The sequence below is a fragment of the Lactuca serriola genome, chromosome 8 (genome assembly GCF_051521515.1).
Source record: "Lactuca serriola cultivar US96UC23 chromosome 8, Lser_US96UC23_V15, whole genome shotgun sequence".
NCBI classification, from domain to species: domain Eukaryota; kingdom Viridiplantae; phylum Streptophyta; class Magnoliopsida; order Asterales; family Asteraceae; genus Lactuca; species Lactuca serriola.
In genome coordinates this window covers 82121268-82193356 of record NC_136415.1, presented here as the reverse complement: position 1 = coordinate 82193356, position 72089 = coordinate 82121268, and the positions used below count along the sequence as shown (strand labels likewise).

The following is a 72089-nucleotide window of genomic DNA, read 5'->3' as shown; positions in this document are numbered from 1 at the left end:
CCCTTTATAGATGTCAAGTTCAGACAACAATGGTCTTCCTTGTCCTTCTGGAGATGTTTTTCCTTCTGGATATGATCTTCCACATACTGATCAAGGTGAAAGAATGTTCCCTTCTTCAAGCAATGGTGGAACTGGAAATCATGCTTTTCCAACTCTTCCTCCACCTCCTCCAGTGACTCTCCTTAAGTCATGTCTTCTTGAAGTTGAAAAGTAAGAAACTAATCAAGCCCCATTAGCATGTAAACATCAAGATGGAAAGTCAGTGTGTGCACATGTTCTGAAAATGAAATCACACATTGACAGATTGGGAATGTTGTCATTTTCCCAAAGGAGCTAGCCATTGACTTGGTTCTACTTTAGCTTCCTGACTCATATAGTTAGTTCATTAAAGACTTCTATGAGAGGGACCATTACGTGACCCTAATCAATCTAACATATATGTTTATTATTACTAAAGAAAAATGCTTAAGAGCACAAGTCAAGCAAATATGTTTGAAGGATCTGTCTCCCAAATTTCGATGGACATTAACAATGGCAATATTGGTAGTCCATAAAAGGTTTCTCTTCCCAATGAAAAGGGATCAGCCAAGGTCAAACTGTTTGACCATATGGTAAAGAGAAAGGCTGATTCTGAGATAGTTCCATGTGCTAATCCCAAAAGGTCCATGTGTTTCTATTTGTAATTGAAGGCGAATTGGATATGAAGTTGCCCAGAATACATGTTGTGATAGTCACATTTTGATGTTTTTGCAGGATCTAATAGAAAGAAAGAAGCTTGATAAGAATAAGTTGAATCTGATCATGACAGATGGATTTTGGTTGCATGGTTCGGTGATCAGATTTTGGAAGTTGTTGCTTAGGAGTAATGATAGATTGCTTAGGAAATATCTAGAAACATAGTTTTCATATATTTATGTTGTGAGGACAAAAAAATTCAGCTCATTATCAATAAAGTGAATTTTTTTTGGTTTACTTTATGTTTCCTTGCAATGTCATTTATGAAAATTGGTGGTTACATTTCTAGCAATGTTAAGTATGTATTTGATTCTTAATTATGTCATTTGTGGTAATGTCATGATTGACCAAGTGAAAAGGAATTCTCATCACCCAAGTTTCAATCGGATAGTAACTTGGAGTCATACAATTCAAATTGTGTGATGTGTGAGAATCTTGGTCCTTGGAAGATCATGAATAATTCGTTGATCACATGTTTGTGGAAGTCAAGTGAAGGACTAAAGGATCTATTACACATTGATGTTGACTATTTAGATCCACCATAAAGAACAATAACTTTATTCTTCATGATTTACTGATGCCTTCAGTAAATATGGTTTTGTTTATAAGATTAATTCTAACACTTTGAATAAGACGAATCTATTAGGCAGAAAGATAAAGGTTTCTCTAATCTGGAAGAAAGGAGAGTACTTTACTATCATGTTTTATGATCATCTTAATGATTATGGAACTATGTCACAATTGATCCTCTAAGTACATCTCAGTGAAATTGTTTTGACTAATAAGAGGAATCAGATATTGTTGAAATGGTTTAATCGAGAGATGAGTCATACTTCGTTCCCAATACAGGTTTAGAGTCCTACTCTAGTAACTATAAATCATATCTTGAAGCTTATTACAAACTAAGTAGGTTTATGACACCTCATGAAATGTTTTCTTACTCTGGCACATTTGAAATTGGTAGTTGCGATGTTTTAGAGTCCTACTCTAGTAACCATAAATTGTATCTTGAAGCTTATTACAAACTAAGTAGGTTTATGACACCTCATGAAATGTTTTCTTACTCTGGCGCATTTGAAATTGGTAGTTGCGATGTTTTGCTTGAAACAAAGGATAAACTAAGACCAATTACATGTAGTGTTTGCTCGTCGAGAATCCACACTAACTTTTGAATATTAGTTTTTGCTCATCAAGGAATGTTCCTTAATAGAGAAACTTATATGTCAAGAAGTCAGTGGGAGTCTTATTGATCCCGGATAGTTTCAGGAGTCAATTGAGAATAAACCTTTTAGTTATCACTAACACATGACTTAAGGTTGATAATCTATCGTGTTAAGTTGACACATTCTTGTTTCTGTGCATCTTCCAGTTGATTTGGCAATGCCTATGAGCTCTATGGTTCTCATTTGACTGCAATAGGCAGAGCATGTTGGTTAGTGAAAGTACATTGATCAATATGGGTGAACTGCTTAACAACATGGAAGCATTGGTAGGCCCTTGTGCTACCAGAAGGCAAGAGATTAAGAATGAGCAAAGTTTAGTCCATGAAAGGAAAGCCTAAAAATGATTTTGGTTTTGTCCTCTACCTTATCTTATGATTCTAGGTTGGAGATGATAAATTCACATGGATAGGAACACATACACCATAAAATCTAGGTGGCAAAAGGTTTCGCTCTAGTTCATGAAAATGATTATGAGGAAACACTTTCGCTAGTGGATTTTATAATCTGATTAATATCATTATGGTTAGAAGCTGTGATAATTGCGTTCTCAAATTTGCATATTATTACGACATCCCTTTTCATAGTTTGAATTGTGAGAAATGGGAAGAAATAGTTTAAACATTCAGGACTTATAGTTGTTAGTTCTGAATGGGTTTAAACACACACATATGCTATCTAATGAAGGTGTATAAGCTTGATAAATCTACATGAAGACTTATCAAAGCATCATGTATCGGAAATCTACACATTAGTAAGAAAGTCAATAGTGTTGATTTCTAGAAGTCCAGTTGATTTATGGATACATGTGAAAGCTAGTGGGAGCATAATTGTTATGCTAAGTATTGCAGGTTGGCAATACTAGTTGTAGGAAACAAAGATTTCAAATTTGCAAAGTTTGGGAATTGTTTCGCTACAAAAGGATTTAGGGAAAGGAAACTTATTCTTCATTTCAAATCTAAAAGTTTGGATTGTAAGGATTTGAAAGAACTTGTTCATGGCCATATATGAATATCATGTTGAAATGATTCAACATAGGAAATGCAATATATATGGAAATATTATAGCAAGAGACTGATCAAGTATCATGTCTTTATATGAGACATTATGTGTCGAATCCTATATGTCTTGGATATTTGATTGATTACATATGCTATAATATTCACTTGTTGTGATTTTCCAAATTCCTAGGGCATTGAGAGGAAAAAGGACTAGAACTTTGTGCGACTAAAGTTGTTAAACAACTGCTAAAGAACAGTCTAAAGTTTACCTAAAGATTGGTTACTTGTGGATAGTTGGAAGTATAAATTTGGAAGGACCATAGTGACATGTTCCAGATTGGGATAATTCTTGATCAGAATTGATAGTTATATGGGAATATGGAAATGTTTCCATAATAAGAGTTGGTTATTGAAATCTACATGTGTGTTAGAAACCTTAATGCAACAAGGAGTTACCTTGAATTTGATACTTAATTACCATGAAAACATTTTCAGTAACAAAGTTTCGATGGAGCATTTTGTGACATCATTGGCTAAGTCTTGGTGACTTTGACGCCACGTCATCACAAAAAGATATTGCATGCAGTATTAGACTCTAACACATTTAGTGGTGAAAAGAATTTGGAATTCTGACACTTGTAATAAGGATTTAGAATTATGAAATCAACATCATTGGAATTATGTCCAATTGATCTGTTCACAAAGGAAGGACCATAAAGAAACATAGTACGCATGTTTAGAACATGGCATGACTAATGTTTAGTTCAAGTATTTAGTTGATTAATCAAAACATTATACAATTAATAAAGTCTAATTAATATGATGATTAAATAATAAGTGTTTTATTTATATTCAATAGTTTTGAGACCATAGTTAATTAGGTTATTATTGTGTTTCACTTTGCATGTTTTACTTCCCGAATAATTGGATTATTCAAACATCCACATTCGATCATACTTTTGGAAGTAGTAGTGAATTAATACTGTCATGAATTAGATTGTAGATTGTCTAAGGGTTTAGACATAGCAATGGTTTGTTGCAGTATTCATGAGTACATTTGAAATGGGGATTTAAGTATTGGATTAACCTACACTCAAAGAATTACTTCATGGATTTTATCACGAGTAATTTTGAGACGATAATATCTTATATTCTTGAAACAGAGATATATGAGTTGTTGTTTACAATTCATTTGTGCATTTATAATACGTAAGCACATCAGTAACTTGATGTTATAAAATGTATTGTTGTGTGTGATTTGATGAGTGATAAATGCAAGAATATAAGTCAAAGTTTATTCGTTCCTTTTTCCCTAATAGGAAAAGCGATATATGTGGACCCCTCGATGATTTGATGATGACATCTAAAGTGCTTGGTAAAGCCTGTTCTGAATTGTTGTGTTCAGTTGGTAGTCTGAATCAGTCATCATAAATCAGAAATCAGGAAACAAATCTTGGATAAAGAGATTGATTATAATCCATGTCTCGTGTCTCTAAGATATCTTGTAGAACAGAGGAATATTTGATCACTTATCTAAGGACATGTTACTGACTAGGCCAGACTTCGACAGCGGGTTTTAGTAGCTTCAATTTACTAATCAATTTGGTAGTTATATTGTTAGTTATAGTTATTAGAATTATCCAAGTGGGACACTATTGGATTAGGTGTCTAAGCCCATAACTATAATTGATATAAACTTGAATTGATAGTTGCACGGTCCTTTTGGGTTGCCTTCAAACCTCGCAATTGAATAAGATAACTATTAGAGAGAGAAGAATGATTTATTAATATATTATTTGGTTAATAAATTAATTAGAAATGAAAATAAATGATTTATTAATATATTATGAAAATAATATATTAATTAGAAATCATATTGTTTACTTAATATTTAATCATAAATTAATTTGGAATTAATTTTGGGATTAAAGGAATTAATTGAAACTGTAGGGACGAAAGGTGACAATGTTTAATGGTTAAACATTGAGCAATTATAGAACCTCCCTATAGTAGGGGGAACGAATTCTAGATGCTCCTAGGGTTTACTTGGGCTCTAAGGGTGCCTTGGATGCCTTAGGGAGGAAGTTAAGGGATTAGGGTTATCATGGATACACCTGTCTTATCCAATACCTTCCTAACACCTATATAAACCCTCCTTAGGGTTAAATTATGGTTATGACTCCTCCAAGAGCCTAAGTGCCAAAATTTCTCTTTCATTACTCTCTCTATAGTATTCGTTGGTTGCTTGAGTTATTTTGTGAACCATTAGAGACGTGACACTTGTGGCGCTTGCTACCAAAGGTTTTTAAAGCAAGGATTCAAGATTGTTTACAATAACAATCTTAAAGGTATGCTTCATAACCCCTTATTCTGTGAAATTTTTATTATACACTAAGTATCTAGGGTTTACACTTTGTTGTTCATTATTGTATGTTCAATTAGAGAAAACATAGATCTTCAATTAGGGTTGCATGCACACATAGGATTGTATGTTTTGCTTAAAACCCATCATAAATATCCAATTAATAATTAGATCTCAACCCATAATAAAAAATCTAAGTTACTGGCCCAAAGCTTAGGGTAAAAGACCCTTTTACCCTCCTCCTCACTTGGTCCAAAACTAAGGTCGAGTCTAATAACACAAAAGCCCACTAGCGACCCATCTTCCTAAATGGACCTGAAACCCATCATGGCCTAAAAGCCCTAAACAGCGCCTCACGTCATGACCAATCCTTGGTCACCTCGTGAGACATGTCCAATCCCAAATCTATGTCTTGCTCCTAACTCAGACGACTCAACAGGAACAGAGACCCATCCTCACGTTGTGAGACCCTTTTCTCTCACGTCGTGAGCACGGTTTGAATCCAAAATCGCTAATTCAAAGGGCTTAATCCATTTAGCCCTTAACCCCCACTCCATTAGAAGCTAAAGGGGACTCTAAATGATCATAAAAATGCTTGCTTTATGGATATGCATGCACCATGTATGTCCCTTCACCATTTAGGGTTAAAAAGTGCAATTATGGCGTTAAGTTCTCATGCAAACTCTATTACCCCACCAACACCCAGATCTGAAGGATATAAGATTCAAAAGGCCGTTTAAATCAATAAAGTTGCTAACTTTATGGATTACTCCACTCTAACCAAGCTAAGTCATAAGAAAATGGAAAAAAAAATATTAGATTTAGCCATGAAATGAAATAAAGCTTGAGTCTTGATACTTACAATGGTCCAAACAAGATGAAAGATGATGATGTAGGACCCAATCGACTTCCTACCGAAGATACTTCTTCCTTTCTTTCTACAAGAAAAAATCTCCACAACTCAAGATGATATGAAAACTAGGGTCTCAGAGGCTTAGAGGGTGAGAGAGGCTAAGGATAGGGAAACCCTAGCCTCTCATTCCCTTAAATACCCAAAAATTAGGGTTGGGGTCATTTAGCCACGCTTACATCATGAGACCCCTATGTCTCACATTGTGAGGCTCCAAAACACAGGTCAATGGGTCAATGGCCACTCACGACGTGACCCCTAACATCTCACGTCGTAAGAACCCTCAAAAAGCAATAATTGATTAAATTAACACCTTAGGGTTTTCGGTTGTTATAGAATCGTTCCAGATCCTCTAAGTAACTACTCATATCCACTACGTTAGTTCCAATCACATATACCCGATCTCAAAAAAATACACATTGCTAAACAACGCACCAATTCCTTTAAGGCACTTCCTAGTTTCTCCTACGATTCCCACCTTACCCTGCCATCAGCTGTTGAAGATCCCCTACCAATATCAGCTAACTACTTCATGAATACAATTACATGCAACAAAAATTAAATGGCCTTTTGAATAAAAGACCCAAACCTACGACAGTTATACTCAAACGAGAGCCGCTCAATAGGGCCAAATCAATCATTCTAGAATTATTTAACCTTCATATCATGTAACTTAGCATATTTATTTAAAAGGCAACCCACATCAACAGGGGTCCCACTAGCACAAAGCAAGCAGTATTCAGGTAGTAACATTCTATAGGACACAAAACATAAAAAAGCATCATCCATGTAACTTGCTTCTGCGATGATAGGAACTTCTACCAACACTGTCAGTTGCCTTATGCATGCAAATTTATACACAAAACATTATCACATAGACTGTCGAATGAATGATTATACCCTAAGCCCATAACCAGAAAATGAACAGGAAATAAGGCCAAATCAATTCTTTTATGGCTATATGATCCTAATTGTATACAATTTTTAAAGCATACACTTAGCAATCAATTCCACCAACATAGATTCCAAATATGACATAGCATCCAATGTTGGGATTTTATTCAAAAACTAGTTTGGAAAACATGATTTTTAAGCAACGGAAGACTTACAACTTTTGAATAACATAAAACAATTTTATACCCACCAAAGATCATCTTGCAAGTTGTAGAAAAATTTAAACAACAACCAAAGAAGAGATGAAGAAATATCAACCTTTGTATTTCTTTGGGTCCTCTTAGGAGGCTTGGAAGTTGATGGAGAATGTATACTTTTGAGACACCAACAAGTTGCCAACTTGATGTAGGATTCTAGTCCTTTTGATGAACTCTTATGCTTGAAGTCAAATACACAAATATTTGATCCAAGAGAGAAAATGCAAGTAACTTTCAATACTTCTATTCTTTGCAAAAGAGAAAAGAGAGTGAGAGGGAGACACTTTCGGCAATTGCAAGCAAGTGGAGAAACAAGAATGCAAGTCTTAAGTCTTTAAGAATAAAGTGAAGTCCTTACTCATTAGGCCTTTACACTTTAAGACAACCATGTTCCTATGTCATGAACATATCTCTCTTAGGGTGCTTTCTTTACATTACAAAAATTAAAACACCATACTTCCCCTAATTCATGAAAGATTCGGCAATAGGAAGAAAAAGAAAGAAAGAGTTTTAAAGTTTATAAAACAAGTTTACAAAATATAAACTCTAACTTTTAGGTAAAAGACAAAAGAATTTATCTAGTCCAAAAAATTTGTACATTACTTATTAATTCATACCATGTGAAACAATATGTTGCTTGCCATTGAAAATTAATATTTCCATGAAATAAAGAATTTTCAATTAGATTATAAGTGTTTATTTAATATTTATTAAAATCAATTTCTAATAAATAATCAATAATATCAAGTTATTGTTAGTGTGACTCATTAGTATCATATGTTAATTAGCAATATCACTTTAATGTGATTCTAGAGCATACTAGATCTTTCATCCAATTCCACTTAGGCTACAAGGCATCACAAACCAGACCATTGTATCCAACATCTGAAATCCCTACTAGCATGCAGTTCCAGAAGCTCAATCAACAGGTATATACATGCATCTCTTTTAGCGTTCTATCATGCAATCTTAAGCAGATTCTTAGCCCTAATCTAGCAAGAAATTCTCATATACTCATACATACAGTTAGGCCCATCCCTGGGGTACATTCCAACCCAACATACAATAATGGGCCCAGCCATGTGGTATATTTCAACCCACGATATAATAATAGGCTCAGACCTGGGGTTTCTTTCAACCCAAACCTACAATCATGGGCCCAACCCTAGGGTATGTTTCAACTCAATCAAACATGAAAGAGTCACAAAGACAGTTAGCATCCTACATAACACAATCTAGTGAATCGACCTTGGTACCTTCGACCCATAAGTATAGTGAAAAGACTCACCTGAATCACAGTACCGACTAAAACCCCGCTCAGTGTTGCGCCGACCACACCTAACAGCTCTTACTACTAAAATATGGGTGCTAAACACCTCTTAACAATCGATGCAAGTCAAACCCAAAGTCTACCTTCCAAAAATAAAAATTTGACCAAATGTCATCCTATGCCAAAATTCAACGGTCAAAGTCAACTGTCAATATTAACTTTAGTCAAAAGTCAATGGTCAAATTCAACTGTCAATATTAACTTTAGTCTATATTGACGGGTTTTTTACATGGATAAAACTCAGTTTTGTACTGGTGCAAAGATATTTATATATCAAATTATATACTATATAAAAATTGTAGACTTAAGGCGTGCCTTAAAAATTGTCGTTACTCACCATGTCTCCTAAAATTCGAGGCTCGACCTTGCCATTACGCCAAGCCTCACATTATTTAAAATCTTGTTTTGAACACCTAAATGTGCTAATTAAGACCTTCATCGATCATCTGATTTTTTTCCTCTCCCCCCGTATTCAAATTTGGTTCAATATCCTGATCATATGCTCTTTGTGTCTCCTCCCATATTTAAATTTGTAGATTGTAGTTGTTTGCGACGTTATCTTCTTTCAATCATATATTCATTAATCTATTATGGGTGTGGCTTTAAAGTGAAGACTAAGTGTTTAATTAACTGACCTAGTGAGATCAAGCGTGTTTTTAAAAGTAAGAGAGTGTCTATCTTAGGATAGGAAGGAATGTTTTTAGGAATAAATTTTAACATGGTTTTGATAAAATGGCCTAAAGTGATTAACATTTTTGTCCCTGAATTTAATTTCGCCTAGTTACTACTCGGATTTAAATTTTTGCATCTCATGCGTTTTTTCGCCTAGTTTAATCTACTCAAGATATATTTTGAATATAATATGTATCACACCAAATGGTATTGACATTTTGATGTTCTAATATGGAGGACCGTACTAGTGGTGCAGTCGCACTAGAGCACCAATCATAAGGCTTTTCCGATTCTAGTCATAAGGCTTTTCCGATTGAAAATTTCTTTTAATACCATATTACAAAAAAGTAAGATGGATAAATTAGTAATACATTCATTCTAACTATAGTTGTATATTAATCAATGTTGAAAAACTCGTTAGGCGTTTCCAGGGCGGCCGATTAGCGTCTAGCAAGTATTCGGTTTAAGCAGGAAGTATTCATATTGGATAAATTATATGAAATTAATTTCAGAAAAATTAAATATAAGTTTATTAAAAAGTATAACAATATAGATGAATATCAATAACAATTATATATTTTTTTCTTAAAAAAAAGTTGAAATTTCCGATTTTACTGATTTTGATTGATTCTGAATTTTTCTGATTTTGACCAATTTCTGTAACGACCGAAAAATACAACTAATTTTAAATTTTTCAAAAACAGCTCGATTCCATTAAATCTTTACAAAAAGGTTTTCAATACAAAACATTTAACGTATTCCTAGAATCACATTACTACAAAATCATGAGGAGCGGTACGATCACGTCTTCGCCTTGCCACGGTCTCCTGAAGAACCTGAAAAAAAAAAACATAAAACCATAACTGTAAGCCCGAAAGCTTAGTGAGATATCCCCAAAATACCAACCACATGCACCATACACGCATAACATGCCACAACATATCTGATCACAGAACAGCCATGCACTTCGGGTCTACTGTGGGACTGGTCCGCCGCACCGGCCTACAGTCCACCTGGTCCACCCTCTGAGTCTAGTCATAAACCTCGAGTCTACAGTGTGATTGGTCCGCCCGAACCGGGACTTCAATCCACCTGGTCCACTCTCTGAGTCTACAGTATGACTGGCCAGCCCACACCGGGCCTTCAGTCTGTCTGGTCCACTCTCCGAGCCTCGGCACGTCTGGTCCGCCCTCTTGGGGCCTACAGCCTATCCGAACCGCTTGCTGGGCCTTCGGAACAACCGGTCCGCCCAGGGTATCTTGGCCTACAGCACAAAGCAGGACCCGCCTCAACCTAACTCCAGTCCAAACAACCATGTGCACATATACATACAATCATATAGCAATTCACAGTTAACAAGCAGATCAAACAGATCACATAACATATCATCATCCTAACCAGGATACCGACCTAACAGGTCACTAGCATAGCATCTCCCTATCTCTCAGGATACCGATCTCAATCAGGTCTCTAACATATACCATCCTAGCTCTCAGGATGCAAACATATCACAGCAACAACATAACAACAACTACCCGGATCTCAATCCGATAAGGGCCGGCCTTGGTGCCTTAGACCCTGTTGATATAGTGAGGATAACTCACCTCGAAACTGTCGGCTGAAAGGATAAGATCCTGCTGCTCTAAGCTCCGACACGAACTCCTCCACTGAACACCAACACACTCAACTCAATAAATACCCCTTAATTACCAAAATACCCTGAAAGACAACTGGTCAACCTTTGGACAAGGTCAAAGTCATCCCCTAACTGACTCTACTCGTCGAGTCAACCCGATGACTCGCCGAGTCCCCATACTCAGAACTTCCCTCAATCCGTGACCTAACTCGCCGAGTCACCCCGAGACTCGTCGAGTCCAACAACTCTGAGTCCACTCGCCCACAACTCACCGAGTCATCCCTTGACTCGCCGATTCTCGGCTCAATCAAAAAATATTGGGACTTTTCGACAAGATTCCTCGAGTCCAAGAACAGACTCGCCGAGTCTAAGGCTATCTTCAACCTACTCGTCGAGTTGTTCATACAACTCACCGAGTTGTTCTTCCAACTCGTCGAGTTCCAGCTCATCTTCAAGCAACTCGTCGAGTCCACCCATGGGACTCGCCGACTACCACCGGTCTGAATCCATACAGAAGCATTCCAGGCCATGCAATTGATCCAAAACATAGATCTAGCCTCCTACAACCCATCCATCACGTAAAGTGGCAAACTTTACGTGAATCCAAAGAGATCTAGGCCTTTAACACTTTAGGGCTAGGGTTTGGGACATGATAGCTTCACTACACACTCAAACACAAGGACTTTCAGGCATTCCAACCCTTCTCCATTCCAAATCTGAGGTAGCAACCTCAGATCTAACCTCTAAACTCCAAAACACCAAAAGATAAGCTCCCCACAAACCCTAAAATGATGAGTCCATAAGAGTAACAGCCCAAGGACGAGATATTACCTCAAAAGAACGCCCCAACTGCAATGGAACTCGAATCCAAGCAAAGCCCCTTGCTCTAAGCCTCTTCTTCTTCAAGATTTCCTCAACAATTGCTTCTCCAAGCTCCCAAATGCAACTTGATCCACTCACATACGAAGGTTAGGGTTTCTGGACTTGAGGATGAGTAAAGAGGATGGGGGAATGGATGTTATGTTCTTTATATAGGGCTCAACCCCGAGAATAAGGGTTTTCTCCACTCAACGCCTACTCGCCGAGTCCATCTTTCTGACTCGCCGAGTCGGCTACTTAACACGCGACCAAGTCGCGACTCTACTCGCCGAGTCCACCCATGGACTCACCGAGTCGCTCTTTCCCAATTTACTCTTTTAGCCCTTCAACTCTACTCTTGATATTTCGGGATGTTACAAATTCGAGATGATTTTGACCGATTTCGACCGAATTTTACCGATTCCATGTTTTTTTAGCCGATTCCTAATTAGCCGCCTCGACTCCTATCTGATTCTGATTAATCGGATGATTAATCGCCTGCCTAGGTCAACTTTTGCTCATAATCTAATTCATATTTTGTTAACAATTAAAATTAGTTTGTTAAATATATTATTAATATCAATTAGAATTTAGATACAAATATAAAGAGAGTTACATATTTACGCCACTAACGAAAACATGAGTTGGGGAAGTCTTTGAATTGTGCTACAGTTATAGCTTCTAATTTAGGAACTGATGTGGTATTTAAAAAAATAATAAAATAAGGATTTTGAAGAAAAAACATTTTTGACAAGAGTGGTATTGATTATTCAAAATTAGTACATGAACTTTCACCTGAAGAATCATTTAGGTTTCACGAATTTTTGTACATAATTGATCAAGTTATTGGTTCATTATAGCGGAGGTTTGAATAATACAATTACTATGAAAACATTTTTGATTTCTTAGTCATAGTAGAAAAGTTGAAGTTACTGCATACTAACAAAATAAAGGCAAAGTGCAAAAATCTTTAAGACAAGTTACAAATTGGTTATATCTTATACAATATACATCAATGATGATAATTTATTCAGTAAATATAAAAATCTTAAATCTAAAAGTCGAATTAACTAGAAGATGTCCAAAAACTATTTTTTATAATAACTAAAACTCAATTAAGTTGTTTTTAAGTTAATTTATAATCATAATTAAAAATAACATAAAGTTGTAAATTAAATTTTGTTACATTACAAATAGTGGTTGATAATTTAAATAATTTAGGGAGCATTTTTTCTTTACCGCAACATTTTAAAACTCCTAACTCTTCATATTTCCACATAATATATTTAATTTATTAACTTAAATATGTGGTTAATTATAAACGTAATCATAAATTGAAGACTTATTGAATTATCAATATAGTATACTAAATTTGTTGACTGCAATATAGTGTTAGATGCATAACCTAAATTAATATATCAAAAAAACTTAAAAATATAGTGTAAAGTTTAAAAACTAAAGTAATAAAAATCCAACATATGTTTTTTAAAACAATTGAAAGGAAATTACTAAATACGATAAATATAATAACTAAAATTCAATTAAGTTGCTTTTAAATTAATTTATAATAATAATAATAGTTAGAACTAACATCAAATTATAAAATAAATTATGTTACATTACACACATTGGTTGATAATTTAAATAATATTCATGATGAAATTAAAACATCATTAAAAAAAATTAAAACTTAATAAATTATAACAATGGTTAATTAAAATAGTGAGTACTATATATATATATATATATATATATATATATATATATATATATATATATATATAGAGAGAGAGAGAGAGGGGTAGGTTCAAATGTTTTTCACATCTATTGTGTGCTAGAATGCACGAATAAGAATTGAGTAAACATTAAATGTATATTAAATGATATACATATTTATAAATTATTTTTATGGAAACTAATTAATTTGTCATTAATGTCAATAATAATATTCTTTCAGAATGAATTCATATATAAAATAATAAGAGGGTATTCTAGGAGAACGAGAGTATATTCTACTAGAATACACCCTCAATCTTCATATTCCATACAACTTTATTGTATTTTAAGTGAATGAGTCCTGAAATAATGTTATTACTGAAATAAAAACCTAGATACGAATTCATTCTGAAAGAATATTATTGCTGACATTAATGACGAATTTAATTGATTTCCATAAAGAGAAAATTATAATTATGGATATCATTTAATATACATACAATTATGGAAACCATTTAATATCTATCATTATTTAATTAAATAATAATATAATTTTACTAAATTTCGATGGTGCATTCTAGCACACAATAAATGTAAAAAACATTTTATATATACACATGGAAAGAGAACTTTCTTAACGAGGGTTTAATGCCCGAATAATCCTTCGATTCAAATATAAGGCTATACATTATGTCGTGGAGTAGTGTGATAATTTAAATATGAGTCAATAATTTATTCATCATATCTTCCACATTTGTTACTAAGTCACCACAACTAATTATATACACACGTAAAGCATGATCAGAGACCATTATAAATCTATTGTGTACGGGTATTCGTCTAATATACTTATAAAGGAAGCATTTTTCCTTTTACCACATTCATTTGAATCTCCCATGCATTTTTTTATTTCACTACATTCATTTGAAACTCCCATGATTTTTCAATTTCTTTTTAATAATAATTATAACTTGGTTAATTAGGTTAAATAAATATCAAACATAAAGTGTAATCATATATAAACTATATTTCAATATTAAAATAATATATTTACTTCTACTTATAAATTTATGTTTTTTAACATATTATACTTAATTTATTAGTTTTAATATATTGTTGGATGTAAATCGTTATCATTTTAAAGATACAATTTTGGAACAATTTGTATAAAATACTTAAATTATTAGTTTAAATATAACATTACAGGGTTAACTTAAATATAAATTTTAGTTTAACTTAAACACCCCGAAGAATATTTTGTAAATAGTTAAAAATGATAAATTGTAGCATCTTTCTAAAAATGATTATAAGTTGGTTAATAAGGTTAAATAAATATCAAACCTAAAGTGTAATCATAAATAAACTAAATTTCAATTTTAAAATAATATCTTTACTTCTACTTATAAAGTTATGTCTTTAACTTTTAACATATTATACTTAACTTATTAGATTAAATATTTTGTTGTATGTAAACCATTATCAATTTAAAGCTACGACTTTTGAACAATTTGGACAAAATACTTAAATTGTTAATTTAAATATAACATTACAATGTCAACTTAAATATAAATTTTAGTTCCACTTAAAAAACCAAATAATATTTTGTAAATAGTTTAAAGTGATAAATTGTATTGATAAATGCAAAAACTAAATTATAATCTCAATTTAACTAAAATATTTCCTAAAGATATTTTTATAATCATAAAAAGTTTTCAAATAGTAGCTTAAAATAACTTATAATAACAACAGTTAAAAATAACTTTATATAAATGATTATATTGTTACATTTAAAAATCAAAAAACAACGTTTAATGTTTTAAATAATTATGATAATAGAAATTAAACCATTAAGCAAATAAATTAAAAAAAAAACTAATTAACAATCAAACAACTATAAATAACATTAAACCATATATTATATTTAATTTTATTCATGTGTAACTCGCAAGTAGAAGTCATTCAAACAATTAAGATTATGCAATTATAATAGATGTGTATATATATATATATATATATATATATATATATATATATATTCATATAATTCAAAATAATCAAATATATTATATCAATTTAGTATATGAATTATTATATCGAATTTAACAGCAATTTTATTGTTATATTTAAAAAAAACATATGTTTGTAAAGACTTTAACTATATAGGTATTTCTGCGCAATACGTGGGTATTCGTCTAGTATATTTATAAAATGGTCATTTTTACTTGCACCACATGAATTTGAAACCTCAATGACTTTTCAATTTCTTTCTAATGATTATTATAAATTGGTTAACAATGTTAAATTAATGTAAAAACTAAAATTTAATCATGAATTAACTAAATTACAATATTAAAATATCATATTTTACTTCTATTTCCAAAATTATGACTTTAACTTTTTAAAATATTATAGTTAACTTATTTGTTTAAATATGTTATCATATGTGAACAATTGTTATTTTAAAGTCACAACATTCGTATAATTTATGATTTTATGCAAAATAGTTAAATTATTAATTTCAATATAATGTTAAACGGTTAACTTAATTCAAAATTTCAATTAAACTTGAAAACATTCGAGAGACTATTTTATAAATAGTTAAAAGTAATAAATTATAATGTTAAGTCTAAATTATAATCCTAAATTAACAAAAAAAGCGATGAAACTATTTTTTATAATCATTAGGAATTTTCAAATAAGTAGTTTAAAAATAACTTGCAATAAGAATAGTTAAAAGTAATATTATAAAAAAAATTGTAATCTTATCTTTTAAAAAAACAAATTTAGTTGTTTTAAATAATCACAATCAAAGAAAATAACAATATTCATCAACTAAATTTTTAAAAAGTTAAATTTCTGAAATCAAATTAAAATAACTTAGAGTTTCCAAATACATTATTTTAAATAAGTTACAACAATAATAGTTAAAAATAACATTATGTACAAAAATTATATTATTACTTTTAAAACAAAAACAATATTTGATGTTTTAAGTAATTACAATGATAGAAATTAAAAATTTAAGCAAATAAATTTTTTAAAAGTAATTAATCATAACAACAACTATAAATATCATTAAACCATATATTATATTTAATTTTATTCATAAGTAACATACATATATAGGTCATTGAGACAATTGAGATTATAAAATTTCAAAAGATGTCTCCATTATTATATAATTAAAAATAAACAATATTTATATTAATTTATTATAAGATTTATTATATAAGAGTTAACAACAACGTCATTGATATATTTAAAAAAACATATATTTGTAAAGAATTTCAAATATATTGTTGTATTATGCAAAAAGAGCGACTATTTGTCTAATTTTCTAATAAAGTGTTGCAACTATTAGGCCGATTTACTAATAAAGTGTTGCAACTATTAGGTCGAGCCCAAACACTTATCCTTTGGAAATCATCATTCGGCTTTATTCATTTTATTCCGGATAATATTACATATTCATGTCACATTCTAAGCGTATATAAATATTACTTTGTATAAAGTATCAATTTATTGAGTGTTAATTAAAGCTAAGTTATAAAAATATGTTGTATAATTTATGGAAGCTGTGTAACGAGGCTACTTTTCTTGTCCAGAAGGGTGTATTGATCGTCTTCTTGATGCGATTATGCTCTCATCTTTTAATTGGGTTACTAACATTCGTAAGGGTAGAAATGTAGATTGGTTGTTAATTTGTCTGGGCTTTGTTAATGTTAGCCCCTTTTCTAGCTTGTCCTAGTTTCTTGTTTATAAAATGGCATAATTCTAATATGTCAAAAACTTTCGTACCATAAATTTATAGAAGTGATGTATTGTCAATATTTGCAAAAAGAAAAAAAAGAAAGAAGTTATTTTGAGTCATTTACGTAATTTAACGCATGCATATAGACATCCTTTTCAATTTGATTTAGAATTTAGAGTACTCTATACAGTCCACAATATCCTGTTACTATAAATATCCCAAGACTGAGCTCCACAAGTGCACATTAATTCAACTGTGTTTCTTTCTTTATTCATCCGATCGACTCAGCGTCATCGAGCCACCACCGCAACCACCAAGTCAACTCCGCCATCAAGCATCATCCACCAAGACTTGCAGTATTAATTGCATTTAAATTTTAGAAGATGTACATCATAAGAACAACGATGATGGTATGCCAGCAAGCTCAAGCACCAGTGATTCAAATGACCACTGGAGGAATGGACTTATCAGTGCTCCGGCGACGTGCACAGAAGGAAAAAGTGGTGGTTGTAATGGGTTCCACCGGCACCGGAAAATCAAGACTTTCTATCGACCTGGCCACCCAGTTCCAAGCGGAGATAATTAACTCCGACAAAATACAAGTCTATGAAGGATTAGATATCGTCACCAATAAAATCACCGAGGAGGAATGCAACGGTGTACCTCACCACCTTCTCGGAATTGTTGATCCAGATTCGGATTTCACTGCAAGAAACTTCGTAAGCACGGCCTCAATGGCCATGAAATCGATCGTCGGGAGAGGCAAGCTGCCGATAATCGCCGGTGGTTCCAATTCGTTCATCGAAGCATTGGTGGACGATGAGAACTACGACTTCCGATCAAGGTACTGTTCGAAATTAATGTACCATAATTACGTTTATAACCCACTACGTATTACAGTTTTGCCATATGGACCCCACAGAATATCAACGATTTTAACTGATGTAAACAAATCAGTAATTTTAATTTACATGACCATTTAATTACGCACAAATTATACTATTACACAACACAACGCGTCAATCCCTCGCTTTAAGTTACTAATTTGATTGCATATAATCGACAGGTATGACGTGTGCTTCTTGTGGGTTGACGTCTCAATGTTGGTGCTCCACCAATTTGTGGCGGACCGTGTAGACCGAATGGTGGCCGCCGGGATGGTGGAGGAGGTCAGAAACATTTACAACCCAAACGCTGATTATTCGAAAGGGATCCGCAGAGCAATTGGAGTGCCGGAATTTGACTCGTATTTTCGTGCTGAGTATTCATCATCCTCGGATGAAAAAACCCGCGCCAAATTACTAGAAGCAGCCATTAACGAAACAAAGATCAATACATGCATTCTGGCTCACCGGCAACTGGAAAAGATACACCGGCTTAGAAACGTTAAAGGGTGGGAAATTCACCGGATTGATGTCACCAAAGTTTTTCAGAAGAAAGGTAGAGAAGCCGATGAGGCGTGGGGGGAGCTGGTGACTGGACCTGCTTCAGTGATCGTGAATGAATTTCTATACAATTTCGGTCATTCCAGGGGTTTCGCCGCCACAGCTGACGGCCGTGGCAGAGATTTTAGAGTGGCTGAAACGGGGTCGGCGATGGCGACTGCAATTTATAACTAGGCAATTAATGGAAGAACCAAATCATGGGGTTAAGGTTAACATATCATAAGTTAATTTTGGCATATACTAAAAACTCTGAGGAGATAAGCATATATGATAGCTAAGTGATTTTAAAATTTTGACTCTTGAACTTAGTTTGACGTGCATTCTTGTAAACTATGGTGAGGCATGTTTGGATGGGTTTTATGGAATAATATATAAATGCTGTACTAGTATTATATTTCGGTTGTTTTTAAACTGGTTGTAATTTAAAAACTTCTTTAGTTAACAAATCATTGGATTAAAAGAATAGCCGAGCAATATATCAATATAGCAATATGAAGTTGTTTTCATCTCTTTTTAAGGTTGATGGTTAAGTCCTAAGAGAGACATATTTCAAAAAAAAAATGATATATATATATATATATATATATATATATATATATATATATATATATATATATATATATATATATATATATATATATATATATATAGGCATTATGGTAAAAGACATACTTATTTTTAGAAGTAAACAATTATTTTGAGACAAACCAAAAAGGAAACATGAACTATTAATATGGGACGGAAGTAGTATTATATTACTAAAATAACCATAAATATTATATATATATATATATATATATATATATATATATATATATATATATATATATATATATATATATATGAAAGTTTTTTTGTCACACATCACATTTTCATTATTTGTAAATGTCATTTTTAGTTATTTTATGAGTTTTTCTATTTTATTAAATTCCACATAGTATTTTAGTATAATAATTACAATAAATGGATATCAATTTCATTAAACCTTCTAATTGTAAAATTTCTAAATTAAAGTTCATTAGTTTCTTTTGTTTATCTATTTAATTTTTTTTTAAATTTAAAAGATAAAAAATCATTTCAATTTTCATAATACATTATTTTTTTATTTTTTTATTTTTTTTATAAATCTAAAGCTCTCAAATATTTAGACCTTAATATTTATTTATTTTTTAAATTAACTCATTTAATACATGAGTTTTACAAATAGTAAATTATATAAAACTAGACAAATATCCTAAGTTTTGCCGAATAAAAGTGTGTAGCTAAACTTTTAGTAATAATATGTTATTGAAAAATTTTATGTGTTTATATTAACTATAAAATAATACTTATTACATTTAGTTGATGTAAAAGTATAATTAATTTGAATAATAGATAAAATAACATTTATTAAAATCAAATTATTTAATGGTTTCTACTTTACGTGTGTATAACTACCATATAATTAAATGTAACATAAGGGTAAGATTGTAATTTCATTTAATAAAGTTAATGGTAATTAATGTTTTCTTAAATTGTGTGTTTTTTTGTCTGTGGACTATTATTTTGGGATGGAGGGAGTAGTTTATAGAATCTACTCTAAAAATAAAAGTTTTTTTGTCACACATCACATTTTCATTATTTGTAAATGTCATTTTTAGTTATTTTATGAGTTTTTCTATTTTATTAAATTCCACATAATATTTTAGTATAATAATTACAATAAATGGATATCAATTTCATTAAACCTTCTAATTTTAAAATTTCTAAATTAAAGTTCATTAGTTTCTTTTGTTTATCTATTTAATTTTTTTTTAAATTTAAAAGATAAAAAATCATTTCAATTTTTATAATACATTATTTTTTTATTTTTTTATTTTTTTTATAAATCCAAAGCTCTCAAATATTTAGACCTTAATATTTATTTATTTTTTAAATTAACTCATTTAATACATGAGTTTTACAAATAGTAAATTATATAAAACTAGACAAATATCCTAAGTTTTGCCGAATAAAAGTGTGTAGCTAAACTTTTAGTAATAATATGTTATTGAAAAATTTTATGTTGTTTATATTAACTATAAAATAATACTTATTACATTTAGTTGATGTAAAAGTATAATTAATTTGAATAATAGATAAAATAACATTTATTAAAATCAAATTATTTAATGGTCTCTACTTTACGTGTGTATAAAATTAGGTATCTTTCTCAACTATTTTAATTAACTACCGTTATAATTTATTAATTTTTAAAATTATTTGACGATGTTTTAAATTCATCGTGATGATTATTAAAGTTATTACCACTGTTTTTAATGTAACATAATTTAATTTATAACTTTACGTTATTTTTAACTATTATTATTGTAAATTAAATTAAAAACATTTTCAGAAAGCTTTCCCTGGAGAAATGCATTATTGGCATCTAACTGGCGTAATCATCAACCATAATGCACAAAAATTCTGAGAACAAGTCTCACCGTGGTTGTTTTTGCCACCAAACTGAATGTCTCTTGGCAATTCATGTCGATTCTTTGGTGAAATCCCTGTACGACAAGCCGGGATTTGAGAGCACTTGCGATTGTGGTAGGTTCTGTTGGTTAAGAATTTGTTTTTCTGGTATGAAGATTAAGCTTCTGGATTGGATTGGTTTGGTTATACTGTTCTTAGCACGTGTAGTCATTTGATGTTGTAGAAGGGGTGGTGTTGTGATGACATGTTCTTCTGATACATTTATGTCACGTGGTTGTGAACTTAATGTTGGTGGTTGAGTTAATAAGGTGCATTGTCATTGACTGGATGTGTCTCTTGAGATGTTGTTGATGGAATGTTTGCGCTTCTTGGGATGGTGGAGTGGTGGAAATTGTGGTCATATGTGGGATTCTAGTGTCTATGCTTGTGGAGGTTGAACAAGTAAGATCGGAACTTTGTGAGACATATGGTAAGATAGAATCAACGAATCGAACATGGCGAGAGAAATCAAACTTGTTTTTAGATAGTTCAAAACATATATACGCACTTGAGAGAGAGAAAGAATACCTGAGGAAAATGCATGGTTGGGATTGTGGAATGAGCTTGTGAAAAGAGTATAGTCATAACCATGGGTAACACAAACATCCAAACACCTTTAATTTATAATAGTTAGGGTTATTCTGGAAAATCAATTGGTAAGGTGAGGACATGTTTAAAGTGGAGGTTAGTAGTTTGTTTATTAGATAAACAGTAGCAGCAAAAGCATAGGGTCAGAAGGTGTTTGGAATAGAAGCATGAGAGAGTAAGATAGTCTTTAAGTCCCATAAATTCACCCCCATTATCAGAATATAGTATAATGATTTTCAGTGAGAAATAATTTTCAACAATAACCTTATAGCGTTTAAAGACTTCGTAAACATCAGTTTATGTTTAATAGGATAGAACCATATATATATATATATATATATATATATATATATATATACTTTGAAAAATGGCAACAAAAATCACATAATGTTTAAAACCATCTTGCGACACAAAAGGATAAGTCCATACCTCAGAAAAAATTATTTCAAGAGGTCTGGTAGAGGTAAGTGATGAACATAAGAAATAAAGTTTATGACTTTTATTGCTTGAACACACATTACGCAAAAATTCTTTTGACAGTGTAGAGGAAAAATCTATGTGAAAATGAGAAATAATATGCTTTGAAATAGAAAGATGTGGGTGTCGTAAATGGTGATGCCAATTTAATGATGTATTTTTAACTTCAGAGAAGGCAAGAATTAGAGAAGCTTTAGGATTTCTAGTTGGCCACTCACACACTCCATCTTTAGTATTGTCTGCCAAGCGAATTTTCCCGGTGCAAAGGTCATTCACATGAAAAAAGAAAGGTAAGAACTCAACTGAAACATTGTTAGTGTTACAAAATTGTAAGATGGAGATTAAGTTCTTTTTCATCATTGGTACACATAAAACATCCTATAGAGAAAGGGATCTAGTTGATGTTGGTAAAAAAAAGTTGAACCAATATGACATATGGATAAACCTGTACCATCTTCGATCATCATTTCATCTGAACCCGTGTATGGTGCATGTAGAGAGATATTACTTAAGTCTGTAGTGACATGATAAGAGGCTCCACTGTCGAGTAACCATGATGATTTTTCTGAATTAGTGTTTGTTGCATAGTGAGCTCGTAGCTCCTAGGATGAAGTTGAGCTATTGTTTGCAGTGGATGGTTGCACGGGTATAAGTTGAAAGGATGGGCAACGTTTAGCTGTATGGCCTTGAATGCCACGGATTTGACAAAATCCTTTATATGGTCGAGACGGTGGGCAATAGTTGCGAGTTAGGGCACTCGAGTTTGGGACCGTAAATGGTCAATTAAAGTAATTTTGATCTGAGCGAGATGAGTTGTTAGAACGGTAGTTGTTTTGGGATCATAAGGAAACTATTTAATGGTTGCGTACATATAATGAGGAGTTCTCTACCTTGTAGGCTTCATTGGCGTAATTGTTTTAGGATCATAAGGAAACTATTTAATGGTTGCGTACGTATAATGTTTTATTGTGGTGGCCTTACTAGAGATAATAGCCACATAATATATCGACCATATATTTGATAGTTAGAGGCTTGGAGGCTCTTATTGTGAACCTTTGAAATCGTAAACACAAGTCAAAGTTAATATATCGTCAACAATATATTGTAAGAACCCCCTGGCCCTCTTTTGTAGACTCATTTAAAGGTGTTTAGTTAAGTAAGTGTAAAAATATTAGAGCTATTATAACTCATGGAAATGGTCTTCATTTATATTCTTTTAAGAGAAAGTCATGAATGAATTAGCTTCCCTTGTAATATCATTAGTGACTGAGTAGATATTTACCGAATGAATGGTTTGTGTTAACACATTTCCATATTGTAAACTCAAACCCTTATCCTCAACCTCCATAACTACATGTCAAATAATTAAGGATGGTTTATACTATTTGGTTATATGACATCGAAGAATAGTTCTAGGTGACGTATTTATGATTGTGTAGCATAAGAATGCAATTTCTATCCTTTGCATGAATTGATAAAGACCCACATCTATCAATATGGTCAAGTAAACCTTTAATATCTAGAGAAATAATGACATGTTTCCTTAGAACTAAGTTGGATTCACTTTGAACTCAACTAGTTGGATCAGAGCAATTGGATATATATCATACCTAGAGTCATGGTGCTTCTTTGTGTTTATCATTTTTCTTATTAAATAAATTTTAAGATATCATACCATGCATACAATCTCTTTCTGTGTGTGTGTTTGTGTTTGTGTGTGTACGAATGATGCAACATACATACCATAATGGATATAAAATAATTGCTTTTTATATTAAAAATGATTTATTTTAAGTTTTTAAGTATCATCACAAGACCCTTATCAAGTTTGGATATAATATTTATTAAACCCCCGGATATAATTCATAATCAAAATAATAAACTTTCAAACTTTAAACAGCTATCCGATTTGACTTTATTGTCGAAAGCCATCACTTAACCCGTTGTGAAGATCGTTAACATCCTTACATCATGTTTTATTAACTTACATTGATATTATCCGTTACGATATACCCTATTTGTAATCATTATTGAAAGTATAACGACGGTTTGGATCGTCCATGATGCTTGATTTTCAAGTTGCGTAAATCAAATCATGTGTACACACACACACACACACACACACACACACACACACACATATATATATATATATATATATATATATATATATATATATATATATATATATATATATATATATATTAAGTGTTTAATTATGCTATAATGTTTCATTGTTTCGATCTATGCAACATTTTTATATGAATTACGCAATCACATTTTACTCTTTAACAAAAATATGTAACATCCGAAAAACCTAAATTTCCAAAATTCGAAATGGTATGAGCTAATTTTTATATACATAAAAAGGTTATAATCTCTCAAATTCAATCACACTTATATAATGTCGACTCCACAAACACTCTTAAAACCACTAATTAGGGTTCATTGAGAAAAAGGGATATAAAAATAGAAAAATTGAATATCGTACGTTTTGTTTCTATTTATCTTTCTACTTATATAAAATTATGACATGTGAAATCCACTAACTCTCTTTCTTAATGCATTCTCTTCATTTTGACAGTTGTTTTGATCTAGTTAATAGGAATATGACGCTAAATAAACAACAAGATAGTAGATGTGACAAAACGAATGAATTGAAAACAGATAAAACATGGAATTGTTAATACGTGTAAAATGATAAAAGTTGAGTTAGGAAACATTTTTTTTTCCGTTGTAGCACAAATAATTAATCTTTTGGCTATGGTTGAGCATCATATTATATTAATATAACAATGACTTAATGTATTAATAAAAGGATTTAGACAATTATATTCATTTCAATATAATTGTGTGACTTTTGGTCCGTTAACGGTTAACCTACTTCGGCAATGTCATTTCTATCTAAATTTTCAGTTTTACATATCTGACTATTTGAATAATATATACTCAAAATCAATTTATCAATATCTACGTGTAATAAAACTGTTAGATATATAAATGTATTAATATATTTATTTTTTACCTAATAGAGACTTTTTATAACGTATACAAATTATTTCACACAAAATATCAATTTAATTTAAATGGTAATTTATTTAAAAGTCATCTTATTTGGTAAAAGTACTATTAGTATAAAAATGACCTTATTAGGAAAAATAAAAAAATAAACTAATATGTGGCTACGTAATTTAATAAGAATTAAATAAATAAATGTGCATTTCTGTATTATTTTTTTTAATTAACGCATGTATACATTCTATCCGATTTGATTGAGAGTCGAAGGTGAGGAACACCTTGACATTGCCAATTCCTTGATCGATAAATAAGAGAAATATCAAAAGGTAGAAAGAAATCCATTTTAAAATGGACATATATGTATTTTACCTTTATAGCTTCAACGAGCTGGAGTGAGTTTTTTTTTTTTTTAAATTTAATTTAATTCTCCAAATTTATGTATTTCCCAATTTGGGACAATTCTAGTGTTTAAATATTTTGTGTTAATTGTAAAATCTCCTTATATATTTCAAAAATCACGTAACTTAAATTGCTCTTTAATTTCAATAATTACAGTCCACTTTTATTTTTCTAAATCGACAAATATTCAATAAATTTATTTCCAATTTATACATAGGAGTGAATGCTAGAGACACCTTCAAATTTCTTAGACAGAGTGTATATATATATATATATATATATATATATATATATATATATATATATATATATATATATATATATATATATATATATATATATATATATATATATATAAGAAGAACAAAAAGGATGATGCACAAGCAAGCTCAAAAACCATTAATGCAGATAACCACTAGAGGAATGGAAAAAGTGGTGATTGTGATGGGTGCAACAGGCACCGGAAAATCAAAACTTTCAATTGACCTTGCCACCCAGTTTCAGGCGGAGGTAATAAATGCAGACAAAATACAAGTCTATAAAGGATTAGATATTGTGACCAATAAAATCACCGATGAAGAATGCAATGGAGTGGCTCACCACCTCCTCGGAATTGTTGATCCAGAGTCTGATTTCACTGCTGATAACTTCGCAAGAGCAGCTTTACTGGCCATGAAATCCATCATCCAGAGAGGGAAGATGCCGATAATTGCTGGTGGATCAAACTCGTTTGTTGAAGCATTGGTGGACGATGAGAAATACGAGTTCAAATCAAGGTATTTCAGGAAATATTAGATAATTATGTTTTTAATATGAAAGTAGGATTCTAACTCTCATAAATAACTATATGTTATATATATAAGGTGTTGCAAATTATAAAGGAATTAGCAAATTGGCTAGTTTCTTTCGTTCCCCCGCATAGGTGGAGGGATTAACCTTGAGTGGATTTATAAGGCTTTAGGGAAAAGCCTAGTATTTTGTTTTCTCTATTTTTCTTATAATGGGATTTTTAGACTAAACTTGATAATTAAATAATAATAATCTCTGATTAATTATTTGCGGATAAAAAACATTTTCATCATCAATTTGTTTGTAGGATTTAATATTACTTACTATTTGATATTAGTTACTTTACTAATACTCAGTATCTCATCATACCAAAGGCTTTATTTTAGTTACAATACTAATCTATTATAACAAATGAAGGTTTTTTTGTCACTATGTCATCTTCTCATTTATTTGGACACATAGCATTTTCTAGATTTTTAAAATTTTATATTTTCCACTTGTCATTTTATTGTATTTTTCATTTTATTAAATTAAAATTTCACATTTAATACGTAAGGTAATATATATATATATATATATATATATATATATATATATATATATATATATATATATATATATATATATAAGGTATTTATTAGAAAGGGTTTATATCTACTATAATAAATGAAGGTTTTTTTTTTGCCACATATCATCTTCTCATTTATCTGGACACATGGCATTTTCTAGATTTTTTAAATTTTCTATTTTTCATTTGTCATTTTATTGTATTTTTCATTTTATTAAATTAAAATTTCACATTTAATATGTAAGGTAATATATATATATATATATATATATATATATATATATATATATATATATATATATATATATATATAGGTATTTATTAGAAAGGGTTTATATCTACTATAATAAATGAAGGTTTTTTTTTGCCACATATCATCTTCTCATTTATCTGGACACATGGCATTTTCTAGATTTTTTAAATTTTCTATTTTTCATTTGTCATTTTATTGTATTTTTCATTTTATTAAATTAAAATTTCACATTTAATATGTAAGATAATATATATGTAAGGTATTCATTAGAAAGAGTTTATATATGTAATGTATTCAATACATTAAAGCTTCCTTAACTTCAATAATTCAAAAAATTTCTCATTCTTCTTATAAATTCGAACTTTTCAAATTGTTAAAATTTTATATTTAATTTTTTTAAATAAACTCATGTTATACATGGGTCTCACACCTAGTCCTCCTTAATAAATGAAAGTTTTTTTTTTTGCCACATGTCAATCTCTCATGAGTTTTGACACTTGTTATTTTGTGGTATTTTTGAATAAATGTTTTTTTCATTTGTCATTTTCTCTTTTTTTTTTTATCTTTCTTAATTAACACATCATATTTACACTTTAATTAATAGTTGTCTTAATTGAAAATAACCATTAAATTACAATATTACAACTCATATAGTATTTAATATGTTTCCTTTTAAATTCAAATTTAAATAAATTTTTGTTTAAACCTTTATATTTAATTTTTTTTATTTTATCCAATCCGTATAACATACGGGTTATAACTAGTAATCAATATCTCATCATATCAAAAGGCTTTATTTTATTAGATGTTAAGGGTTGGGCCAAGCCCATTCATTGGCTTACCGATTAACAAACATACTTTTCATCTATTTTTCTTATAATTTGATCTTTTAAAAGAAACTTGATGATTAAATAATAATATAATCTACGATTAATTATTTGCAAATAATTAACATTTTCATCATCAATATTATTTGTCGGATTGTGTGGTTTAATATTACTAACGATTTTTTTTTGAAACCACAAATATAATCCACTACTCTTAAACTACACCTAAATACCACATATGTCTCTAACGAGACTTGAATCCTTAACATCAAAGACAGAGTGCACCATCTGATACCGTTGGGCTAGAAGTCTTTTGGTATTGTTAACACTACTAGTAATCACTATCTCACCGTACCTTTTTACGCATGATTATATAACACAAAACATGTCCATCAAATATTTACATTATGTTGATTGCATCAACAGGTATGATGTTTGCTTCTTGTGGGTTGATGTCGCAACGGTGGTGCACAACCAAATTTTGACGGAACGTGTTGACCGGATGGTGGCTTCTGGGATGGTGGAGGAAGTCAGAAACATGTATAACCCTAATGCCGATTACTCAAAAGGGATCCGTAGAGCAATCGGAGTGCCAGAATTCGACTCGTATTTCCGTGTTGAATATTCATCATCCTCAGATGAAAAAGCTCGCGCCAAATTACTAGAAGCGGCCATTAATGAAACAAAGATCAATACATGCAGTCTGGTTAACCGACAACTGGAAAAAATATACCGGCTAAGAGATGTTAAAGGGTGGAAAATTCACCGTTTAGATGCCACCAAAGTCTTTCAGAAAAAAGGTAAAGAAGCCGATGAGGCATGGGCTGAGCTTGTTGCTGGGCCTGCTTTGGTGATTGTAAGTGAATTCTTGTACGATCAGTCTCAGGATTTTTCCGACATGGGGGCCGGTAACCTTGGCAGTGACATCCGAGAGGTTGAAAAGGGGACGGCGGTGGCAACTGCAACTTACTAGGCAATCGAAGCAACAATAGGTACTAATTCACAAGTTGATTTTGGCGGAGACTAAACTTTGAATTGATAGATAGCTAAGAGATTTTACAATTTTGCCCCTGGAACTTTTTTATATTTCCAATTTATATGGTCATGCATGTTTGGATGGGTTATAAGCTTTTTTATATTCCAATTTATATGGTCATGCATCTTTGGATGGGTTATAAGGAATATTATATTTTTAAATGGCATTAGTATTTCCTTTATTCTTACACTTGCAGTATTCACGCCACTATTTTTTTTTGTTGATAAATCATTCTCTATTAAAAAAAAAAATAGCATACCATTAAGGGTGTGTTTGGCAAAAACTAGCTGATAGCAGATAATTTTTGATTTTGAAACGTTTTGTTGAAAGCTACTTCATTAAGCTTTTGAGGAAGAGATAGGTGTAGGCAGGGTCCATTGTATAATAATTATGATTAACAATAGGCACTATTAAGAAATATATAATGAACGGTAAAATAATCGACTTAACAGATTTAACCTTAAGTTGTTAACTTAAATGACTAAAACCACAATAAAACCCTATCAAAATAATTTTTTTTTTTTTTTTTAAATTTGGACCTTACCAAAAAAAAAAGCATACTACATGACCATTTCCACTGTATTCTCTTTATTCTATCCATAAACTTTCACATTTATGCATTGGCATTTCGGGTCGGATTTTGTAATTGAATTTGGGATGGTTGTTGAACCACTTTGTATATAAATTTTAATGATGGTTGTTGGTTTTTACAAAATAAGTTTTATTTTATACTTTAGAAAGTGTTATTTGCACTTTTCCCACGTACACTACCATTTACCATTTACATAACAAAGTCGATAAAAAACATACACCAACAATACTTCCATACAAAGATCACAAAATCCAATCTTTTTATGTACAAATATGGAAAAAGCTACAAGCGTTAAATCAATTCCTTTTGATGATAAAATTTGTACATGTGTAGATGTCACGGTCTTATAGCAAGCTATAGAAAAATAACCTCAATGATAAAAACAAGAGAAAGACAAGAAACCACATAAAAAATCATAAACTTCCTTGCTTACATATTAAAACGCATTAAAAACATAAATTTAATTAATGTTTAAATCCTTAATTGGGCCCCACACGTGTACGTCGTGTTGCAAGAGCCTGCAACTCTTACGGTGTATTCATGAACAGGTCTAGCAAGAAATGGAGGCAAGCGACCAAGTAACTCACAAACACACTCATCATCAACCTGTGCCAACCACTTACAACATTGTTGTTCTACGGGTGACATTCTATGTCTATGATGACTATGACCATGGTTATGATGATGATCATGTCGTCTACGATGACCATGACCACGATCATGATCACGAGTTTGATTGTGGATTTGTTCATCAGGACCATGTTCATGCATGTGTGAATGAACATGTCTATGTCTGTGTCTATGATATTCAGGTGGAGGAGGTGAAGAAGGGTAAACAGGTGGGAAAGGTGATGGAGGAGAGAGGGGAGAAGGAGGGAGTCGCCATGATGGAAGATACGCACACGCTTGATTTGCAAGGGCTAATTGGAAATTACAGAGCGGGCGAGGGGCAAAAGGGGGAATTGGCACACTGGAAACTAAGTGAAATACTAGAAATAATGTAAAAACTGCCAAGTTATGAACATTTGAAGTGTCCATAGCAACCATTGTGTAATGATTCACATATCCTCATATATATTGAGCATACTATGTTTTTGTATAGAGTTTTATTCATAAAACTTGTATGATCTTGGTAGGTGTATTAGGGGTAAATTTATAAAGAACTTTCAAAGGAATAAATATGCAATCAAAAAAAATGTCACCTTCATTCCATTTGCAAACTGCAACATGAATAAAATTATGTGCATGTTACCTTCATTCCATATGCATGACAATTGGGAGGCCTGTGTTTGGTGTAGTATTGTTTTCATCTGCTTGTTTCTGAAGATTTAGTTTTTCTATCCTCTGTTTATGTCCTTCAGCCAATAACAAAATGAAATTATCATTGATTTCTAGTAATGGGTCTCTGTCAATTAACTCATCTCCCTTATAAGCTTCTCTCAACATTGCTGTTTTAATCCCACCTTTAAGTGACATGTAAAAGATTCCTGAATGCCTTGTGAATACACTTGAGAATGCGTTTGAAAATCTATATTCTTCTGTAAATTTGCCTAATATTGGTACTGGGATTCTTTTGTATAATGACAAGGAGAGTAATTCGTGAAAAACACCCACTGTTCTCTTCTCCATTTCTAGAGATGCTTGATCTAAATCTGATGCATCGTCATATGGTGATATGTATGGAAGTTCCATCCAGTCTCTAATCCATTCTCTCATTTCTTTCCTGATCAGAAAACCTGATGGGAGTTTCCAATTGAAAGATGGTCGGATTTTTATGCCTGTTGACTCTGATTCATCATCGGCCCTTTGTTCTATCACTGATTTTGCAAAATTAGGGTTCCAAGTAACCAATTCCAAATATGAATTTCCTTCTCCTGGACTTCCGTTTAATTTAAAATACTCTGGATATTTGGGAACCAAATTCACCAAAAAATCATTAGGAAAACCAAATTCCCTCTTCACGTGAAGCAATTTATCTGCGTTAACTACATTGTCTTTGGACATCATCAATAATTTACACAACTTAGCAACAAGTAACGGTTCGTTTTCAAGATAAATCCTTTCCTCCTCATCTAAAACGCGTTGGAGCGCATCACTAAACCTTAAAAACTTGACAGGTTCAGTCTTGGGTTTGATTCGATCATAATAGACATCGAAAAGACCTGGATTTCGAGATAAAAAAGTTTGGATCTTGACTGGAAGTCGTAATCGTTCACGACGTTTCTCCAAATATCGAAGAGGGATTACTTTACCAGGTTCGTTCAACACCTCTTTAACAACTTTTGCACATTGCCTCCACGCTTTATCGTTCTCGATTGCTTGGTCTAGCTTTTGGTCTCTACGCCAAACTACTTTGAGACTCGAAATTGAAGCTGTAAATTGAATCCAAACCCTAACTGCAGTCGAGCTTCTAGATGCGTTGAGATGAGAAGAAATAGCGTGGCGATGAAACAACATAGCTTACACAACTCTTTCAGTATAGTTGAGTTGAGTCTGTGACAGTGTGCCTGTGTTGATGAACATGAAGTATGTAATCAGAATCACATGATGGATTTATGGTTCATAGTTAAAGGCCCAGTTGAGCGTATCTAGCATTCTACCTGTTCACGAAATGTGGGCTCTTGGAGAAGTTATTTTTTACATTAATCGGTTAATAATTAAACTGATAAGTCAGAAAAAGTATATCCAGTTGCCTCCTGCCTGTTCTTTGGTTCGGTCTCAAAACGATTTTATTTTGTTCCTACCAGACTCGAAATGATACCGACTTTTTTTAGGGCTTTTGTAAACACTTAGAGTTATTATTTGTAAACACTCAAGTGTGAAACCATTGAACTTTTGTTAACATTTTCTTTTACTTAGTCATTGCTGATATTACACTCTTGTAGACTTAGGGTGTGTTTGGCAAAAATAACTATTAGTTGGAAGCGGTTACAGGATGGCAGGTAGCTGGTAGCGGGAAGTTGTAACAATTATTGGTTATATGAGTGTTGAGTGTTTGGCAAAAGTAGCTGGAAGCTTTTACAACATATAAAATTACATAAAATTACAACCGATTAAAAATAAATAAATATATAAATAAATTTTTAAAGGTAACTATTCTATTCTTAAATAACCATTTATGTCTCCACCGAGACTTGAACCTCAGACCTCTCATATGAGATGGTTACTCCATACCACTAGGTCATTGGCCCTTTGGTGTCAACTTGTTTAGATGATACATCGTAGTTTACATAGGAAATATGGACCGGGCTAACATCTATACATGAGTTGGGCCGCGATATATAAACATATATACAAAAATATACATATCCGCTAACAATAAACAGGTTTAGCATCGGATTTATAACGAATGTTCTCTTTCCCGTTTAAAATCTCGATTGTGGTTTGTTACTTGTTAGTGTAATTTCCTCCAAGTCATTCTTGATTCTTCCTCTGTTTTTTTCCCTGTAATGAATGACAAACAAAGTTACCTAATTAGTTTAGCGATCATCTTGTCTCCAACAATTGTAATAATTAATATTCATAATTCGTTTTACTACTTGGCTTCCTAATTTGTTATTTTGATTTTTTCAATAATGAAATATTACATATGATACAAAACTATAAGGAAATCTTCAATAAAGTCTCAATATTCTAGACCATTTTACGGTTTAATCCCAAATTAATTTTTATTTACAAAAAAAGACAAATTACTGGCTAAAACTTTGAAATAAATTTTTTTTGGCCGGTTTCACAAATTGAGTCAGTGTCTCGTTTTTTTACGTTAACCGGTCAAAATATTAAGAATTTTCTGAAGATTATGTTATTTTTTACTAATAACCAAAGTTAGTTAAAAAGTAATCTTCAGAATAATCTTAATATTTTGTTTATTGGTAAAAAATAACATAATAATATAGATTAGTTCAAGGGTAATTTTCAGAAAAATCTTAATTTTTTGGTTATTGGATAACGTATCTTTAAAATAGTCTCAATATCTTGACCAATTAAAAAAAACGACGGAATACTGGCTAAATTTGCGAAACCGGCAAAAAATGATTATTCCAAAGTTTTAACCAGTAATCTATCTTTTTTTGTAAACAAAATTTTATTTGGGATTAAAATGTAAAATAACCCAAAACATTGGAACTTTATTGGAGATTTCCCAAAATTATACATATACCATAATATTCTAATTTTTTTTTTAAATTACAACAAATTTGTCCAAAGTAACCATTTGAAATTTTGAATACACTTTAGGGGTCTAGTTACTAAATCAATTGCTTTTTAGCGAAGTTGTTTGATCTTTACCTATTTAACCCAATAAAGATGTGAGATGAATGAAGATTGTTAGTTTTAATAGGAATTACACCGGGTAAATGTAAGAAATTCTTATTGTGCCTCTCATCTCTTCTCTTGGATTATGCATTGTGTCATTATGTTGATATTAGGAGGATGAGTCGGAACGATTTAATATTTACTCCTCCAAAAATGACATTAGATTCGCATTAACATGCATGCGTGTTCTAAAAACATACGACATGTTGATTATTTAAAGTTTTGAACAATGTTACAAAACCAATGGTTCAATTTTATAAAGTCACAATAGCACGTCAACAATTTAGGTTCAGATGCACTTGTGTGTTTAGGGAATAAAGGTTTCAAATAGCTTGAGTTAAGATTCATGTGCAATTAGATTAAGGTCGCATTCATTGTTTTGTTTTCTTAATTCCGTTTGGTGACTTTAGAAGCAAAACACATTTGTTTTTTATTATACGTTTTTTGAGCCTCAGAATCACTGAAATTAAAATTTATTCCCTGCACATTTTTAGCATGAATCAAACAATGTCATGTGCTAGTGTGCCACCCACCATGTGCACATTAGGTAGAACTCAAAACTATCATCCAAAGTATATTTTGTCTACCTTCTCCATCATGAGGTTTGTCACTCATAGAATATGAATGTGGTACTATGACTCCATGTTTTAAAGGACGGTAGATGATACTTCATGGACCATGGCTTAAACATGAGAAATTCATCATTTAAGCAATCACGCTGGAGATAAGAATGTAAATGCACTGAATGTTTTGCAATGTCTTTTGAGATACCCGACTATAGATGATAGTTAAACTATCATTTATATTTGGATTATCTCACAAGACATCGCAGAGCTTTTAATTGCTTCAACGATGAGAATATTTTGTAAACGATTTCTCATGTTTAAGTCACGGAGAAATGGGTCAGGTCGGGTTAACCACCAACACTTTCCTATTCGTGCTTGGATGGCGGCTCAAGATCAGCCTCATGAAAACCTTATATTCCCTGAGGAGGTTCTACCCCGTGGAAACGCTCTTTAATGGAACTTTAGCTTTAGTTGGTCATGACCAAGAAACCACTGGTTTCGCTTGGTGGGTCGGGAATGCCCGACTTATCAATTTATCTGGTAAACTACTAGGGGCTCATGTAGTCCATGACATTGATCTATACTTCTTGAAATAAATTAAGATTTAGTTTTGAAAGTTTACTTTATTTGGATGAAATTTATATCTCTTATACATAGTCTTATAAAACATAATAAATTGTTAGAATACAAACAAAAGCAGATTTTTCGTATGTCAATTATCAAAACTTTTCATATGTAAATTTTCAAAATATAAAATTGAAAAAACTACAAAAAAATTCCCCGCAATTTGCATTTTTTCAGGAAACAGGTCCAATCCTTGAAAAATAGATTTTTGGTCATATTCCGTATCTTTTTTTTTTGTGGATTTGGTTCATCTTCAAATTAAAAAGACTAATTTGCTCCTCTTTATATTTTTTAGCATTTATTATTTTTATATTGAAATTTTGTTAAATATAAATGTAGGGGCCTATCTCTCAAAAAAATCTATTTGATATTTATCTTCATCGGGTTTTTTATTTTCTTTCACCGAACATTTCATTTTTACGCATTAAAACACACATACACACTCAAAAACTCAAATTAATAACTTTCATGTGAGTGTTTAATCTTCGTCAGTTTATTGTGTATAATCTCTTATTCAACCTTCTGCTTTTTTCGGTTCAAACTCATTTATTATCTTTAGTTTTCCTCGAACTCAACATCAATCAAACCCACTAGTCTAATTTTTCTAACGAAATTTGAAGGTGGAAGGTTGATTCTAAATTATGGTGATGGAAAATCGTTTCTTTCGATAACTTTGGTGAGGGAAACGTCTGCAGTTTAACCTTAGAACGCAAGGAACAACTTCGTCATCCATAATCATGGAGGGGATCCCGGGAGGACGCTCCTACGATCCAGATAGTATATTCCGAGTGATAGGTATAATGCAAAGCATATAAATCCTATGTTTCCAAAGAAGAGGTTGGCCGAAAATCATAGAGTTATGCCCTATTTATAGTGCAGTCAAGAAACCCTAGATAAGCCTTAATCCAAGATTATCTTAAACCGGGCAGTTATTCACATTCCTGTTTATCCACCAAAGACTATTCTAGAAATCCTTAGAACTCAAGAAAACCGTCCAAGTCTTTATGGAGGGTTCTAGAATGTTTCTTGCTTAACTATTCAACAATAACATTTCATTCCCTGCACTTTTAATTAATTGTTTTAATCCCAAAATTAATTTCAATTAATTTCTTATTAAATATTAATTAAATATTACTATTTCTAATTAATATATTATTTTCATAATATATTAACAAATTATTTATTTCAATTTATTAATCAAATAATAAATCAAAACTCTCTCTCTGAATATCATCATGTCTAGTTGCTAGTCTTGAGGGCAACCCTTAATGATTGTGCTACTATCAATTTAAGTATATAACAATTATAGTTATGGGCTTAGACACCGAATCCAACAGTTTCCCACTTGGATAAGTCTAATAACTATAGTTGCCAGTATAACTTCAAAATGATTAGCAAATTGTAACTCTCAAAAGCCGATGTCGAACTCTAACCCAGTCAGCTACGTGTCCTAAGATAATTGATCAAATATTCATCCGTTCTACAAGATATCGTACAGACATGAGACATAGATTATAATCAATCTTATTGTCCAAGTTTTGTTTCCCGATTTCTGATTTTTGACGACTGAAATCATACTACCAATTGAACACATCAATTCAGTCCAAGCTTGGCCAAGCACTTTAGATGCCATCATCAAATCATCGAGGGGCCCAATGATATCGTTTTTCCCGTTAAGGAAAAAGGAACGAATAAAAAATTGACTTATATGCTTGCACTATTTACTCATCAAATCATGCACAATAATACGTTTTATAACATCAAGTTACTAATGCGTTTATGTAATATCAATGCACAATTGGATTGTAAACAAAAACTCATATATCTCTGTTTCAAGAATATAAGATATTATCGTCTCAGAATTATTCATGATAAAATCCATGAAGTAATTCTCTGTGTGTGAGTTTATCCAATACTCAAAATCCTCATTTTCTAAGTACTCATGAACATTGCGGCAAAGCTATTGCTATGTCTAATCCCTATAGACAATCTACAATTCTATTCATGACAGACTTAATTTGTTACTTACTTCCAAAAGTATGATCGACTGTGGAATTTCGAATAATCAAGTTATTCAGGAAGTAAAACATGCAAAGTGAAACAAAATAATAACCTAATTAAGTATGGTCTCTAACTATTGAATATAAACAAAACTCTTATTATTTAATCACCATATTAATTAGATTTTATTCATTATATAATCTTTCGAGTAATCAACTAAACACTTGAATTAAACATCAGTCATGCCATGGTATAAACATGCATACTATGTCTCTCTATGGTCCTTCCTTTTTGTACATATCGATTGGATACTATTCCAATGATGCTCATTTCACAATTCCAAATTTTTGTCACTACTTAGAATGTGTTAGAGTTTAACCTTACATGATGTCCTTCTGCGATGTCGTAGCTTCAAAGTCACAGAGACTTAGCCAACGATATTACAGAATGTTCCATTGGAACTTTGTTACTAAAAACAATTCCAAAGTAATGAAGTTTCAAATTCAAGACACACTCCTTGAACAACTTCCTTGCTTTAAATTTTCTAACTCACATGTAGATTTTAATCATCGACTCCCTCTATGGAGACATTTCCATATTCTCAAATGACCATCAATTTCGATCAAGAATCATCCCAATGACAATATGGTTATTCCAAACCATACCATACTTCTAACTGTTCACAAGTAATCAATCCTTTGGTAAACCTCAGCTCGTTCTTGACAATCGTTTAACTTTAGTCACATAAAGTTCTAGTCCTTTTTCTCTATCGATTCCCAAGACATTTGGAAAAATCAAAACAAGTGAATATTATAGCATATATAATCGATCTTATATCTGAATCATATGGAACTCGATTCATAATGTCTTACATAGAGACCTGATATATGTTCAGTCCCTTGTTATAATATTTTCCATATATCGGATTTCCTGTGTTGAATCATTTCAACATGATATTCATATATATCCAAGACTAAGTTCTTTTAAATCCTTCAATCTAAACGTTTACATTTGAAACGAAGTACGAATGCCCTCTCCCTTGAAGTCTTACTATAGGGAAACAATTTCCAAACTCTACAACTTGTAAATTGAAAAATTTGTTCCCTACGAATAGTATTGTCAACTTGCAACACTTAGCATAACAATTATGCTCCCATTAGCATAATAGTTATGCTCCCACTAGCTTTGACATGTATCAATAAATCAACTGGACTTCTAGAAATCTTTACTCTTGACTTTCTTACTAAAGTGCAGATTTCTGATACGTGATGCTTCGACAAGTCTTCAAGTAGACTTCTCAAGCTTACACACATTCATTAGATAGCATATGTGTGTGATTCAAACCATTTCAGAACTTATAGCTATATGTCTTGAAAGCTCAAACAATCCCTTGCCATTTCTCACAATTCGAACTATGAAAAGGGATGTCGTAATCATATTATGAATTTGAGAATGCAATTAACACAACTACTAACCATAATGATACTTATCAGATCTTTAAAATCTACTAGCGAAAGTGTTTCCTCATAATCATTCTCATAAATTAGAATGAAAGCTTGCCAGCTAGATTTTATGGTGTACATGTGTCCCATTCATGTGAATTTATCATTTCCAAACTACATTCATAAGATATGGTTAGGGACAAAACCAAACTCTAATTTAGTTTTTCCTTTCATGGATTGAACTTCGCTTATTCTTTAATTTCTCAGCGTCTGGTAGCATAAGGGCCTACCAGTGCTTCTGTGTTGTTAAGCAACTCACCCATATTGATCAATATACTTTCACTGATCAACATGCTTTGCCTTGGAAGTCAAATGAGAACTGATGTGCGTAAAATGCACTTGTTTTATTCCTACTTTTTATTAATAAATTTAGCACACAAAGGCAGTGAACCTGTCTTTTAGTGGTATAGTTGGATAAGTAGGGTGTCGAACTCAGCGAATGGGAAAATTAAACTAATGGATAATTTTAACTAAGCAAGTAATGAAAGTAAAAGGTTTTTTTCTCTAATTTTGCAAGACTAGAAACTTAAACACACCACAAAAACACTTAATTAACTAAGTAACTAAAGCAAACAACTAATTCACCAAATTTGATAAAGATGTTTCTATTTAGGTTCAACCAATTCACTCCTATGGTTATTTTGAATTTATGATAGATTAATTGCTATTGGTTACCAACTATAGTGGTTAGGTTCATGTTCATTACTCCTAACCCTTAGAAAATCAATTAATTCAAGCGGTGATCAAGTGTTTAAACTAATGAATTCCCTAGATTAGGATTAAATAAGATTTGTAGTGGTTAATCAAATTGGTGGTTCAATTAACCTCTTGTTTGTTGGTTTCTCAAACAAGCTCACACATTAATCTACCCATTATCTTATTAATCTTAGTTTCATATTCATTATTCCTAAGCATATGATTAAGTGTTCACATAGACATATGAGGTTAACAACTAAGAGATGTTCATGCAACTTAATTGTCTTCCAATTAACAGAAAATAGTTGTGATTAATGAATAAGCTTCTTTAACAAACTTAATTTAATAAATCACCAATAAACAATCAATCAAAAGCTAAGAATTAAACCACAAGAGTTACTTGGTATTCCCCAAACAGAAACAAAAACATATTTAGCTCATAGTTGCAGTAAAAACAAACACAAAAACAGATTTAACTAAGCTAAACATACTTAATTCCTAAAGCTAAGTGGAATGATTAACCTAGTTGCCTTGATTCTTCAAGAGATTGAAGATTAGAGTTCCTTAGCGCCTTCAAGGGTTCTCCAATCGCAGATGATCTCCAAAAAACACCAGAAAAGTATTCCAATCGGATAAAGGCTCGGTTTTTATAATTATCTCAAAACAGGGTGTACTCGGCGAGTAGCAGACCCAACTCGCCGAGTAGGTTCTAGTTATCCGTCTCAAATTAGGAGTCTTGACTTATCTTCTGGAATATTCAAGTGTACTCGCCGAGTAAGAAAGCTTTTGTCCCTCAATCTTCATGCTTTGGTCTCTAATTGCTTCCCCTTGTTCCATTTCACTCCCAAGCATGTCTTTTGGACTGAAAACAAAATTTAAACAGTATTAAGTACCTTTTGTCCACATTATACACATAATTAGTTAAAAATGAATAAAATGTATTCTAAATAATTAACTAATTATGCACATATCAAGAACCATATAACTCATAAGCATTGCCAACTCAACTGGAAGGTGCACAGAAACAAGAATGTGTCAACTTAACACAATAGGTCATCAACTTCAAGCCGTGTGCTAGTGATAACTAAAAGGTTTATTCTTGATTGAATCCTAAAACTCTTCAAGATCATTATAACTCCCACTGACTTCTTGACACATAAGTTTCTCTCTTAAGGAACATTCCTTGTCGAGCAAAAACAAATATTCAAAAGTCAGTATAGATTCTTGATAAGAAACACTTCATGGAATTGGCATTAGTTCATCCTTTGTTTTAACCAAAACATCACAACTTCCAATTCCAAATGTTCTAGAGTAAGAAAACATTATTAATCCACATTTCATGAGGTGTTATAAATGTACTTAGTATGAAATAATTTTCAAGATACGATGTGTAGTAATTAGAGCATGACTCTAAAACTTGATTTGAAACAAAGTGTTACTCATCTTTTGATTTGAACCATTTCAAAAATATTTGATTCCTTTTCTTAGTCAAACAATTGCACTAAGATTTTCTTCGATGATCAATTGAGATATAGTTCCACAATCATTAAAATGATCATAAAATATGATACTAAAGCACTCTCCTTTCCTTTCAGATTGGAGAAACCTTTATTTTTCTGCCTAACAGATTCTTCTTATTCGTTTTGTCACTCTTTGAAAAACCTTTTTCAAAATGTTAGAATTATGCTTAATCTTATAAACATATATATTTACTGAATCACCAGTAAATCATGACGAATAGAATTTTCATCCTTTATGGCAGATTTGAATGGTCTGTATCAATGGACTAGATACATTAGTCCTTGACTCACATAAAACATGTGATCAAAGAATTAGTCATAATCTTCCAAAGTTCAAGATTCTCACACATCACACAATTTAAATTTACATGACTCCAAGTATCTATCAAATTGGAACTTGGGTGATGAGAATTCTTTATCGCTTAGTCAATTATGACATTTGCCACAGGGGAAGTAATAAGAATCAAATCCACAATTAATATTGCTAATAATATAAATGTAACCAACATTTTCATAAATGTAATTACAAGGAAATATAAAGTAAACCAACTATATAAACCAAAAATTCACTTTTATTGATAATAAACGAAAATTTGGAACTCATCCTAACAACGCATAAAATAAAAACTATGTTTCTAAACATTTCTTAAGCAATCTACGAAATTATCATAACTCCTAAGTAGTAGCTTCAAAAATCTGACCATCGAACCACACAATCGAAATCCATATCTCACGATCAAATCCAGCTCACTTTCCTTCTTTCTCTTAGATCTACAATACCCTCAAAATGGGATCATCACATCATGTATTAAGAGTCTATGAATAGGAACTTATTAAGATAATGGAGTTAGATAATGGATGTACCTGAAGTAGAGTCACACGACTTGACTTTACCATCTCTAAGATCTTTCAGGTAGTCTGGCCAGCTTCTCAACCAATGTCCCTTCAATTTGCAATGGAAACATATGGAGTCTTTAGGATTAGCACGTGTAACTATCTCAGAACTAGGCTTTCTCTTTACCATACAATCAAACAATTTGACCTTGGCCGATCCCCTTCAATTGGGAAGAGAAATATTTTCTGGACCACCATTGTCACCATTGTCCATATCCATGGAAACTTCGGAATTAGATCCTTCAAACAATTTTGTTTCACTGGTGCTCTTAAGCATTTCTGTTTCAGCAACAATCAACATATGTATCAGATTAATTAAGGTCACGTAAAGGTTCCTCATATAAAAGTTCTAAATGAACTTATTATATGACTTTGGAAGTGAAAGAAGAACCAAATCAATGGCTTGATCCCTTGGGAAAACGACACCCATTCTATCCAATTTGTCAATGTACGATTTCATTCCCAGAACATACGTACACACATAATTTCCATATTGACGCTTGCATTCCAATAGGGCTTGAGTAGTTTCGTATCTTTCAACTTGATACGTAAGGAGAGTTATTGGATGAGAATGAGGAGGAGTTGGAGAAGCATGACGTCCATTTCCACCATTGCTCAAAGAAGCAAACATACTTTCATATTCATCAGAATGTGGAATATTATCTTCTGATAGTAGAGGAAAACCATTTCCAAAAGAATTAGGAATACCATTGTTGTCTTGACATGACATCCATAATATGAGAAAAGAGAATTCAAGTTAGTTGATTTTAATCCTTAATTATTAACCTATAAATTTAAATTAAGGCTAGGATCCATATTTTTGATTCAAAATTTGAAGAAGGATGTCGTAATCAAATTCGAATCTATTTTAGGTAGGTAAGGCTTTTACCAATTTCAGTCTCATGAAACTCCTAGATCTTTTGAGATTCATTAAATCTAATCAATGACATATTTAATCTCGATTATGCTCTTTTTTTGTGACTGGAATACCGAGGATCACAAACGAGATGTGAATAACCATGCAAATTAGCTTGGCACTCTCGATGTCATTTATCATCTAATTTTTAATGTGTTGTTTACCCACACGCGCTCCAATAATCAATGATAATTTTCGAGACACCCATTACCACTCTTTATTAGTCACTCATTAGCGTGTCGGTTAACCACACACGCTCCACTAACGACTCATAAAGTGTATTGTGCAATTTCATGGACTAGCATACAAATTCACATTTTCCTAAAGTAACAAGAGTGTATTTTTTTAAAATAGTTTAGTTACTTTATATCATTATAATTTTAATGAGATTAATTTGTTCTATCAAACCCGTTCGGCTAACGACCCTCCACCATACAAGAGAGCGGTGCGTAAGAATGGATACCCAATGGCAGTCATTTTAGAGGCCGCTTCCTTAAACTCCCCTTATATTATGGTTCGTGAATGAGGCGTAATAGTGGTTTGACTGACTATTCTTATACATATAATATATATTTAAATCTTTATTGATATACATACTATAAGGTGTATTTTAAGACATTTTAAAATTCTAAGGGTTTAATTTTTTTATTAATTAAACTTTTAATTTAATAAAATTTAAGTCATTTTATGTGTGTTCTTGAGTGTTGTTGTATTTTTCAGAATCATATATATATATATATATATATATATATATATATATATATATATATATATATATATATATATATATATATATATATATATAGGGCTAGGTTATAATGTGGATGTACAATTACTGTGCGGACGTGTGGACAATGTTATTCTATGAGAATTACTAAGAGAAGTGGTTTACTAATGCGAATATGTTAAACTTTACAAAAATATAGTCATTTTCATGCATTCTCACTAATTCTTATTCATTTTTGTTCTCAGACATCGTTTTTCACTCATTTTCATTATGACAGAATACGACTCAATAAACATTCTAACAACATTCTGATAGAATGAGAATAATAATAAAAATTCTATAATAAGCTTATAGACAATTTAATTAGTGAGAATATGTGATAATGACAATAGTTATGATAGATTGAGCGTATTCATATTATCAAACAACATATTTTCTTTGTCATTCTTACAGAATAACACTGTCCACACATCCGCACAATAGATGTCAATCCACATTTGAACCTAGCTATATATATATATATATATATATATATATATATATATATATATATATATATATATATCAGTGTTGCAGAAATCGGCATAGGCAGTCGATTAATCGGCGCCTAGGAGCTAGGCGAACCTCGACTGAAGAGGTTTAGAGATAATCGGCCTATGTGATCGGAGGGGTCAAAGTCGGAGATAATCAGACCTATGTGGAGCTAGATTGTAGCACCTGGTTCTTGGTACGTATTCTTTTATTAATTCTTTAAAATGTTTTGCATTTTGGCCTCGGACTCGGCGGGTTGAAGGACCAACTCGCCGAGTAGAAGCAGCACGAGACGCGGGGTTTAAGCTGTGGACTCGACGAGTTGGGTCCCAGACTCGGCGAGTAGGCCCTGTCTGGACAAAAACCCTAACCTGAGGGTTTGCACCCTATTTAAACACCTTAACTCGGCCTCCTTCGTCCCATTTGCTCCCAGAAGACCCCCATAGCAAACCCTAGCCGTTATTGAAGCAATCTAAGGCATTTGGAGTGATTTTGGTGCTTTTGTGATCCAAGGAAGGAAGGAAAAGCTTGAAGGATCAAGAGGAGGCTAGAAGGATCCAATTTTTAGCATCATTTGCAGTCCACAGAAGATATAAAGTCTATACCTTGTTTGTTCTTTTGATAGATCCCATTTTGTGGAGTTCGAGGGCTTTTCTATGCCATTTTGGTCACCAACCATGATTGCAAGCATGGTTAGGGGTTGATGTTTCAGATCTAGGTCCTTAGAGGGGTTACAAGGCAGAAAGGGGTGGCTCTTGCACTCAAAGAAGGCCCCATGCATTGTAAGAGATTGTTTTAGGACCTTATGAGCTCAAAGTCCCATGCAAGCACGTAAAGGTTGTAACTTTACGTGCTAGATCAATTGTAGAAGCATAGATCTATCTTATGATCAAGGGTTGTACATCAGAAATCGAAGATTTAGTAAGAGGATGTGACCAACTCGACGAGTCCAAGGTTTCTGTCCCATATCAGTTGAGGGTAAAAAGGACCTAGTTGAGTGTGGAAAGGTTTTAGGGGGTCCCGGGGAGTGACCCAACCTTCTGGACTAAGCCATTGTTCTGGAAGTTAATGGGACTCGGCGAGTGCATGAGCAGACTCAGCGAGTCCAAGGCAATCTTTTTAAGGATGAAGATGAACTCGACAAGTTATTCATACAACTCGGCGAGTCAAGTACAAGACCTGTGTTTCAGTTGAAGATGAACTCGACGTGTTGTTCATACAACTCGGCGAGTCGGATGAGGATTCAGTAGATGTTCATTTAGAAGGAAAACTCGTCGAGTCATCGCCTAACTCAACGAGTAGAGACGGGTATAAGGACAAATGGAAGGATAGGGACTCGGCGAGTTGGCGAGCCAACTCGGCGAGTCAAGTCAACTAGAAGTTGACTTTGACTTTGATTTGGTCAGGGGTAAAATGGTCATTTTACCCCAAGAATAGTTAGCAGTGTATGACTAAGTGTTTTGTGGGAATTATAGCCGGAGGATTTCCGGAGCAGCAGCGGCAGCAGTAAGAGGATTCCCGCACAGATCAGCAGCTACTACGAGGTGAGTTACCTGCCAGTAGCGGTGGGTCTACGGCCACAATGTCGGCCCATTAGTAGGAGTTGTATGTTAGATGATTGTCTTTGTGATATCATCTAGGTTTGCTACTACATGATATGTTATATGTGATAGTAGTAGAGTTCGGTTGTTAGGACCGACGGGTAAGTCACACACCCCAGATATGTCTGGCATTATGTGATTATATGTTATATGCTGGCATGATATGTTATATGTGATAGCGGTAGTAGGAGGTGAATAGTCCCCAAGTTCGGTTGTCAGGACCGAAGGGTAGTTCGGACACCCCAGATATGTCTGATATTATGTTTATGTTATGATATATGTGATAGCAGCAGTAGGGGTGGATTAGTCCCTGAGGGTCGGTTGTTAGGACCGATGGGTAGGTCAGCACCCCAGAATGGCTCGACATGGGTAGGTCAGCACCCCAGAATGGCTTGACATGGGTAGGTCGGCCCCCAAGAACGGTCGTACGGGTAGGTCAGCACCCCAGAATGGCCGTACCGGGTAGGTCGGGCACCCCATAATTTCCTGGCAGTATGTATGCTATATGACTGTATGATATGTGGTACGATGAGGGAACTCACTAAGCTTCGTGCTTACAGTTTATAGTTTTAGTTTCAGGTACCTCTTCAGCGAAGGGGAAGGAGTTGGCGCGGTAGCGAGACATCATACACACACTCTTTGTGTAACGCCCGCGTTTCCAGGCTAGGCATTATCATTGATTTAATAGTCTAGGTTAACCCTTGTAACTCTTTTTGAAGTATTAATGATGAAATATTTGAGTATTATGTGAATTATGTGTTTATTTTCTTAATTATTACAATTTATTGAATTAAGAATAAAATAAGCGTCAAATTTGAAGTGTGGGATAATCCCAATATCTTTTCATAAAGATGTAGTGGTCGAAACAAGGATTCCGAAGATATAAAGAATGCCGAAATCCGAGTTATAACGAAGAAGTTATGACCTGTCGAAGTTTCGCGACAGAACCGACAATGCTGAATGACGTAAAAAGTGAAATTTACGTTAGAGCAATATTTAGCCTTAGTGATCTAAACGAAAGTCGTAGAGTTCGTTAAACCGAGAGCGTGCATAAAAAGAACGCTCAAATCTGACTTCGTATGAGGAAGTTATGATTTTTCGAAGTTTCGACTTAGCAGTATGCAGCCCGAATACTCGATTTGAGATCGAGCGGTTTTTAGCCGAAACAATTTAAATGAGAATCGAAGGTTTCGTTAATAGGAGTAGAACGATAAAAAGATAGGCGAAAACGGACGTCGGATGAAGAAGTTATGAATTTATAACGGAATTTCCTGTCCCGGCCTACTAAAAATAAATAAGAAAAATAAAGTCAAAATTAGCCGATAGAGTCTAAACAAAAGTTGTAGATCGTAGTCTCACCTACGCGTGGATATAAAGAACGTCGAAAACGGAGTTCGTATGAGGAAGATATGAATTTTTGAAGTTTATTGAATATTTTCGATATTTTATTTATATATATATTCCGATATTATCCGAAGGGGGGGGGGGGGAGTCAGCGATCTTATCGTCATTACGCCCAGCGTAATTCGACCTTCCAGCCCCTATAAAAGGAGGTCGAGGGCAACCCGATTTCATTGCTCATTTCTTCCCTTTTTCTCGCGTTTTTGCATCGTTTTTCGTGCAAGAATTATCCCGATGCCCCGGTATCATTCCCGAGCCCCGAAGCAAGTCCCAAGGTCCCGATGATCCCGAGAAGTAAGATTCCCGAGCCGAAGCTCTGCCCGCGAGGAGTCTGGCTTTTGTGAAGATCTTCCAGATCTGCCGAAGAATACTACTTCTACAAGCCGTAGTGCTGTCCGATCATCTTCTGATCAAGTGAGTGTGTAGTTACTTTCTTCTAATGCATAATTATGAAGTATTTTATACGAAATACGTGTTATGTGTATAATTTTGTTGTTATATGTGTGAATGTATATTCATTCTCTTCTATCTCATAGATCTGATTTATTTTCTATGAAATACGTGTTATGTGGGTGTGCCTCATCTGTTATGTGGAATATGTATTGAATGAAAATGCTATACAGGTTTTAAACTATGTATAAATATATATATATATATATATATATATATATATATATATATATTTATCTACTAATATGTTGGGTAGAACATGGGTAGATAGTTGGTGTGTAATAAACATATGAGAGGCCTCGATGTTGTTGTTGTTGATCTAGTTATTCAGCGGAGTATGGATAACGACCACAGACTCTTTCTAGATAGTCTAGTGGAACGCTAGCAGGTTCATAACCTGTAGGTGTTGTGAACGATGTGTTCATCGGTGTACTCTATCCCCCTCATGGTTGCCTTTAGGACATCTATTGTTGAGGAAACCCCTTAGCATTAATGTCCGTCCCGATGAAAATCCTAGATTAGGTCCCTTGAGATAGATGTTGTTTTAGGGACGTAAAGTGAGGATAACAAGAATGGGTAATCGGGATATTTTTGGTTGGTGAAATTAAATATAATTATTTATTGTGGGTTGAAAACCCTATATGCTCACCAGGCTCCCAAGCCTGACCCACTCAGTTTTATTTGTATTACAGGAAGTGGCGCAAGGGCGTAAGATGGATGAATCATCGAGTTGTTTTGTTTACAAGTCTGTATATGTATATATTTGTTGAATGAATTGTAATGTTATCGTTTATGCTTTATGGTCTGTATCGGAACATGACATCCCGAGTTTTGATTATATAATGAAAATGCATCTCTTGATGAAATGCTTTGATAAATATTATTTTATCATGTTTTGTTTTGGGAACAAATTCCGCAACACTTTTAAATCAAAAGGATTTACTCTGAAATTATTTTAAAAAACATAAATCAAATCAGTCTTTTCTGGCCGTGATTTTGGGGATGTCACACTTTGTTTTCCGCACTATGAGTTATTCTGGGATTTGTACTTTGACATTATTATGTTTTTACGATTCGGTTTTCAGATACGATACATGTTTTTATTAAATGATATGATCGGATGATATTTTGTTACAAATGTTTTGCAAATCACTTAATCAAAAATGAAATTTTTGGACGTGAAAATTGGGTCGTTACAAGTTGGTATCAGAGCCTTGGTTTGAGGGATTCGGACACACCTTCGAGGGTGTCTGGACTCAAACCAAGGGATTAAAAGATTTTTACAAGGAAAATGACTTTCTAAAAGCTAAGATAAAAGCGTTTTGAGAAGGAACAAGTGTGTGATGTGCGCAACCGGCTAAGCTCAAGTAAGTATTCCCCATAGTACCCATACCAGTTATCTGATGTTTATCAGTTTCAGTAGAACAGCATGCAAGAATAGGACTAAGGATCTAGGAATGATGCCTTATGTGCCTGCTTTATGTGCTTCAGCTTATGAGAATTGCATGCTAGTATTGAGTAGACAGTAGTAGGATAGCATGTTTAAGTTATGCCTGGTAGTATGAGCTCAACATTATATGCTAGTTCAGCTTCTCAATATGAGGACAGATTTGCTTGAGTAGTTTTCATACGTTCGAATGCCGCTTGCTTTGTGCTTTGTGGGACTCTGAATGATGGGAGTTAGCCATTAGGTGAATACGTCACACCACATGTGATCAGGGTTGAATAATCTCAGAGTGATGGATTTGGCCCTATTGCGCAGCTCTCGTCTGAGTCTAACCGTTGTAGGTACGAGTCTGTTACTCGAAGGATTATTTGAGCCTCATCACATGTGATGGTATTTAGGTAATGGCTACTTGGCATTACAAGGAGGCCTTCAGCAGTTGAGGACCGGTTTGGGTGGAGTTAGAGATTTTCCCGAGGGTAAGCCTAGGATGGGAATAGCAGAGAATCAGCAGTGGTGAAAGGGACTTGGTGGAGTCAAGGCAGTCCTTGAGGATGGTACAGATAGATGTGGAAGGTAGTATGGACCCGTATTACTAAAAGCAGAGGATCCGTACCTAAATTGAGGAAGGCTAAGACAATACCAGGGAACTTGTAGTGGATGTGATCCCTCGAGATGTATCGGTCTCACTAACGGTTGGTATTATGTTTTGTAGAATGGTGGCACTACGACAGAGGCCAATAGTTGGCAGTTCAGGAGAGGGATCGGGTTCGGGATCAAGTTCTGAGCCAGTAGATGAAAGGCTACGCGAGTTCATCACATCAGAGATCACCAGAGCCATCCTTGAGTCGACCCCCATCATCTTCGGGTCGATCAAGGAAGGGATAGTCGAGCTGATGGAGGATCGCCTCAGGGCGTTCAGGAGTGATATGGCATCTGGACAGTCAGGATCCCGCACACTGTCCTTTAAGGACTTCAGGGGCAGTGGTGCTCCAGATTTCCACGGGGCGAAGGACCCCATTGCTGCCAGACGATGGATTGCGGACATTGAGTCCGCGCAGCTAACCAGCTTCTGCCCCGAGGGGTCGAAGGTACGATTTGCAGCAGGGTGTTTGAGGGACCGGGCTAGGGATCGGTGGGAGTCGGTTGGTGACTCTCTAGGAGCCTCGGCTGTTGAGGGTATGACATGGTCAGATTTTGTGACCCAGTTCCGAGCATAGTTTGCGCCAGCGGTAGAGCTTCAGCATCTGGACAGGGAGTTTTTGGACATGAGACAGACTATGAAGACTATGGTGGAGATCACTGCCAAGTTTCGGGAGAGGGCATTACTGGTGCCCCAGTATGCGGGAGATGAGGATATGAGGAGGACCCGATACCACAACATGCTACGGGCCGACATTCGGGAGCATGTTAGTTTTTCAGCGTGCCTGACCCTGGATTCCATGATTGCCAGGGCAAGGGAGAGGGATATTGATTTGGAGCATGTCAGGAAAAGAAAGATAGAGGAGGGTCAGACGACTGGGGCTTTGGGGAAGAAGCCCAAGGGATCAGACGGCAGGCCGAAAGGCCAGTCAGGACCGGGCCGCTACAGGAAATGCGGCAGGCCACATGAGGGGGCGTGTAGATTGGGATCGTTGGGCTGCAACAAGTGCGGCCAGATGGGGGCATTTCAGTAGGGATTGTACTACCCCTGCACCGGTTATTTAGACGTCTGAGTTGCTATGTTTCCACTACAACCAGAAGGGCCACTAGAAGGCCAATTGCCCCTAGTTGACAGCAACATCAGCGCCAGTGAAGGCGCCAGCTCTAGCAACCTCGTGGATCACTGATGGCCGGCAGGGCAAGGCAGAGGCTCTAGTGGTGAGGAGTCGGGAATTTCAGTTGACTACCAAGGAAGCACGCGCTGCACCCGATGTGGTGACGGGTATGATTTCCTATCTTTATGCTTTATGATGCTCTGCTGTGATTTTGATATGTTATGTATGTGCTATGTTTAGGATCGTTCCATGTGAACGGTATCCCAGTTCAGGTACTATTTGATTCGGGGGCTACCCGATCATTTGTCTCTCTTGCGCTTAGCAAGAAGTTTCCTGAGTCTTCGGGCATGTTTGATTGCCCTTTAGAGGTAGAGATTGCAGATGACCGATCGGTGCGAGCATCGACAGTATTCCGAGACTGTGTGCTGAGATTATTCGAGGAGCGTTATCCGGTGGACCTGGTTCCTATTCCGTTGAGAGGGAACAAGGTGATTATAGGCATGGATTTCTTGAGCCCCAATGGGGGCAGTGATAGATTGCGCACAGCAGCTGGTTCAGATCAGTACCCCAAGGGGGGAGAGTTGGTAGTTCAGGGCGAGAGGCCACAGCAAGGACCAACGGTATGTTCAGCAGCGAGAGCTAGGTGTTACCTTCAGCAGGGTTGCGCAGGATATGTCGCTTATGTTATGGACACCCGGGAGGCGGGTAAGGCGACAGTGGGTGATTTGCTCGTAGTGCGAGAGTTTACGGATGTATTCCCCGAGGAGTTGCCAGGGATACCTCCGGAGAGGCAGGTGGAGTTCAGGATCTACCTAGTCCCTGGTGCGGCTCCGATAGCCAAGGCACGGTATCGGTTGGCTCCTTATGAGATGCAGGAGTTGTCTACACAGCTGCAGGAGCTGTTAGAAAAGGGATTCATTAGACCGAGTAGCTCTCCTTGGGGAGCCCCGATTCTGTTTCTGAGAAAGAAGGACGGGTCGCATCGGATGTGTATAGATTACTGGGAGCTAAATAAGGTAACAGTGAAGAACCGTTACCCACTCCCGAGGATTGATGACCTCTTTGACCAGCTATAGGGAGCATGTTGGTTCTCCAAGATTGATCTGCGTTCAGGATATCATCAGATGAGGGTCAGAGAGGAGGATGTACAGAAGACGACGTTTCGGACGCGCTATGGCCACTACGAGTTTGTGGTGATGCCCTTCGGGCTCACCAATGCTCCTGCCGCATTCATGGACCTCATGAACCGCATGTGTAGACCGATGTTAGACCGGTCTGTGATAGTGTTTATTGATGATATCTTGGTTTACTCCAAGACGCAAGAGGAGCACGAGGAGCACCTGCGAGAGGTTCTGGAGACTTTGAGGAGGGAGAACTTGTATGCTAAGTTCTCCAAGTGTGAGTTCTGGTTGCGCGAGGTGCAGTTCCTTGGGCATCTCGTCAACCAGAACGGGATCTCAGTGGACCCGGCCAAAGTGGAGGCCATGATGAGATGGGAAGTTCCGAAGTCTCCATCTGAGATTCAGAGTTTCCAAGGATTAGCCGGCTACTATCGGAGATTCATCCATGATTTCTCCAAGATAGTCGTACCTCTGACCAGGCTAACAAGGAAGGCCATGGTCTTTCGTTGGGGGCCCGAGCAGCAGGCCGCGTTTGAGACACTGAGACAGAGATTGTGCGAGGCGCCAATCTTAGCCCTGCCAGAGGGCATGGAGGATTTTGTTGTGTACTACGATGTGTCCATCTCAGGTTTGGGCGCAGTATTGATGCAGAGAGGGCATGTCATCGCCTAGGCGTCGAGGCAGCTGAAGCCTCACAAGGCGAACTACCCGACACATGATTTGGAGTTGGGGGCTGTTGTATTCGCCCTCAAGATTTGGCGTCATTACCTCTATGGGGTTCGTTGTACCATCTACACGGACCATAAGAGTTTGAGGTACCTCATGGATCAGCCGAATCTAAACATGACGCAGCGTCGATGGATGGACGTGGTAAAGGATTACAATTGTGAGATCCTTTATCACCCGGGTAAGGCCAATGTGGTGGCCGAAGCGCTTAGCAGCAAGGAAGAGCCGATCAGGGATATCCGCCTGAGGATGAAAGTGGTGATTCCGCTGTTGGAGCGGATTCGGGAGGCCCAGCAGGAGGCCATGAAGGAGGAACATCGGAAGAGTGAGCGGATCGTGGGGCAGGTTTCCTCCTTCAACTTTAACAGTCGAGGATTACCGACACTACACCGTAGGGTGTAGGTGCCATACCACGGCGTTGTGCACCAGGTTCTGATGGAGGAGGCGCACAAATCTCGGTTCTCCATTCATCTCGGGGCGACGAAGATGTATAGGGATCTTCGTCTGGACTATCGGTGTCCCTGCATGAAGCGGGATGTGGCATGGTTTGTGGAGCGGTGCTTGACCTGCAAGTAGGTCGAGGCTGAGCATCAGAGACCCCACGAAAAGATGCAACCGTTGGATATTCCACTGTGGAAATGGGAAGACATCACGATGGATTTTATCACCAAGCTTCCCAGGACCGCGCGGGGAGTGGATTCGATCTGGGTCATCATCGATCGATTGACTAAGAGCGCCCATTTTATCCCGATTCAGGAGAGCATCTCGTCCGAGAAGTTGGCCGACATCTATATCCGGGAGGTGGTGGCCCGGCACGGTGTGCCAGTTTCTGTGATTTCAAATAGGGATGTGCGGTTCACTTCAAGGTTTTGGAGGAAGTTTCATGACGAGTTGGGTACTTGTCTGCATTTTAGCACCGCCTTTCACCCGCAGACGGATGGTCAGAGCGAGCGGACCATCCAGGCCATAGAGGATATGGTGCGAGCATGCGTATTACATTTCAGAGGTAGTTGGGATACCTACCTTCCACTAGCAGAGTTCTCCTATAGTTATCATGCGAGCATTGATCGTCCTCCCTTCGAGATGCTATATGGGAGGAAGTGCAGTACCCCGATATGTTGGGGAGACGTTGGCCAGAGGGTAATAGGGAGCACTGAGGTAGTGCTCAAGACGATAGAGAAGATTCAGCAGGTTCGGAGCAGGCTTCAGACTGCTCAGAGTCGGCAGAAAAGATATGCCGATAAGCGCTGATCAGACCTGGAGTTCCAGGTCGGGGATATGGTTCTCCTAAAGGTGTCACCATGGAAAGGAGTTATCAGATTCAGGAAGCGGGGCAGTTCGGCCCCAAGTACATTGGACCGTTCAGGGTTATAGCCCGGGTGGGCAAGGTGGCGTATAGGTTGGATTTGCCAGCCGAACTCAGTCAGATACACAACACTTTCCATGTTTCCCAACTGCGAAAGTGCCTGGTGGACGCCTCAGCAATGGTACCCTTGGAGGACATTCAGGTTGATGATAGCCTGAACTACATTGAGCGACTGGTGGCAATCCTCAACCGGAAGTCGAAGGATTTGAGGAACAAAAGAGTGGAACTCGTGAAGGTGCAATGGCAGCACCGGAATGGGTCAAAGTGGACGTGGGAGCCGACGGATGAGATGATGGAGCATTACCCCGAGCTGTTTCAGGATCGAGCAGTACACTTCTAGGACGAAGTCTAAAATAAGTGTGGGAGATTTGTAGCACCTGGTTCTTGGTACGTATTCTTTTATTAATTCTTTAAAATGTTTTGCATTTTGGCCTCAGACTCAGCGGGTTAAAGGACCAACTCGCCGAGTAGAAGCGGGATGAGACGTGGGGTTTAAGCTGTGGACTCGACGAGTCGGGTCCCGGACTCGGCGAGTAGGCCCTGTCTGGACAAAAACCCTAACCCGAGGGTTTGCACCCTATTTAAACACCTTAACTCGGCCTCCTTCTTCCCATTTGCTCCCAGAAGACCCCCATAGCAAACCCTAGCCGTTATTGAAGCAATCTAAGGCATTATGAGTGATTTTGGTGCTTTTGTGATCCAAGGAAGGAAGGAAAAGCTTGAAGGATCAAGAGGAGGCTAGAAGGATCTGATTTTTAGCATCATTTGCAGTCTACAGAAGGTATAAAGTCTATACCTTGTTTGTTCTTTTGATAGATCCCATTTTGTGGAGTTCTAGGGCTTTTCTAAGCCATTTTGGTCACCAACCATGATTGCAAGCATGGTTAGGGGTTGATGTTTCAGATCTAGGTCCTTAGAGGGGTTACAAGGCAGAAAGGAGTGGCTCTTACACTCAAAGAAGGCCCCATGCATTGTAATAGATTGTTTTAAGAACTTTTGAGCTCAAAGTCCCATGCAAGCACGTAAAGGTTGTAACTTTACGCGCTATATCGATTGTAGAAGCATAGATCTATCTTTTGATCAAGGGTTGTACATCAGAAATCGAAGATTTAGTGAGAGGATGTGACCAACTCGACGAGTCCATTCTTTGACTCGGCGAGTCCAAGGTTTCTGTCCCATATCAATTGAGGGTCAAAAGGACCCAGTTGAGTGTGGAAAGGTTTTAGGGGGTCCCGAGGAGTGACCTAACGTTCTGCACTAAGCCATTGTTCTGGAAGTTAATGGGACTCGGCGAGTGCATGAGCAGACTCGACGAGTCCAAGGCAATCTTCTTAAGGATGAAGATGAACTCGACGAGTTGTTCATACAACTCGGCGAGTCAAGGACAAGACCTGTGTTTCAGTTGAAGATGAACTTGACGAGTTGTTCATACAACTCGGCGAGTCGGATGAGGATTCAGTCGATGTTCATTTAGAAGGAACCTAACTCGACGAGTAGAGACGGGTATAAGGACAAATGGAAGGATAGGGACTCAGCGAGTTGCCGAGCCAACTCCACGAGTCAGGTCAACTAGAAGTTGACTTTGACTTTGATTTGGTCAGGGGTAAAATGGTCCTTTTACCCCAAGAATAGTTAGCAGTGTATGACTAAGTGTTTTGTGGGAATTATAGCCGGAGGATTTCCGAAGCAGCAGCGGCAGCAGTCAAAGGATTCCCGCACAGATCAGCAGCTACTACGAGGTGAGTTACCTGCCAGTAGCGGCAGGTCTACGGCCACAATGCCGGCCCACCAGTAGGAGTTGTATGTTAGATGATTGTCTTTGTGATATCATCTAGGTTTGCTACTACCTGATATGTTATATGTGATAGTAGTAGAGTTCGGTTGTTAGGACCGACGGGTAGGTCAAGCACCCCAGATATGTCTGACATTATGCGATTATATGTTATATGCTGGCATGATATGTTATATGTGATAGCGGTAGTAGGAGGGGAATAGTCCCAAGTTCGGTTGTCAGGACCGAAGGGTAGTTCGGACACCCCAGATATGTCTGATATTATGTTTATGTTATGATATATGTGATAGCAGCAGTAGGGGTGGATTAGTCCCCGAGGGTCGGTTGTTAGGACCGACGGGTAGGTCAATACCCCAGAATGGCTCGACATGGGTAGGTCGGAACCCCATAATGGCTTGACATGGGTAGGTCAGCACCCCAGAATGGCTTGACATGGGTAGGTCGGCACCCCAAAATGGTTGTACGGGTAGGTCGGCACCCCAGAATGGCTGTACCGGGTAGGTCGGGCACCCTAGAATTTCCCGACAGTTTTATGCTATGTGACTGTATGATATGTGGTACGATGGGGGAACTCATTAAGATTCGTGCTTACAGTTTACAGTTTTGGTTTCAGGTACCTCTTCAGCGAAGGGGAAGGAGTTGGCGCAGTAGCGACACATCATACACACACTCTTTGTTTTCCGCACAATGAGTTATTCTGGGATTTGTACTCTGACATTATTCTGTTTTTACGATTCGGTTTACAGATACGAGAAATGTTTTTATTAAATGATATGGTCGGATGATATTTTGTTACAAATGTTTTGCAAATCACTTAATCAAAAATGAAATTTTTGGACGTGAAAATTGGGTCGTTACATAGATGTTCAAATCGGTCAACTCAGGTCACGTAATTTAAAAACATTTGAAGGGAAACATGGTCAAAATATAACAATTGCTGCTAGGGTTCGTTCCAAGTTCTCATTCTGTCACACCTCCGGACCAGACGACGGAAACGTCTGGAGGCGGGTGACTTCATCGTACAGTATCATAACAATTGAATATAAATGAAACATATCAAATCCAAACATCATACATCAATATATCAAACATACATTTTTTTATATCATGTTTATGTTCTTGAGTTACACAAAAGAAAAAATGGTGAGTAAATTCCAAACTACATCAAAATAATTCAACATCCGTGGTCCACAAACCTGCTTACTGATTTACTGAGAATATAATTCGTTTGAAAAGCGTCGACATAAAATATGTTGGTGAGTTCATAAGCATTTTGTATGAAAATCTGTAATAGTTGAAAAAAACCAAGAAAATCCAATATTTTCTTGTCAAAATAGTTGTAAGTCTCGTTTTCAATCAAGTATAGTTGTTTGTGTGTGTTAATTTATCGTTTTAAAATCGTATAAAATCGTTTTCCCCAGAAAATCCTATATTTTATGATGTACAAAATAGTAGTCTTAAAACTCTAAGACTTGTGTGGTAAAAGCTTCGTTTAAAGTATCCAAACAATCGTTGTTATAATCGAAAGGTGTAACTTGTGTTTATTTCTAAACAATTCATTGTTATATTCTAAGTAAGTCGTTATAACCATACTAATATGACGGAGGTCTGTCTTGGCGTTTCTCAGGCGCCCGGGTTCGTTTAAAGACATTTGTCACCCTAGACTGGCCGGTCTAGCTGTAGTGAACAACGAAGGTGTGGAGTGTCAACCTTGTATAAATCTATACACAAATTCTCGCTCTCACTTCAGGAGACTCTGGTTATAACATTTTACATGACTTCAAAATGTACACTAATATATATATATCGGTACATTGGAGATGCATTTGACTAAAATACTAACAGGTTTTTGTGCAAATCGTAGAAATTCGTTATTTATTAAATAAATAACAATAGTTGTACTCGTTGAACAGATATATCGTTTTCGTTTCGTGACATTAGTTGTGCATCGTTGACTAGGTATATCGTTTTGTTTTGTTTATATTAAAATTAGGCGAATGTCCGCGCGTTGCGCAGTGGGATAATTATGTAGTTTAATATGGTTATATATGGTTTAATGTATTGTGAATAAGCCATACATAAAACTGGTATGCGATTAAATAGCATGTATATTTTTTGATTTACAGATTTTTTATCATAATAAATAATGAAATTTTTTTACTATTAGTTTAAAATTTTAAATGTAATTTTTATGTACACATTAGTATCTAATGTAATTAGTTGATGATTGATTAGATATGGATTCTCATATGTGGACGTCTATTTATGTTGAACCTCATAAAAATACATATTTAACGACTTTTGTTAGTTTTACTATTGAATAGAAAATTGTGCTGTATTTTAAGTAAATATAAAAAATCACATTCTCAATCTATTTTAAGACAGTGACATATTTTAAGTTAATATAAAAAATCATATTCTAGAACTAATGAAAAGAAAAAAGGGAGCCAAAATTTTTAACTATAATAAAGTTGATTCCAATTAAAAAGTGCTTAATCGAAGATAATATCGTTCAATAAACATCATAAGATATTAGGTTATATTCAAATTACAGACATCATTTTTGTAAGAGTCATTCAAAATATATGAGACTATAGTGCCTAATACAACAATGTAATAACCAAATGACCCTAACATATTTTAAATGAAATAAAATTATAATATATTATCTATGCAACTAAATTTATGCACAACATGTGAGAGTCGTCTACTATATGGTATTCTTCTAATATATTACTATAATATAAACATTATATTTGGAAAACCACTTTGAGTTATATTGTAGTTTATAACATTAAATTTGTGATGGGATGTATTTGACACACATTTGTGTATTTATATTTATATTATATATTTAAAACAAATCTTATATAAACATCCAACCTAAATATTCATCTTCAAGTTTTCTTTCTTCGCCACGTAAACAAACTTTTGTTATAAAGCCAAAAATGGAATAAAAGACACTTAATTGTATGATCATGATATATTGTATTTTGATTGGGGCTTGTACAAAACATGCATGAGCATATATTATTAATTTATCTCTTGTTTTGGGTAATTCGAATAAGATAGCTTCAAATCCAACGTATCAAACGGATTACCCATTTACTAAAGTCTAAAACCCAAAAACTCAAACATGTTTTAGTACCATACAAATACATGAGGTTTTAGCAAATTATTATCTCATATGAATTACCATTGATTATGTGTGATTAATTATTAAGAAGTTGAAAAGGTTTGGGGGTTTCAAATGCATGAGGTTTTAGCAAATTATTGTGGGGGGTTTCAAGTGCATGACAATCAAGGGAAAATGCAAGCTTTATAAGTATGTAAGATAATCCATATTTAATCATATTTATCAACAAGGATCTGATATTATTGATATTGGCAAAAATGGTCCCTCATTTTATAAATTATCAAATAAGACTCATATTTGTCAAAAGATGTCATAAGTGGTTCAAAACTATGTCAATTGTTGAAAATGGCCCATTTCTTCTAAAACGCTCCTTTTAGCCCTACGTTTATGATAATGTTCCAAAAAGGCTCTTGTTTATATATATATATATATATATATATATATATATATATATATATATATATATATATATATATATATATATGACCGAAAATAGTCCAATATATCAATATTTTCATAACTTAATGTCTTCAAAATATTAGTTCTAACCTTTTGTTTAAACAATTTCTTAGAGCAATCCTTGTGATTTTTGGCATAAGGTTTTATGAATGACAATTCGTATAAATACTAGTTTTTACTTCTAATCAACAATAATTAGTGAAATATAGCTCAAGTTCTTGGGACTTAACCAAAACTCGAATTTTGGAATCCTATAGGGAGTGTCATGATCTTAAACACATACATCACAACATATAATTATAGACGAGCAAATATATAATGATTTCACAAGACCCTTGACTTGTAATCTCCCCCAAAACAATCAAAACTCAAAAAGAGCGGTATGAAGCTCACCTTGGTTAGGAGAATGGGTGGTTGAAGAGATGAGGTGAGACATTTGGAGCCTAGGACACTTGAAGTGTTGGATGAACTTCTTGAGGGATTGTTAGCATAAGATTATGAACATATAATTTATGTGTGAGTAGAAGAGTCACAATAGTTAAATGTATGAACCATTTACTAGACATGAACTACTTACCAAAAACTAGGAAGAATTGTGAAGTAATGAATCTTGGAGTTAAGCCTTGAGTTCTTAGGAGCATTTACAGGAGGTTTACAGAATGTGAAATGGAGTTGTAGAATGAAAATTGGGGTTTACGGCCCTTCTTATGGGATAAGGATTTGGATGGGATGTTTGCTTGGTTTACTATTTGGTAATACATAGTTTACTGAGATATGCCTTGGAATTAGCCATTTACAGCTCATAATCCGTAAATAATCTTAAAATGGGGAAGGTTTCATGGTCCAAATGGGTTTAAACAAAGGGTTTACGCTCAAAAGAAATCCCCTAAGGGGTTTACGGCCAAAAAGGGATCCACCCAAGGTGGTTTACGACCTAAAGGTGGCCTAGATTGGTGTTCATGGCCAAGGCTTGGTGATTTGAGGTGGTTTACGACCATACTGCTTCCTTGGAAGTTGTTCACGGCCAAACTCATCCCACAAAGTGTAGTTCACGGTCAAGGTGCTTCCTAGGGAAGTATTTATGGTCTAGATGTATAGGATCTTTAATATGTTTGTTTATGTGATTATATTTGACGTAAGTTCAACATTACATTAATTTGCATGGATCATGGGAGTTTTCGGGTAGCATAATCCTCAAAAATTACATTACCAAAATATAATAATAGCATAGATACAACTATTACATATACGTTACTCTTTTGGCTTGGTTTCTAAACTTGAAAATTTCCAAGTGTGACACATTCAATCTTATGTGCAGTCAAAGAAACATCACATTGCCTCTCTCGACTCAACGAATAATGTGAAACAACGACAACTTCTCGTCGACCTTAGCTTCTCTTCTGATCATCGCGACGACAACTTCCGGTTTGTCGACAGCTTCCAATCTCTCCTTCAATCGACAACGATAGCTTCTAGTTCGTCGACAACTTCTAAAATCGTTTGTTCTTTCTAATATTGTTTGTTCTTTCTGCAACATCAGGTAAGCAATGATTTTTTTAAACCGTTTGTTCTTTCTTCATCTTTCTAAAATCGTTTGTTGTTTCTTCATCTTTTTTAATTGTTAGTTGGATTTGTGTCTCAGTTGTAATCGATAGGGAAAAAGGGTATTTGGATTCAAGTAATTTCTTGACCAGAATCTTTAATTAATTTGTGTATGAAACCATCTACCCACCAAGTGTTTGATCAATTTCCTGAGTGAAGGGTATTTGGATTTGGGTAATTTCTTAACCAAAATTTGGTCCCTTGATCATGTGTGAAGTTATCAAGAACCATGGATTAAAGATGTATGGGGTTTGGTGGTGGTATTTAGCTGTATGTGTATGTAGGAATAGAGCAGGTGGTGGTATTTGGCTATATGTGTATGTAGTAAGAACACAGATTGGATTATAGGTTAGTTCTTCATCCCTCAATTCTTGGTTTTATGTGTGTATGTTTATGTAGCAAGAACACAGATTGGTTTTGCATATATCTAAAATTGAATATCTTTTTCCATTTTTCCAGCTCTATTGATCTCTCAAGCATCACATCAGATGTTTTAAGCAGTGAGTTATCTAAAAGGCTTAAAGGGTTTCTTGCAGCATGGCCTCCTTCTTGTCCACAGCCTCATGTCAATGAACTTCTTATAGCAAAGGGATTTTTTTAATCAAGTTTCATGTTATAATGTTAATTTATTAAATTTTTAATATTTTTTTAAATTTATAATGTTATATTTAATGTTATATTCTTAGGATAAGTGTTATATTTATTAGTTTTTTAATATTTTTTTAAATAATTAATGGTTTCTGATTAATCCTCCTGTGAATCCCCATCTAGCTGATTAATCCATTAACCACAGTCCATTGATTAGTCTACGTCGAGCGATTTCTACAACTTTGATATATATATATATATATATATATATATATATATATATATATATATATATATATATATATATAGAGAGAGAGAGAGAGAGAGAGAGAGAAAGAGAGAGAGAAGAGAAAGATAAAGAATGGGTGGGTAGGTGGGATGCGGGTGGTAACCGTGTTGTGGGCCTTTTCTTATCTCTTAATTATTAAAATATAAAAGTATTAAAAAAATAAAAATAAAAGTAAAATGGTATAGTAGTCATTTCAGTTTTCGAATGGATTATATACACAACAAAAGATGCTCAAAATGACCATTTATCCATTTTTTTCAAGGTTTGGACTTGTTTCCCGTAAAAATACAAACCACAAACACCATTGGTGTAGTTTTATCTAGAAAAATTGATTTTTTTATAAAGATAATATTTTTACTACACTTTTGATCACATACATAACATAGGATCACTTACATTAACAATATCATACAAAACATAAGATCGCTTACAACAATATTGATATTTCTTTTCAATTTGTTTAAGAAGGTCACATATATATTAAAAGAATAGCAATATGCTAGAAAAAAGAAACAATTATATGGAAGCAACAAACAAAATTGTATCCTGCAACCAGGCAACCCAATTCTTGTCAAATCAATTTTCATTTATCTGTATATATGCGTGGCAAAAGTATTTGAAATCTTTTAAAACATGTAAAATTACATAAAAATGTCTTATCTAAAATATGTCCTTGATTTAAAAAAAGGGTAATTATATCAATTTAGAAAATTATAAATGAGCTTTTTCTAAAAGAGTACTTGAACTAACTTGTAGATTTGAAGCATTTTGTTCTAGCTAAAAGCTAGAAGCTCCTACCACAGAACGAAAAAAAAATTCGAGCTTTTTGCTAAAATCTAGAAGCTCCCAAAATTTTTGTGTCGAACACGCCCGGACATGCCCTATAGGAACTATTGAACTAATGTGTTTACCGATTTACTCAAAAGTCAAACAAAACAACTTATAATACTAGAGTTTGATCTTGGATGAGGTGTCATGTGAGCTCCATGGGGAAGTAGATTGTCATATTCTTTTCTCTAATGAATTATGATGGTGGTTGAATCTATGATTGAGGTTAATGCTCGGTTAGATACTTGGAGGTCCATGTTAGAAGAAAAAGGGCAAAATATCAACACCGCTAAAATAAAGTATCCATGGTGCAATTTCATTAGGGAGACAAATTATACAAGTATAGATGTAAGTATTAGGGAGCAAACTCTCCCCTCGATGGATAGTTTCAAGTATTTAGGGTATATGATTTATAAGGATGCGGATGTGGAGGTAGATGTCATCCAACACATAAAAGTGGGTTGTATAAAAAGAAGTTTTATAGAGTAACCATCTGGCATGCCATGTTGTATGGATTTGAATGTTGGTTAAGTAAAAAGGACCATGTGAGAAAGATTGAAGTAGCTAAAATAAGGATGCTGAGGACTTGCGGTGGACTTGCGGTCTAACTCTTCTAGATAGAATATATAATACAATAATAAGAAATTTGTTTGGAGTGAAGTAGATCACTAAAAACTTAAAGAAAAGAAGATTGGGGTGATATGGACATGTCCACAGAAGTACAACATCAAATACAGTAAAAAGGGTAGAGTCGATGATGCTTGATGGTGAAAGGAGAAGAGGATGTCCTAAAATGAAGTGGGAGGATAGTGTGAAGCTAGACATGGAGGAACTTGCTCTACCGAGGACATGTGCTCATAGAAGGCGTGGATGCTTAATATTAAGGTAACTGAGTAGCCTACCCACTTATAGGTTTTGTTGTTTGATGTTTATATTGATGAAAATTGCTTCATGCTCATATGCTCGTTTTCCGACTTTCATTTTTTTCCATGCTCTTATTTTTCTTTTTACATTGACTTATTGTTTTCTTGGTTATTTCATTTGAAGGTTTTCGAGTTCATATTTGCATGTTCTATATTTTTAGTAGGTTTTGCTTACCACTAACTTGACGTATTAATTCCTTCTTTACCTAGATCATCGATAATAAACATGTCAGAGGTCATCTATGTGACACAGTTGTTCTTCAAGATAGACTATTGACATTCTACATCCCTTACCTCATCTAAATAAGATTTTTTTAGGCATGTTGTCATTATAGGGCTCATTAATTTCTATTTATATCATTTTATTCCTTTTTTGTGTAAAAGTTGTTTTTTTTTTAAATTAAATTAGAATAACTAAGCATTTATTATTATAGAATAAAAGATTAAAATAAATAAAATTTAATAAATCTATAATATTTTGTTACAGAATAAAAATCAATCGTACTTAAAATTAAATTTAGGCAACTAAATAGGATATATAAACACAAATAAACATACTTTAAATTAAACTTAGGCAACTAAATAGGATAGATAGTTTTTCTATTATAGAAAAAGTAAATTAAATATAACTTACATTTGATTTTTAACTAGTTTATAACCTGTGGGAACCACGGTTATAAAATTAATTAAACTTTAATAGTTAAAATTTAAAATTATTAATAATTTATTTTAAATAAATTATTAATTAAAAGGTTCTTTTAGTTATATAAAATTATAATCATTGATTTAAATAAATATGTAAAATTATATAACTTATAATTTGTATTAATTTTATTTTAATTTTTATTCTAATATTGTTAATTTAATTTAATTAGAATGAGAAATTTAAATTTTGAAATTTGAAATGGAGAATCAATATGTTGACAAAATGGTATGCATTAATTATAAGACATAATAAGGTAAAACATGGCAAAGAAAAATAAAATTTGCATCAATTATGAGGCTTAATATGGTGATACATGTCAAAAGGAGATTAAAAACTACTCTTTTATTAGAATAGGGAGATTTTATATTTAATAAATAGTTAAATATCAAATTATATAAAAATCATTGTAGTTTGGAATTTTTTTGTTTAACTACCGTCATGACTGGAATTTTACGTTTCTTAAAATAACTACATAAAACTTCGAATTAAATAAGAAACTCAACAAACTATATATTCTTCATCTATCTTCTAACTGAATTAAATAGCAAACTATTCTCTATCTAATGGAATGATGAAACATGTTTAAATAACTCAACAACTTTGAATTATATAAAAAATTACTATATTTTGTAAAATAAATTAGAAATTTTCTAATATGTGTCCTAAGGGCACATATAAGAAGTATTAATTAATCATAATTATTACCATAATTAAATGTGAAATGCATTAATTATGGAGATTATTAATGAGTTTTATATTTAATTATGGTAATATTTCTTATAATTAATGTGCTTAACATTTAATTATGGTAATAATTATGATTAATTAATACTTCTTATATGTGCCCTTATAGCACATATTAGAAAATCCCAATAAATTATGATCTAACCACCCGTAATAATTTTTCGGCTATTGACAATATCTATCAAATTTAAACTCGTCATATAAAACGCGTTGAATCTATTGTGTATCCATGGAGGATATCTTGATTTAATAAAAATTTTCCTATTGTGATTCCAATGCTTTAGTATGTTGTTTACTTCCATATTGTGTAAGAGACAATGACTTGTTTTCCATCTCTCTTCTGCACAAAAAACATGAATATTCTTCTTATTTTCATCGTTGAAATTAGCCTTAAAAATTTGTTGCTCACATCCGGTCCCCTACGTACCTATAACAAACGTACACGCCCTATAATAACACATATGGAGGTGGCAAAATGACAGGTTGGGAAACTAATTACCTTTGTATAGATCAAAACAATGGTGGGGTTGGACATTGAAAGAGTTTCCTTTGTGTAGGGTCCGGAATTTGGATGCTAGCTCTTATAAATTTTGTTTGTGTCAAATAATATTAACAAGCACCATACATAATTAGTGCTTGATCCCAAAAATAAGATTTATGCATAATCATTATTCAAATCTTACATTGTACAAAAGGGCCTATAATTCCATTAACGAGTCAACACTATAATTGTTTCAAAACTTCGTTTATCATGTATACATAGAACACTTTATGGAACATTTCTTTCTATATACATATAAAGATCAATAACGTGTAAAACTTACGTCTCTTCCTAGAGCTAATAGATGCATTTCGATCCACATTTATACTTCTTCTTAATCATGCGAGCACATAAGAAACATGGTGCACCTCCATATGATATAAAGTCGTGCCTTTTGCTCCCTGATTTGCTTAGAACATCGCACTAGTGATCGTTGTTTCAAAGTCTTGAAGCTTGATAAACCTGCAGCTGCCATATGAGAACTTTGTTGTTGAAAGCTTTTAGAGTATTATTCTGCACATATATACTTACATGTGTCTATATATATAGGCCAACTTAAAAGAGTAAACTTGCATACCCCCACCCCACCCTACCACCTCCCCCCGGGTCCATAAGATAAGGGAAAAAATAGTGGCGTGTTTCTCCTTACACTAATGGCCAAATTTGCTTTAAAATGACATGTCATCAAGCTCCTATTTTTGTAGTCAAAAGGGACCATACATGTCTTAAGAAACGACTGGATAAGATGGTGATAAACATACATGCGTGTTTATACGGGCACATGGTGTGTTACGATAAATGATAAATGATTGATTGGTCAAACAACCTACAGTTTTTTGTGTTCTCAAAAATATAAATCTATCTAAAATAATATTATTTCAAATTGAAGAATAAAACTACTAATTAGTTGGCTCTAGTTTTAACCAGATCAGATCGGAAGTGTTATTTGGTGTACATATGTTTGTGTGGCTCAAGATGAAGAAGGCGTTCAAAATTTTGGTTGCATGTTGTTCCTGTAGGCTGTATGAATCAGACAAATTGTCTGGCACTTTACCCAGCTTGTCTATGCCGGATCCTTTGATATGTATGCATTTGAGAGTTGTAAATAATGTACAACTCAATTATGTACTTGAGCACATTTTTGTATTTTGACCAATTTTGTTCAAAAATAAGTTCATCTAGATTATTTTGTTGCATTTCTAACGAGCCAAATGTATGAATTAAATGTAAAACTTTGGATGAAAAATAACCTAATGTATATTTAAGTGTTTAAAATGTCTTAATAGTTTTGTGGCGCAGACTGAAAGTTAACACAAAAGTTGTTTATAAACGATAATTATACAAAATCTCATGGAAATAAGGCAAGGAGAAGCTTAGATGTTAACAATTGTGTCTCCACCTAGAGATAGCGAGATTTTTTTCATAACATTATAACTTGTTTATCTCTTAAATGAGAAATATAAAGAAAACCAAAGGGTTTTTGGTCTAGTTATGCCAAAGTGTGTGAAAATATGTTTATCTTCTAAATAGTTAAGTATTCAAATGTCGTTGACAAATAAATAGTTTAAGAATAGGATTTAGAGGATGTGTTAACCGTTCAAAAAAATACAAAAAAATGTATAAACACAATGTATAAACCTTAAGAGTCTTTGGCCGAACAAAATATATGAAGATATTTATGTCTCTTTTTTTACTCAATTTAGTATAAAAAAATCAATGATAGTTAGTTTGGGCGCCAGCTGATTTCAATTAGCTATTTCACATAGTTCGTCAAATATCTATTTTAACATCATATTTTCACTTACATTTAGGGATGAGCATAAGGATTGAACCGGCCGGAACCGGACCCGACCCGGAAACCGGTTTCGGCCAAAATCAAGAACCGAACCGGCCTGGCGGTTCTACCGGTTCTTGTCGTGTCTTCAAATATTGGAACCGTTACTCGAAAAATAGCATCATACAGTTTCGGTTTTTGCCGGTTCTACCGGTTCCGGTTATATCGGTTCCGATTCCTACCGGTTCTCGGTTCCAAAAATCCACAAAAATAACGTCCCGGTCCCGGCCCGACCGGTTCCATCGGGTTTCGGTCCCGATGCCGGTTCCGGTTTCGATACCGGTTTCCCGGTCCATATGCTCATCCCTACTTACATTTATTGATCAAAATGCCTTTGTTAGAAATCCATTTCAATGGTTAACATTTTAAAAGATTTTTCTTAAATATTACTTAATTATCTTTATCTTTTTAATATTTTACATAAACCACCATCATATTGTTTTTTAGATTTAAGTCTGCGTAACATGTTTTAAAAATAAAATTGATTGATATTAATATTTTTAGTAACTATAAAAACTATTAAATAGTATGTTACGATATTTTTTTCCCTCTTTCTTATATGTATAATTTTGAAAATTTTGGCAATATACAAAAATGATGTAAATTTCTAATAATTATATTAAAATTTATTTTGAATATTTCATTAAATAGATTAAGTAATATATAGAAAGATATATAAAATAAAATAAAATAAAAAATTCTAAATATAACTACCGTCTACCGTGTAAAATAAATTACTATGAAATATAAATGATCAAAAGGGATAAAACATATAAAGTAATTAAAATGTTAGAGAATAATAAATGGTTGAGTAACCTATTGAAAACCTCATCACCACTCTAATGGTAAAAAGTTTTTCAAATAGTTTTTGAAAAAACTATCATCGGCAAGAATCTTAAAAGCTACAATAAACCATTTATTTTTTGTCTTAGCAGACACAAAATTATAATAAGCTTAAAATATAAGCTAGCATATCTTATGCGAGTAAAAAAAAAAGCTTAAATATTTGATTCAAACTTGTGTTGTCACCTCTATCATGTTGATCTAAAGGGGATTGCTTCGTGTGGTTTCTAAATAATCTCGAGTGTTATCACTATCCTTCCTCTCGTGTTGATTGTGCCAATTTTTCAAAGTTTTATATAATCTCAAATATGGCCTTGTTTTGGGTCGTTTAAAGATTAGTATGTCGGGTTTAAATGCTCATCATAGGGTCGAACCCACGTGCAAAAACCTTTGTTTTTGTGTTGTTGGTGAAGCATGGCCATACAAATGTTATCATAACCCTATCAACAAAAGAATGTCGAATTTATTTAGGAAAATGACAATTTTCGTCAAACAAGATTCTTGAAGCTTTGATTTGGTTTTGTTTGTAAAGGAATAATTAATGTAAATGATAAATATAATATAATAAATGTAAATGATGGATATAAATCTATAATGCAATTCCGTGAACTGTGGCTATGATCAATACATAAAAAGACAAGTCATAACATTTATAGAAAAATAAAGATGATATCCATACAAAAACTTGAAAATTATTTATAGTTTTTTTTAATCTTTTTATCACTAGGATAAGCATTTAAGGATTTGATCCAAAGTAACACGTTTTAATGTTTTATTTATAAATTAAAATATGCCGTTAGCATAAAATTGATTTCTTTATGTGTTTTTCTGACATGATATAAAACAAAACACTTAGCATAAGGATAATCAACATAAAAGTTACTTTTTTTATGTATTTTTCTGAGTTGATATAATACAAAACACTTAGCATTACAGTATAATCATTTTTTTCATTTTCAATACTCGTTTATTTGTTTTTTCTTTAGTTGGAAATTCAACAGAAAGTTCTACCAAAGAGTTTTTAGTATAGGTGAGTATTTGGGCCAGACTAGACATGTTTGACAAAAATTGATGGACTATGGACCAGGCATGTTGACGCTTATAGGGTCCAACTCCAGGTCCAGTTTTTCCGGTCTTGTGTCCGTTGGACAGGTACAACTTTAGGTGCATATGGTACAACTCGTTGAAGCCCTACTGAAGTTAGTTTATCTATTACTTTAAAACAAATACTCGTTGGAGTAGAACTAGACCTGCCGGACCTAGCCTGTTTTGTACCCAGATTGATATTCCATGCTTCAAAGAATCGAGAATCATACATACTCTAAAAAAACCAGGTCTGATGTGGTTTAGAAGTCTAAATGATCACCCCAAGTTTCCAGTCTATTGGTATAAGGTGTCGCCTCCTTTAGCAAGGTCGAGGGTTCAATTCATGTATGAAACATAAATGGAATTGTGAGTAGTTTAAAATAGATTAGATTTCAGTTAAAAAAATCGATCCATTCTAAGAAAAAAGGTGTTGGATATATATATATATATATATATATATATATATATATATATATATATATATATATATATATATATATATATATATATATATATAAAGAGAGAGAGAGAGAGAGAGAGAGAGAGAGAGAGAAAGAGAGAGAGAGAGAGAGAGAGAGAGAGAACGGGAAGGGGATGGTATGGTTGTTTTTTATTTCGGTGTAACATCCGATTTTCAGGAACGCTTTTCTGTATTAACTAGAATTATTAAGTTTTGGGGTTCTCTCTGGGTAGTGGCACGATGGATTTAGAGGGTGTGGCGCGACTATTTTGTGATGTGACTATTAAGAAAACTTGCGGCGGCGAAGGGCCTGTTTGGGTTAAACTATAGAGCTCTCAAGATTTAGGCTTATTTAAGGGCTCAATTCCCTATAGTTTCGTCATTTGACAGTCTCTACCTTCAAAAAACATTCTCTCTTTAAACCCTAGCCCCCATTTGATAGTTTGTGTGTTTGGCGTCATTTTGTGAAGATCAAGGGAAAGAAGCTTGAATAAGTGGGTTGGAGTGTGATTCTTTGGTATTTCAGCAAGAAGGTCTTCTTTTAGACCATTTGTGAGTAAAAATCTACCACCTTTATACTTTTGTATTGCTAGATATAGGTTATGGTTGTCTTGGAGGTCATTTTGGTCTCTTATCCTTGTGTTCTTGGAGTTTGAAGAACTCCAGAACCTATTGGTTATGTTTTAATGTTTCTAGACCTAAATTATTAGAGAAATAAGGCTTTCATATGCTTACCTTTAGCCACACATATTGGTTTTAACCCTTTTGATGAGTTTTGGACATAGGGTTTAGATTATTGGATGATTAAGCCTTGCTTATGGATAAAATTGGAAACTTCATCCATCAAGACCTTTATGAGAATCAAATCAAAGTTTTTAAGCCTTGGACTTAAGGGATTAAGCCCTTATTAAGGAAGGTTATTAATCCATATTCATGGAATGACCAGATTCATGGCTTGGGGCATGAGCTCGAAGAATCCACAAATATTTTGTCGCCTAGCGATCATGCTGCAAACAAGTGTTGGTCACGACGTGATGGTCATTGCCGTTTTGACCAAGTTTGACTTTTGGTCAAACTTGTGGGGATTTGAGCTATAGTATGAGGTTTGACCTCTATTTTGGTTATAAGTTGTTTAGGCGAGCTGTTTATTTCCTGAGATTGTGATATTACTATTATTAGCTTTAGGCGAGTCTTTACACTATATTACTTATGTCATGATTGGATCCTTTATGTGTTGGATGCATGTGTAATATTATGACATGTCAGTATGCTTAAGTAGACAAGTATGCTCTTGATTATGGTTATTGTTTGATTGTTTATTGATCGGTATGGTATATGACTTGTTGGGCTGATGACAAGATTGGGTTAGGTTGTGAGTCATACAGTGTTGGGTAGGATGATGACAATATCGATTTAGGTCATGAGTCAAACATTATTGGGTGGGCTGATGACAAGATCGAAACATGTTGTGAGTCAAAGAGTACCCAATTAGGATAATAGCGAAATCGGAACTGGTTGTGAGCTAAAGAGGCTCAATACTTGCATGTATAGCTATTAATGTGATGTTTGTGATATTTTAGGAAACTCCCTAAGTTTTCTGCTTACAGTTACAGATTAAATGTTTTTGAGGTTGTGTGTGACATCCCGAATTTCACGGCCAGAAAATACCGACTTGTTTATGCTTATTTAAAAATCAGAGTATCCTTTTGAAGAATAAGATTGCGGAATTTGTTCCCAGAAAACATGATAATGATATTATCAAAGCATTTCCAAAGAAATGTATTTTATTTATATTAGAACTCGCAATATACAATTTCACCTCATATAAGCAATTTTACCCCACCCCGTCGATCCTCACAATGACACGATCCATACCCTCGGATCTAAAATGAATGGCTTTAACTAATCTATACTCCCGGATCATGTATTAATGATTATGTCTAATCCATGCTCTCGGATCAATGACAAATGACTATACCCACTCCATACTCTCGGATTAGGGACAAATTACTATGTCTAATCCATGCTCTCAGATCAATGACAAATTTTAGAGTTCTACCCTCCGTGTATATCTCACCCGTACTCACAAGAGGATACAACCCGATATTCATCTTAATTAATTTATGTTTATTATGTATCCTAAATCATCATATATTATTAGATATGCTCTTAACACGTATTTCAGGCAATATCAAATATCTCACACGTAAACTTATATTTAATACTTTAATTAATAACTGTATTAAAATCATGTTCATGAAAGGGACTATGCAC

The 72089-nt window shown here is 34.0% G+C and overlaps 5 protein-coding genes across 5 annotated transcripts; 2 read left to right on the top strand and 3 right to left on the bottom strand.

Annotated features, from left to right (window-relative positions):
- The first annotated feature begins 17178 nt into the window (after positions 1–17178).
- On the top strand, positions 17179–19077 carry LOC145068433 (adenylate isopentenyltransferase 3, chloroplastic-like). Its single transcript, XM_079015393.1, has 2 exons — positions 17179–18186; positions 18409–19077. The coding sequence occupies exons 1-2, from the start codon at positions 17726–17728 to the stop codon at positions 18959–18961; spliced, it is 1014 nt and encodes a 337-aa protein (XP_078871519.1). The 5' UTR covers positions 17179–17725; the 3' UTR covers positions 18962–19077.
- A 7108-nt stretch (positions 19078–26185) lies between these two features.
- Positions 26186–29186, top strand: LOC145068985 (adenylate isopentenyltransferase 3, chloroplastic-like). Its single transcript, XM_079015963.1, has 2 exons — positions 26186–26538; positions 28626–29186. Exons 1-2 carry the CDS (start codon positions 26186–26188, stop codon positions 29170–29172), a joined length of 900 nt encoding a protein of 299 aa, XP_078872089.1. The 3' UTR covers positions 29173–29186.
- A 1047-nt stretch (positions 29187–30233) lies between these two features.
- On the bottom strand, positions 30234–30874 carry LOC145069692 (Tetratricopeptide repeat (TPR)-like superfamily protein). The gene has a single exon (XM_079016640.1). The coding sequence runs from the start codon at positions 30872–30874 to the stop codon at positions 30299–30301; it is 576 nt and encodes a 191-aa protein (XP_078872766.1). The 3' UTR covers positions 30234–30298.
- A 132-nt stretch (positions 30875–31006) lies between these two features.
- On the bottom strand, positions 31007–32437 carry LOC145069691 (Ubiquitin carboxyl-terminal hydrolase family protein). Its single transcript, XM_079016639.1, has one exon. The coding sequence runs from the start codon at positions 32282–32284 to the stop codon at positions 31082–31084; it is 1203 nt and encodes a 400-aa protein (XP_078872765.1). The 5' UTR covers positions 32285–32437; the 3' UTR covers positions 31007–31081.
- A 33250-nt stretch (positions 32438–65687) lies between these two features.
- LOC145068930 (small polypeptide DEVIL 14-like) lies at positions 65688–66121 on the bottom strand. Its single transcript, XM_079015899.1, has one exon. The coding sequence runs from the start codon at positions 66065–66067 to the stop codon at positions 65927–65929; it is 141 nt and encodes a 46-aa protein (XP_078872025.1). The 5' UTR covers positions 66068–66121; the 3' UTR covers positions 65688–65926.
- Positions 66122–72089: the final 5968 nt, after the last annotated feature.

What these genes read in the sequence shown, in the direction of transcription:
- LOC145068433 (XM_079015393.1), top strand. Translation starts at nt 17,726, where the DNA reads ATGTACATCATAAGAACAACGATGATGGTATGCCAGCAAGCTCAAGCA. An exon ending in AACTACGACTTCCGATCAAG is followed by an intron (nt 18,187 to 18,408) that starts GTACTGTTCGAA and finishes TATAATCGACAG; the next exon opens with GTATGACGTGTGCTTCTTGT.
- LOC145068985 (XM_079015963.1), top strand. Translation starts at nt 26,186, where the DNA reads ATGGAAAAAGTGGTGATTGTGATGGGTGCAACAGGCACCGGAAAATCA. An exon ending in AAATACGAGTTCAAATCAAG is followed by an intron (nt 26,539 to 28,625) that starts GTATTTCAGGAA and finishes TTGCATCAACAG; the next exon opens with GTATGATGTTTGCTTCTTGT.
- LOC145069692 (XM_079016640.1), bottom strand. Translation starts at nt 30,874, where the DNA reads ATGGTTGCTATGGACACTTCAAATGTTCATAACTTGGCAGTTTTTACA.
- LOC145069691 (XM_079016639.1), bottom strand. Translation starts at nt 32,284, where the DNA reads ATGTTGTTTCATCGCCACGCTATTTCTTCTCATCTCAACGCATCTAGA.
- LOC145068930 (XM_079015899.1), bottom strand. Translation starts at nt 66,067, where the DNA reads ATGGCAGCTGCAGGTTTATCAAGCTTCAAGACTTTGAAACAACGATCA.